The sequence below is a fragment of the Phyllostomus discolor genome, chromosome 1, assembly GCF_004126475.2.
Source record: "Phyllostomus discolor isolate MPI-MPIP mPhyDis1 chromosome 1, mPhyDis1.pri.v3, whole genome shotgun sequence".
Lineage (NCBI taxonomy): Eukaryota > Metazoa > Chordata > Mammalia > Chiroptera > Phyllostomidae > Phyllostomus > Phyllostomus discolor.
This window is the reverse complement of record NC_040903.2, coordinates 105,462,749-105,516,045: the sequence shown is the minus strand read 5'-3', so window position 1 is coordinate 105,516,045 and position 53,297 is coordinate 105,462,749. Positions and strand designations below refer to the sequence as shown.

The 53,297-nt window shown below is 36.4% G+C and overlaps 1 protein-coding gene across 3 annotated transcripts; it reads left to right on the top strand.

Annotated features, from left to right (window-relative positions):
• The first annotated feature begins 6,009 nt into the window (after positions 1–6,009).
• COPS4 (COP9 signalosome subunit 4) lies at positions 6,010–47,864 on the top strand. Of its 3 annotated transcripts, XM_028506561.2 has the most exons (10): positions 6,017–6,266; positions 20,526–20,605; positions 25,297–25,448; positions 26,219–26,322; positions 28,739–28,892; positions 29,056–29,206; positions 35,551–35,721; positions 40,688–40,803; positions 42,042–42,126; positions 47,352–47,864. In XM_028506561.2, exons 1-10 carry the CDS (start codon positions 6,193–6,195, stop codon positions 47,483–47,485), a joined length of 1,221 nt encoding a protein of 406 aa, XP_028362362.1. In that variant the 5' UTR covers positions 6,017–6,192; the 3' UTR covers positions 47,486–47,864. The 3 variants fall into 3 exon arrangements, with proteins under 3 accessions (XP_035883085.1, XP_028362364.1, XP_028362362.1); XM_028506563.2 differs by lacking the exon at positions 42,042–42,126 and having other exon boundaries at positions 6,011–6,266; positions 47,352–47,408; XM_036027192.1 differs by lacking the exons at positions 40,688–40,803; positions 42,042–42,126 and having other exon boundaries at positions 6,010–6,266.
• The last annotated feature ends 5,433 nt before the right edge of the window (positions 47,865–53,297 follow it).

The window sequence follows — 53,297 nt, the reverse complement described above, 5'->3', positions numbered from 1 at the left end:
AGGAACAGAAGGTTTCCACATGATTGTCATCTCAGAAAATGTATTCTTTATGGAGTCAGGCATCTGCAATTAATGTACACTTGGACACTAAGAAAGAAAGAAGGAATTCTACAGAAATTTGGAGACTTTTTTTTTGCAATGTTTTACAACATTTCTTCAATCAAAAGCAAATATACAATTGAAACAATGAGCTCTTCAAAGCTCTCAGATATAGAAGTATGCAAAGAGAATGCATCTCAACCAAAATGGGCCAAACGGAAATTAGACATAAATGAAACTTCATGTCCTATTGATATATCTGGCCAAGTGATTTCAAGGGATCATAAAGTGAAGGAAAGTGATCATCTGATTCTCAAATGATGATTTCAAGCTAAAACAGGCAAATGATTCACCATTAAGAGTGTATTAATGTAAATTTTATATTCATAATCATTGTAACTTACATCCTGACTTTAAAGATAATTGTATATATTATGGCATTTAATCCCTCTGTACATACATTGCTATTTTATACATAGTATGATTTTAGTTTAGTAAAGAATATCAGTCAACAATAAATTTACTTGTCTATTTTTCAAAGAGAGAGACATAACAATTAAACAAATAATAATAGAGAGTTTTCCTGACCTAAAGACTTGCTTTTGCAGATGAAAGGGGTCACTGAGTTTCAGGTAAGATCAATGAGGAGAGACACACCTAAGCATACTCAAACAAAACTTGTGTAAAGAAATCTTAAAAATTCAAGGTGGGAAGAACAAGTTACTTATAAAAAGAAGAAAAGTAAGAAGAACAAAGAGGATGGGGAGCTGGGGGAAGGAGAGGAAAAGGGAAGGGAGAGGTAATGAACTGGAAAGGCAGAGGGGTAGGTGTGGAAATAAACATGAAGATCAATCAGGCAAAGGCTATTTCTACAGAGTTTTGTATAGCAATGGACTCAGCTCCCATTACTGTGTTGACCAGGAATCTAAGGCAGGCATGGAGTGGAAAAAATTTATAGTTTTATAAGAAAAGAAATTCAGGTATGCTATGATTAGAGGCTCTTTGCCTCTAATCGATTGGTTGCCTCTCATATACCCCCAACTGGGGACCTAGCCTGCAACCCAGGCATGTGTCCTGACTGGGAACCAAACTGGCAACTTTTCAGTGTGCAGGTCAGTTCTCAATCCACTGAGACACACCAGCCAGGGCTAAAACTGATTTTTAAACATAAAAAAACCCACAATGAATTGTCACCAACGTACAAGAGCATGCAAGAATATGATTCCCATGAGCCCTTCCATAGAAACTTGTTAAGGAACTAGTTTCAGGCTACTAAGATGGCTGGAGAGATATCAATATAAGAGCTGATGGTGACCATTAAATATATATTACTTATAAAGCTAAGATTAAATGAGGATTAAGATGAATTCAGCATTGTTTGTAATAGCTATATGTGCTCATTATGTAGATACAATGCAATTAAAAATGAGAGGAAATGAGAGGAATAGCAGGGAAATATTGAACTCGTTTTCAGCAATCATCTTGGCGGTGGTAGTATTAGTACTGTTATACTGAGGCTGTTTTGTGTGTAACATGGAATGAATGAAATGAATAATTATTGAATATATGGATTCTATAATTCCCTATGTACTTGTGAATCAGGATTCCAGATGTGGAAGGAGATACAAATGTAATACAGAAGAGGTTAAATAAAATCACCTAAATTGAACTTGGAAGTATCAGTATGAACTCATGAGTTATTTTATCCTTCAAATATGTAGACACTTCCTAGTTCTATCCTATGAAGAGTTCCCCAAATGACCAATGCGGTACCAATGAGAATCCTTAGCACTCATATTGATATCTGTAAATATCTTTTTAGGAAATAGAAACAGGGTTTTTTAAAAAGGTGGCTGATTCTGGGTCTAGGCTAGGAAACACACAAGATCACTCTAAAACAATTTTGTCACACAGCACTAGCCACATGTGAAATAAATGTACAGTAAGGATTAATGCTCAGAAAACAGCAGAATATACACAATGCTCTCTTTTTCTTCTCTAGCTAGGTATATATGAACTGGGCACATGGGACAGAGAGTGGAAGATGCACCAGGAAAAGGACCGAGGATGACTTTCTTTGCATATTTTTTTGGAAATTGAGGGTGTTGAGACCACCTAGTTGAATATGTAAAAATGAGGTGTCCTGGCCAGGAAAATGGCCTTATTCAATGAGAGTTTAGAGAGAAGAGATCCTATACCAGTAGTGTTGACATCTGCTACAGCAGGGCTACTCAAACTTTAATGTGAAGGAATTGCTAGATGGATTTTGTTAAAATAACAGTTTTTACTCGGTAGGTCAGGGCTGGGACCCAGTTTTGCACAGTGAAAAAGAAATAGGATTTGTGCACTTCCCTTGAGTTAATTAAAATATTCTTGGCTAACTTCTTGCTAAGCAACTGAAAAGAGGGTGAGAATAAGCTTTGAGTGCCATGCAAGTTTCTTTTCTTCACTGCTATAAGCAAAACCTAAAAATATGTAGCCTTCTCTCAGAGGTTGTAAAACCAGAGGACAACCAAGTCCAGGGTTTGTGCTGCCTGTCACTGCTCATCAAAAAAAAACCAAAAACAAACCAGAGATTATTGGATTATAATTGTGCTTTTATTAATATCAGAGGCCAGCAATCTGAAAAGATGGTTTGTAAAAACCCTACATCTACCTTACCTTGAGCTTTCAGAAGCAAGTTTATATAAGGAAAACATGGGGACTTGGAAGGGGGAAATTCCTAGTGGGAGCACAGACATGCTGTTTCTCTTGAGGGGGTAGTTGAAAGGGGAGTCATCCATTTTCTTCCCCAGCTCGCTCCCTTTGTTCACGTGTTATTTCTCCTGTTTACATTAGCATTCCCCTCTTCCTCAGACACCATGGTTTATGACCAGGGAGGGAATATATTCTCTGACTAAGGAGGAGAGGTATAAACCATTTGCTCTCAAGTGTCCCTGGTTAGGGGAGATATGGTCTTGCAATTCACCAGCTGGCTGTAAATTGCTCAAACTGTTTGACCTTGTTTAATTTTCTTGTCTCAGTTTCCCCATTCCACTTGCCCAGGAATTTCCCTAGCCTCTTACTATCCTGTCTCAATTGGGCAGTGATAATTAACAGTCTAGAAAGGGGAAGCCTTATTATATCAAAAAGTTTAGTAAAATTGCTGCTTACAATAATTAGGAAGGCAACCTCCCTCCCTAGCTTATATAGCTCTAGTGGAGATATCTGGAAGGAGGCAATTTTGTGTCTCACGGCTTCTTCTTGCTTTCAGCGATGTATTACAAGTAAAGTTTGAAGTCATGGTAATAAAAGGATAAAATGTGCATAAATTCTTAGGCTTCACTAAATTGAAAAAGCCAAATGCTAATGTACCCCTAAATAGCAGACAGGAAGGCTTGGCTTAGAGATTTCTGGTAGCCCATTAAGACTTTCTGGCATGTGCACGCGCGCGCACGCGCGCACACACACACACACACACACACACAGCAGAAAACAAAGATAAGGTGAAGCAAAAACTAAATTAATAGAGTTCTCTTCTCATTTAAGTCTATTGTTTCAGATGATTTCAAGGAAGCAATCACTAAAAAGATGGCAAGAATGGTTTGATCCCTGGCTGGCATGGCTCAGTGTATCCAGTGCTGGCCTGAGGACCAAAGAGTTGCCAGTTCGATTCCCAGTCAGGGCACAAGCCTGGGCTGTAGGCCAGGTCCCTAGTAGGGTACGCTCAAGAGACAACCACACGTTGATGTTTCTCTCCCTCTTTTCCTTCCATCCTTCCCCTCTCTCTAAACATAAATAAATAAAATCTTTAAAAATATACTTAAAAAAGACAATTGTTTGAAAACAACAAAAAATAAAGAAAGAATAGGTCGAGCAAAAAAGCAGGGAATAGGGCTAGTTTAACAACTACTTCTAGAAGCAACTTTGGATGTGGTTACTGACACCTGAAACTGGAAGCAAACAAAGTTTACTGAATGTTCAATGAAATTGTATTTTTGAAAAAATAAAAACACTGCCCTGACTGGTGTGGCTCAGTTGGTTGGGCATTGCCCCACAAAGCAAAGGGTTGTTGGTTCAATTCCCAGTCAGGGTACATGCCTGGGTTGTGGGTTCAGTTCCCAGTTGCATTTCAAGAGGCAACAAATCGATGTTTCTCTCTCACATCACTATTTTTCTCCCTCTCTTTTTCCCTTCCCCATCTCTAAAAAATAAATAAATAAATAAATAAATAAATAATAAGATAAATAAATAAAAATAAAAACCTTGAAAAACCTGGCTTACAAAAGCCTTCAATTGTTTAAGCTTCAAGGCATTCCCCCAAAGAGGGAATACTCTCCAATATCTAGTCAATTTGCATTCAGAGGTCAAAGATTGGGCCAACAGAACATAATAGACAATAGAGATTCCCTCAAAGAGCAAAACTAGGATTTAACCAAGGAACTTATTCCACCATCATGATAGTGGCTGTTCATAATTCCTACCCGGGATTCCACCATTACTATCAACAAGTAATCGCTTTATTTCCCATTCTTCCTTTTTCAGAGTTTTAACTGTGATTATCCTATTCCTGGTCCACTATCATTTCATATTACATGTATGGGGCATGAGGCAGATACTTTGTTTTATAGTCTATATTTCTCTGGACCATGAAAATCCACAATCTGACCTGATGGAGAAGATTGTGCATAATCAGACATCCTGAATTTTGAGCTGATATAGAAACTAAATGGGAATTTGAACTCTCTTCTTTAGAGGTGAGATTATTTTCCTGTACCAAGAAGTATGCACACAGATATTTAGGTGTCAGAAGGACAGAGTAGTAGAGATTGCTGATGGTCTCCCTAAAACCATCCTTTCCTTTTTTGGGGTAAAAGCTTACCCAGTTGGAAACCAAATTTCCAGTGTCACTGATGCTAGGCTTGATCATTTGACAAAGTTCAAATGATCAGGCCAACTTGATCACTTTCTTAAAGTATTTCCTTGTTCTAGTCTTCTCTTCATTCCTCTTTCCAATAGAGAGAACATGTTATTTTTTTTTGGAAAAGAGGATGGAAAAATTAAAAAGTTTTATATCCTTTGTAGCCAAGGCTGTAGAAAACCGCACTCCTACATATTGCTGGTAGAAAGGCAAAATTGTACCATTCTTATAAAATGCAATTTGGAGAGATCTTTAAAAATTTTAAGTAAATATCCCCTTTGACTTTTTTCGTGGAATGTATTCTACCTATACACATATAAAATGATGTATGTACAAGGTTATTCATTGAGTATTGGTTGGTTTAAAACAACTGAAATGTCTAGCTGTAAGGATTAAATAAACTATGGCATCATTTCATTTTAGGCAATACTCTTCAGCTCTAAATCAGAATGAGGAAGCTTCCTGTACTTACATGGTGAAATATCCAGAAAAAGTGAAAATCAATAGCAGAATAATGATATGCAGTGTTACCATTTGAAAACAAGAAAGGATAAAAATTTACATTTATTATTTTCAGAAAGAAAATCTGTAAGGCTATATAAGTAATGAATACAATTACATGAAAAGATATAATGAATGCGTAAGTTTTCTTCCAAATAGTACAGTTTCCAAAGTGAGAGGGCGCGTTATCTACAATTACATCTGGACAACAATGGCACTGTCCTGGACAAATTGGGATATACGATCAACCCATAAACAGGGTACAAAGTACGAGAGAGAATGTGGACATTTTAAATCGTGCTGTACAAAAGTACCTGTCTTTGATAAACTGGCAATAAAAACAATCCGTTCTTAACCATAGGTAGTTTAAAAGATGTTTTAAATGAACAAGGATAGTAAACCATATTTGCGAGACACGGAACTTAATGAAATCGCCCTCGTTTTTTTGCTTACCCGGAACTAACTAGAGTTGCACGAATGACCCACCCCTTGAGTTTATCCGCCAATCCGAAGTGGGAGCGTGCGAGTTTGAGCCTACGGGAGAGGTCTGGGCGGGCCTTGGACTTCAGGGGTGGAGCTTCGCGTTACTCAACCCTAGGGGCGGACCAAGCGCAAGCTCACACACTTGGCGCTCTGGCCCACACAGACGCTACTCGGTGGCATCTCGGGTTCCCTCTGGCTGCGCTCTGGAGGACTATTCTCGTTTTCTTTTTGGTTCTGAGGCCTGCATGCTTGGCTGAGCTGAAAGAAAGATGGCGGCAGCTGTGCGACAGGATTTGGCTCAGCTCATGAATTCGAGCGGCTCTCATAAAGATCTGGCGGGCAAGTGAGTATTTCCGAGGGCCATGGGAGGTGAGGAGGGAAGCCACAGAGCTGTTTTCCTTGGGTTGCCGGCGGCTTTCGGGTGTGTGGCCAGTAGTCGGCCTGCGGATCAAGGGGGCGGGCCTGATTGCGGTTGTGGAGGCAAATGTTGGAAGCAGCAGAAAGCTGGAGGGGACCTTGTGCAGGGAGCCCTTGGGGCCACAGACCTGCGGTGACTGGCAACCTTTTCCGCTCTCGACAGCATCCTTACTCGTCTCCTACGATTCTGGAAACGCGCTCTGAGGGACGACTGTTCCCACGGCCCTCCCAGCCTTCCCTGGTGGCACTTCCTATCGCTGGCTGGCCTCTCACACCGAATTGTGTATCTCTTTGGACTTTTTTTCAATTGGAAATTCTTTTGGGACCTCGATGCAGAATTTTTTAGCGAGGTCATTTCTTGAGGTTGTGGGGGGTTGAGGAGGTATAGCCGGTTATCATGTCCTCTAAAACCACTTGGACCATGTGTACTATCCGCCACCAACTCTGAAGAAGAGCACATGGGCTGATGTCCTCATAATATGGGTCAGGATGAATAGAACAGGTATCTGGATTGTTTGGCAATTTTGTCGCAATTTATGTAGAAGTTTTAGGTCACTCCAAGTTAAAATTGTGACATGTGCCTGTCAACAGTGTTAATCATAGATAGCTATAGATATTGTCCATTTCTCTTTGTAGATTTCGCAGTGCTGTTGCTTTATAATGGACATGCATTCTGTGTACAGTATGCTTCTCATATTAAGCCTGATATTTACATCCGGACAGCTGAGATCACTTGATCTATATTAATGGTATATGCCTGCTCTTACCTGGGCATTGAAACTGACTAATTTATATAGCAGAGCAACCTTTTCTTTGGTGGTAAGTGTAATAAACTTTTATCAGTGAGAAATTTTGCTGTGTATCTTGGGCTTTACTTTCTGTGGCAATTCCCCCCTCAGGAAACTGGTGATGATTAGATGACTTCTTGTTGACAGGGACAATATGTGTGTGTATATACACTTGTGTCACACTTACATCACATAGAACAGCACCTGACACTTAGAAAGTGCCATAAGATTATCTTTGTTACTATTATTATTAAACATTTATTAACTACATACTGAGTTATTCTTTGGGTTGGAAAATGACTTGACTATGCCTTCATAGCTCAATACTTTTTGCATATACTTTTTTATAGGTTTGGATGAAAGTAAAACTAACTTAGATCTTGCCCCATGTCTGCTTTTCTTTATGTTTTATTGAAAAAAGTAAGTGCATTAGTTATCACAAGAAGTATAGTTGTCATGTATTTGCAGATATCTGAAACTTAAGCACTTACTCCTCAGCTCTGAATTGCAGGTAAACAATAGTACCTATATTATTGGCTGCTTCAGTTATTTATTGCTGTGTAACAGACCAAAAGCTTAGTTGTAAAACAACTGTTTTTCTCAGGAGTTTTTGGGTGAACTGGGCTGTTTTGCTGATGTTGTCTGGACTTACTCATGCAGGTGCAGTTAGCTGGCAATTTAGGTGGGGCTAGTGGGCTAAAATGGATACCCATACATCTCTGGTTGGGTCTCTCTCCCCACACGGTCTCTCATTCAGTAGTTTAGCTGAGGCTTCCTTACAGAACCAAGAGGGTGAGAGTGGAAACTTTAAGATTTCATAAGGCTAGACTTGGAAGTCTCACAACATCAGTTCTCAAGTACTAGTCAAAGTAAGTCACAAGACCAGCCCAGATTAAGGGGAGAGGAAGTGAGTTTACCTCTTTATGGAAGGAGTGGCCAAATTACACTGCAAAGGTACATGGTCAGAGGGAGGCACAATTCATTGGAGGCCATTACTGTAACAGTCTACCCCATTGGATTATTGTGAAGATTAAATGAAATAATGTGCTTGATAACTGATAGCCATTGCTTTCTGAATAAAGGCTTGGCCTTGCCTGCAGCTATATATCTGGTCCTATCTGAGCAAGAATGTGTCAGGATATTTATTCTCATAACAAAACAGTTCCTCCAGCTACATGCTTTATGATAGAAACACTCTTGAAACATATCAGTAATTTCTGGGTTTATATTGGGAGCTGAGTGACAAAGGGTTCCATATTAAGGAATGATGGAAAAAAATGTTTCTAGAATATTGTTACTGTGTGTTCCTAGCAATAAACAGGATATCTAAAACAGTAGTTTTCAATAAATATATATATATTTATTTATTGACTTGAGAGAGATAGAGATTGATTTATTATTCCACTTATGTATGCATTCATTGGTTGATTCTTATATGTGCTCTGACTGAGGGTTGAACCTGCAACTTCCATGTTTTGGGATTATGCTCTAATCATCTGAGCTACCTGGCCAGGGCCAATAAATATTGATTCAGTAAATTCTACGAAGGTTTAGAGCTTAAATTTGAATCCAAGTTTGTCTACTTTAAAAAGCACATTTTTAACCTATACTGCTTTTCTTGCCAAAACTTCAATTAAAAATGTTTTCTCATAACTATGAATTAACACGGCAGTGTCAGTTGATAGTTTTGATAATTGATAGTGATAATTGGCTATATGAAAAGCATTTTTGCAAATTTGTACACTGCTTTTGTACATATATGTATTGTGTTTGTTTGTTTTGTCATACAAAGCTTTAGAAGAGGAGGAGCTCCTTGAGAGGGAACATTTGAATAGATGGCTGTTATGATAGCCTTGTCTTATTCACTTAGCTAAAATCTACTTGGTTTTTCAAAACTCAATTCATATGTTGTTTTTTCCTAAAGCCTTCTCTGAACAACCACCAGTATACACTCATACCCATCCACACACAGGACCTGGTTAGTTGCTTTTCTTATGCCCCATACATATACTTTTTACCTTTGTCATAAAGAGGTATGGATGATAGGTATCTGTTGAGTTAATCCTATAAAATAGAACCTTTTTTTAAAAAAAGATTTTATTTATTTATTTTTAGAGAGGGAAGGGAGGGAGAAAGAGAGAGAGAAGAAACATCAATGTGCGGTTGCTGGGGGCCATGGCCTGCAACCCAGGCTTGTACCCTGACTGGGAATCGAACCTGCGACACTTTGGTTCGCAGCCCTCGCTCAATCCACTGAGCTACACCAGCCAGGGCAAAATAGAACCTTTTATGTTTTTCTTTTCTTTTCAGTTCTGGATTATGGAGGGTACAGAGGAAGATACTGGATCTTTGGAGTCTAAATATTTCATTTTAGCCCTGGCTGAATAGCTCAGTTGGTTAGCTTGTTGTCCTGATATGCTGAGGTTTTGGGTTTGATTCCCAGTCAGGGCACTTACAAGAATCAACCAAGGAATGCATAATAAGTGGAATAGCAATTCAGCGTTTCTTCTTCCTTCTCTTTCCTCTCTAAAAAATTAGTGAATTAAAAAAATATTTAAACATTTTATTTTATAAGCAGTTATCTTGGAGAAAGGAAAGTAACGGCAGGTGTTTTAGCTGCCTTTGATTATTAGAAAAGCTGTTTGGAAGAAAATAAATTCCTCTGCCTTAAAGAGGTAGACTTTGGATTAGAATGGAATAAAACTTAAACAATAGAGGATACACACAGGCACACACACACACACACACACACACACCTCAGAGAATAGATTGCATGACCTTAAAGGCCCCTTCTAACTCAGATTCTCTAGTTTTTTGTTATTCCTGCACCCAGCAGTTTTAGTGGATCCCATCTCAAGAGTGAAGTTCCCTAACATCTAGTGTTCACTCTGCACCAAAAGCAACTTTACTTACTTTTTTCATAAGCCTTAAAAAGTAATATTTTTTATATTATATATGAGAAAACTGAAGTGCAGAAGTGAAATACCTTGCTCCAAGGTCACATAGCTAGTGGTGAAGCCAGAATACAACTTGCTTGGCTCATAGCCCTTAAGTCCAAACATATTTACCTTTTGGTCCTATATTGTTTTCCATACTGGAAAATTGCAGTCCAAACTGGAATACATTTCAGATAGTGATTTTTTTCTTTTTTGGTGCTTAGAATGCCTGTCTTTCCCACATTTTTTCCCACTTAACACAAAGTTGAAATCTTTAGAATGCTTAAAGATAAATCTCATTAGGAAATTATTTCTCTGTCTTAAAAAATTATGTTAACACCTGTTTTTAAGATTTTTGTCTTTTAATTTTTGGCAACTTCATTATGAGGTCATAATAAAGGTCTATGTGGGTATATTTTTACTTATTTATGTCAGTTACCTTTGCTGTGAAGCAAACCTCTGCAAAACTTGCTGGCTTGCAACAACAATCATTTCCTTAGTTCATAATTCTGTTGGTTGCCAGTTTGGGCTGGACCCAGCTGATGTTTCTTCTCTGTTCCACATGGTCTTGGTTCCATATGGGCTCCCACATGTGCCTGTAGTCAGCTGCAGGTCAGGTAGGCATCTCCGCTTCTGTGTGTTGGCTGGGGCAGTGAAGGTGACTGAGCTACATATTTCATTATTCAGTAGGTTAGCTTGACCTTGTTCATGTGGCAACAGTAGGGTTCCAAGAGATAAAAACATATATAAGGCCTCCTGAGGTTCAGTTTCAGAACAGGCACTTCACTTCTATTGCAGTCTATTGGTCAAAACGAGCCCAGATCAAAGAGTGGGGAATAAACCACCTCTTGTTGTGGAACTACGAAGTCACATTCACATTGCTAAGGGACATAGAGACAATAAAAGAATTGTGGCCTCTTTATGTAAATACTCTACCACATTATCCTGGTTGAGTTTCATTTTATTTCTTGAATCAATAGGTTGGCTTTTTTCATTGTTCTTAGAAGTTTTCAGCTATATCTCTTTATTTTTTTTAACTTATGTTTTATTGATTATGCTATGACAGTTGTCCTGATGTTTTCTCCTTTTGCTCTCCTTCAACCAGGACCCCCTACTCCCTCAGGCAATCCCCCCCACCATTGTTCATGTCCATGGGTCATGTGTGTAAGTTCTTTGGTTATTCCCTTTCCTATACTGTACTTTACATCCCCATGACTATTCTGTAACTGCCTATTTGTACTTCTTAATCCCCGCACCTCTCACCCATTCCACTCCCCCATCTCTTTATCTTTATCCTTTGGCATTTTAATTAGATGCGTCTTGGGGTGGGCTTTTTATATCCATCTTGTTTGGGATTCTTTGCTTCCTGGACTTCCATGGTTTTTTCCTTCACCAAATTAGGAAAGTTTTTTTTTCATTGTTTTCAGATAGAGTTCCAATTTCTTGCTCTTTCTCTTCTCCTTCTGGTACCCCTATGAAGCGAATGTTGGATTGCTTAAAGTTGTCCCACTGGCTGCTTATATGATCCTCATTTTTTTATTCTTTTTTCTTCTTATTATGCTGATTGGTTGTTTTTTGCTTCCTTATCTCCCCAATCATTGATTTGATTCTTGGCTTCATCCACTCTACTATTGTTTTCCTATAAATTGTTCTTTATTTCAGTTAGTGTGTCTTTAATTTCTGACTGGATTTTTTTATGCTGGTGAAGTCCTCACTAAGTTCCTTGAGCATCCTTATAAACAGTGTTTTAAACTCTGCATCTAATGGGTTGCTTATCTCCATTTCATTTAGCTGTTTTTCTGGATTTGTGATCTGTCCTTTCATTTGGGCCATGTTTCTTATTGTATTCATTTGCCAGCCTCCCTGTGTTTGTTTCTATGTATTAGGTGCAGGTGCTTTGACTCCGTGTCTTGGTAGCGTGGCCTAATGTAGTAAGTGCCCTGTAGGGTCCAGTGGCACAGCCTCCCCATCACCAAAGCTGGGTACTTGAGGTGCACACTTTGTGTGGGCTGAGTACACCCTCTTCCTGTCATTGATCCTTGATTGCTATTGGCAGATCAGTGGGAGGGATTTACCCAGGCCAGTCAGCTGCAAGGATTGACTGACCACTGACTACCAACCTCCACCTTCCATGGAGGATCATCTGTGCAGGGCCAGAGTGGTGGTGCTCCAATATGGTCGTAGCTTTCCACTGGGTGCACTGGCCCTGGGGTTTCCCAGGTGCTGCAGGCCAAGATCAGCTGCCACCTGTGTTTTGCCTGGGGCCACCCTGCCTGAGTTATAAAGGAATCTGAGGTGGCTGCTACTTGTGCTGGGCTTGGGGATTTCCAAGCAAAGCCAAGCTGTGAATCTAGGCTGCTAGTTCTGGTCCCAGGGCTCACTGAAGCCAGCTTTGGCTTGTTTGTTGGTAGGATTTAGGAAGTTACAAAGCTTCAGACCAGCCATTCACATAGAAAAGCAACGCTGGTAGGCCCATAAGTTCAGTGGGGCAGAGTCTCTGATGATCTCCAAGGCTGGTCAAACTGTGTTAGCCAGGTTGACCGAACCTTAGATATGACACGAGTCTGCTAGCTCTGTGGGGAGAGGGCCCAGAAAAGGGACAGTGGCCTCTGCTCGCCTTGATGCCACATACCTCAGCCTCTCCCTGAACAACACTGGTACCCCTCAAGCCACCTCTCCCATGCTAGGGCCCAGAGGGAGTGAGTCTGAGTAGGCGAGTCCTGTGTGTGGGGTCTTTAAGAGGAACTGCTTGGGGCTCTAGCAATTTCTTCTACTGACTCAGTTTTTGCAGCCAGAAGTTGTGAGGACTTATCTTCCTGGCACTGGAACCCTGGGCTGGAAGGCCTGGTGTGGGGCTGGGACTCCTGGCTCTGGAGATATCCCTCCTGAATTTTTATCCACCACATGTGGATGTGGGACCAGCCTGTTTTGCCTCTGGGCCCCTCCTACCAGTCTGGATGGATGTAGTTTCTTTAATTCTGTAGTTGTCACACTTCCATTTAACTTGATTTGTGTTAGTTCTGAGCGATGGTTCTATTTTAGTTGTAATTTTGTTGTGGTTGTGCAAAGAGGTGAGCAATGTCTGCCTACACTGCCAGCTTGACTGGATGTCTCCAGCTATATCTCTTTAAATGTTGCCTCTTTTCTATTCCATTTTCTCCTCTAGGACTCTACTGAAACCCCTGTTATGTTCTCTTACTGTGACCTCTGTGTCTGTTACTCTGTCTTCTAAACTTACCATTTTAATCCTTTATTCTGGATAAGTTCTTCTGATCTGCTTTCTAGCTTATCAGCTCTTCAGATGTGCCATTAAGCACTCCATTGAGCCCTAGCTGGTGTAGCTCAGTGGATTAAGTACTGGCCTGCAAACCAAAGGGTCACCGGTTCACTTCCCAGTCAGGGCACATGCCTGGGTTGTGGGCCAGGCCCCCAGTAGGGGGCACACAAGAGGCAACCACACATTGATATTGCACTCCCTCTCCTTCTCCTTCCTTTCCCCTCTTTCTAAAAATAAAATCTTGGGAAAAAAAAAAAACTCCATTGAGGTGTTAAGTTTAGTTATAGTACATTTGTAGTTTTATAGGTTTTGGTGGTTCTTTTTTCAAATGACACTTTAAAAAAAGATTTTGTTTATTTATTTTTAGATTAGTTGCCTCTCGCATGCTCCCCACCGGGGGATCTGACACACAACCCAGGCATGTGCCCCTACTGGGAACTGAACTGGTGATCCTTTGGTTCACAGCTCTTATTCAATCCACTGAGCTACACCAGCCAGGGCTCAAATGACACTTTTTATGACTCCTAGTTTCTTGCTGAAATTTAAACCTTGCCTTTATCTCCATATACATGATTGTATTATGGTCTCTCCAATACTCCAGTGTCTGGAGTCTCTTGTTACTGGCTGTTGTTTTTGTTGATCTTAGCTCATATTGTCATGTGTAATCTTTGTTGAGCAAATTATCTAAAAATGTATTTTTAGGAACAGTAGGAGGCCTAGGATGTGACCTTTCAGAGAGGATTTTCATTTCTTTCTGCCAGGCACCTGAGGGTGCTAGCAGTCTAGGACTTAGACTTCAGAATTTTTTGCTTTACCTTGGTGATCCTTGGAATAGATTTTGTAACCTTACTTCCAAAGTGCTAGTGTTTTATCCTTTGGCAGGCAAAGAACTGAAATCCCTGTTCTTCCAGCTCTATTAGTATGCTAGAAATTGCAACTTGCTTCTTAGTTTTTCTAACAGATGGCAGAATGTCCCAAAGCAGAACCCACCCACTCCTCCACCAAAAATGACTCTACCTCTCAGCTGTCTTTCCAGAGTCAGCAAATATTTTAAGGCAGAAGCTGTTACTCATCTCTTTATGTTCTTGTTCTCACCTGTTTCCTCTTTCTGTTAGGACTTTATGCTTTTTTTGTATCTATCTATCTATCTATCATCTATCTATTTAAGGTAGGGTTGGTCTAATCATCTAGTTCACCATTACTGTAAATGAAAGTTCTATTATACATGCCCAGTTCACTCATTTTGGTCCTACATAGTGACTGGGGTACATTTTCATTTGTATGTTTTATTTACCTCCAGATTCCTTTCAAGTGCTAAGAAACCATGAATTGACTTACTGTACTTTAGCTCAGATACATATACATAATAAATGCTCAAAAAACATTTGTTTTTTAATTTTCTTTTTTAAAATATATTCTATTGATTATGCTATTACACTTGTCCCATTTTCCCCCCTCTATTCCCCTCCACATCCTCTCCCACCCACATTCCCCTCCTTTAGTTCATGTCTGTGTGTCATAAGTTCTTTAGCTTCTACATTTCCCATAGTATTCTTGCCTCCCCCTGTCTATTTTCTACCTACCGTCTATGCTACTTATTCTCTGTACCTTTTCCCCCTCTCTCTTCCTCCCACTCCCCTGTTGCTAACTCTCCATGTGACCTCCATTTCTGTGGTTCTGTTCCTGTCCTACTTGTTTGCTTAGGTTGTGTTTGTTTTTGGTTTTGGTGTGGTTGTTAATAATTGTGAGTTTGCTATCATTTTACTATACATGTCTTTTATCTTTTTCTTAGATAATTCCCTTTAACATTTTATATAATAAGGGCTTGGTGATGATGAACTCCTTTAACTTGACCTTATTTGGGAAGCACTTTCTACCCTTCCATTCTAAATGAAAGCTTTGCTGGATAGAGCAGTCTTGGATGTAGGTCCTTGCCTTTCATGACTTCAAATACTTCTTTCCAGCCCCTTCTTGCCTTCAAGGTTTCTTTTGAGAAATGAGCTGACAGTCTGATGGGAACTCCTTTGTAGGTTACTGTCTTCTTATCTCTTGCTGATTCTAGGATTCTCTCCTTCATTTTGATCTTGGCTAATGTAATTATGATGTGCCTTGGTGTGTTCCTCCTTGGGTCCAACTTCTTTGGACTCTTTGAGCTTCCTGAACTTCCTGGAAGTCTATTTCCTTTGCTAGATTAGGGAAGTTCTCCTTTATTATTTGTTCAAATAATGTTTCCACTTCTTGCTCTTCCTCTTCCCGTTCTGGTACCCCTATAATTTGGATGTTGGAATGTTTAAAGATGTCCTAGAGGTTCCTAAGCCACTCCTTATTTTTTTGAATTCTTGTTTCTTCATCCTTTTCTGTTTGGTTGGTTGTTTCTTCCTTCTGGTCCACTCCATTGATTTGAGTCCCAGTTTTCTTCCCATCACTATTGGTTCCCTATGTATTTTCCTTCTGTTCACTTAGTGTAACCTTCATTTTTTCATCTAATTTGTGACCAAATTCAACCAATTCTGTGAGCATCCTGATCACCAGTGCTTTGAACTGTGCATTTGATAGGTTGGCTGTCACTTCGTCACTTAGTTGTATTTTCTCTGGAGCTTTGATCTGTTCTTCCACTTGGGCCATTTTTTTTTGTCTTGTCGCACCTGTTACATAGTGAAAGGGCGGAGCCTTTGGTGTTCACCAAGGTGGGGCAACCCAGTTGCTGGGTTATGCTGCTGTATGTGGGGGTAGGGTCTGAGAGGGAACAATGGTACTTGCTTGGCTCAGGGCTGGCTTTCAGTCATTTCCCCCACTACCGATAAGAAAATTGGGCCCTTCTGGTGCCGATTCCCTTGTAGGTTGGTTAGGGTATGTTCTAGGACCCTGTAGGTCTCTCCAACGAACTCTCCTGTGAAGCTGGGAGCCTCTCCCGGCACCTCAACCCCCACAGGTGTTTTCAATCAGTGTTTTGAGGCTTTATTTCCCCCTCGCTGGAGCCCTGGGTTGTATGGTCTGTCTTGCTCCCCAGTTTTGCCTGGTTTATCTGTGCAAGAATGTGGGACCACCAGGTCAGCCAGCTGCCTTGTGCACCTTGCCCTGCTTCACAATTGCCACCTTGCTTGGTCTGCCTGTTGCCACCCCAAGCCTGGGGTCTGCCAGCCTCCACCTGTGCACCCAGGGTCCGCCTGCTGCGGACTTGGGTGCCCAGGGTTTGTCAGATGCTGCCTTGGGTGCCCAGTGCCACCACTTTTTTTGCCACCACTCCTCTCCACCCACCCGCCCGACTCTCCCCCTCCTACTGGTCTGGATCAATGTGTCTATTTTAACTCCTTGGTTGCCGGGCTTCCATACAGTTCAATTTTCTGTGAGTTCTGGTTGTTATTTTGTTTCTAAATTGTTGTCCTTATTTTGGTTGTGTGAGGAGTCACAATGGTACCTACGGCTCCATCTTGGTCGGAAGTCAACAAACATTTGTTGATAAATGGATAGGACAGGTGCAAGGTACCTTAATTAATGAAATTTATTTTTCTCCATAATATTTTTTAAGGAAAAAATATTTGGAACTTGCCATGTTCTTAATGTCAATTGCTTTCCCATCTTTTCCACTGAGTACATACTGAGTGTTTAATAAAAAGCTATTATTATTTTTCTTAAAATCTTCTCTGACTAATCTAACCCATTTTGGTTTTATTCGCTTTTGAATTAAAATATTGCCTCCTTACTTATATTTCTTACACTATTCAGTTTTATTGTAACTTCTGTTTTTGTTTTATTGTAATTTAATACTTGACATATTTGATTTTTTCTTTTATTTTTATTAAGAGCTATAAGATCTTAAAAGACTAAGGTTATTTAAAATTTTTGATGTCATACACAGAATCTCATATAGCATCTTCAAAAGGCTAGGTGCTCAATTAGCATTTTTGGGTAACTTTTTATAGCAATATTAAATGGCTATTTAAATCTCTTATGTAAAATCGGTTTATTAGTCATTCCTTATTTTTATTGTGAAAAAGTAAGTTCTGGTCTTACATACTAGAATTTACATAGAGAAGGAGCAAGGCTCCTGTACCCCAGCTCTGTACCTTAATCTATAAAAGTCAAGAGTTTGAGTAGGCAATTTCTAAGACCCTGGCAAATTATATAATTTGTTGATATAAAGCTTTTTATCACTTTATTTTTAATTTTTATTTTTTAAATTTCACTGGAGTATATACCTACTGATTCCTTGGGTGGGGGGTGATGGAGAGAGAGAGAGAGAATGAGAAAGAGAGAGAAGGGGAAGAGGGAGAGGGAGAAACATGGATGTGAGAGAGCAACATGATCCTACCATGACACACCGCAACCCAACCATGTGCCCAACTTCCCCCCATTTCATGCCCAGGAGAATGCTTCAACCAACTGAACTGTCCTGCTAGGGTCACTTTTGAAATTTATTTTGGTGTATTCGTATTACACATTAGTTGCTTTATGAGTTATGAAACTGTGTGTTAAAACTTACGTTAATCATCAAATTTCACTAAGTGAGGCATTGTCATCTTTGAATATAATATTATTAGTACAAAATAATCTATGAGGATGTAAGAATAAGAGTTCAGCCATAAGTTCTGATTTAATTGAATATGAAAAATAAGCAAATCAGCCCTGGCTTTTGTGGCTCAGTGGATTGAGCACCGGCCTGCAAACCAAAGGGTTGCTGGATCAGCTCCCAGTCAGGGCACATGCCTGGGTTGCCGGCCAGGTCCCCAGTAGGGGACACATGAGAGGCAACCACAAATTGACGTTTCCCTCTCTTTCTCCCTCCCTTTACTTCTCTCTTAAATATAAATAAACAAAATCTTCAAATTAAAGAAAAAATTAGCCAGTCAAAAAAAATAAATAATTGATTATATTAATTTAAAGTGTGCCCAGGGCAGTAAAGTAAGGGTATAAATATAGATATGGAGAATATTGTGTGTGTGTGTGTTTAGAGAATGAGATGGATAACTGAATTTTATGCCTCAAATGTAGTAATTTTTTTAAAGATTTTATTTATTTATTTTTAGAGAGGGAAGGGAGGGAGAAAGAGAGAGAGACACACACACACACATCAATGTGCGGTTGCTAGGGGTCATGGCCTGCAACCCAGGCATGTACCCTGACTGGGAATCGAACCTGTGACACTTTGGTTCGCAGCCTGCGCTCAATCCACTGAGCTACGCCAGCCAGGGAAATGTAGTAATTTTTAAAGTAACAGTTCTTATTTTAAAATTTAACAGTATTTCCTTGCTTTCTTAGAATAGTTCATATGTTTTGGAGTTTGCTATCTTTTCTGTCAGTATACCTGCTATCTTACAAAGTCAGTTTTATTCATTGTAGTTTTGAAAAATCATATAGTCAAGGTTGTAACACTATTGTGTGAACTGAGAATCAGTAAATGATGAATGATAGCTTGAGGATATGCCCTACAAAATACAAGTCATAAACTTGAATGAGTTTGAACCCTATTTATGAATTTTTATTTCTTAACTATTCTGGATGACATTCTGAATAATTGCAATGCTATTAGGTTTGTAAAATGCATTAACTAATGGTTTTATTAAGTATTATGATTAAGACAAATGAAGTAAAAATAGTAGTCATGTACTTACCATTTAATTGAATAATTACCAACAAATAAAATGAAATAAAGCAATGAAATGTTACCAATACTGTTGAATATTTGGGTGCTTATGATGTGTCAAGTACTGTTCCAAGCTTTGTAGATATAGCAGTGATCAAAACAAAGAACAGTTTTTGCCCTTATGGAATTTTTATTGTAGGAAGGAATTTGCCATTGCTTAATAGTTATGTTGTTTCTGTTTTTAGCATTTCCTCCATCCTTTTAAGAATGCTAATTTTTCCTCAGAAAACTAAAAATGGATCTGCCTTTTGACCCAGCAATTCCACTGCTGGCACTATATTCTAAGAAACCTGAAACACCAATCCAAAAGAACCTTTGCACCTCAACGTTCATAGCAGCACAATTTACAATAGCTCAGTGCTGGAAACAACCTAGGTGTCCATCAGTAAATGATGGATCAAAAAAGTATGGTACATTTTATACAATGGAATTCTATGCAGCAGAAAGAAAGAAGGAGCTCCTACCCTTTGCAACAGCATGGATGGAGCTGGAAAGCATTATGCTAAGTGAAATAAGCCAGGCAGTGAAAGACAAATACCATATGATCTCACCTTTAACAGGAACCTAAACAACAAAATAAAGAAACAAGCAAAATATAGTCAAAGACACTGAAATAGACGATAGGCTGACAGTGACCAAAGGGGAGAGAAGAGGGAATTTCAGGGGAGAATGGAAAGGGTTTACAGGAACAAGTATAAAGGACACATGGGCAAAATCTCGGGAGGGTAGGCTGGAATGGAAATAAAAGGCAGAAAACTGTACTTGAACAATGACTTAAATAAAATTTAAAAAAAGAATGCTAATTTGAATCTTATATGGTCATGAATATTAGGCAGAATAGTTATTAGAACTGAATGCAAGTAAAGAATTAATAGGCACTAATGACAGCATAAATGGTGTTCTATGAGTGTATTTGGCTTGGTGGAGTTTATTTTGTACACTAAGACATTCAATTTCTAATATTGAATTTCATTGCCTAGTTGACATTATTCTTTTGTTTAGACCCTTAGATTTATTAGGTCCACAAGAGGAAGGGGTTCTGGGTCTCCTTGAATAATGTTCTTGTGTGTCTGTGTAATATATAATTGAAGAAAATAATGGCTTATCTTTTAAGGCATTTGAAAAGAAATTGACTTTTTAGTTTAAATTCAAAACTACAGCTTTCAAGCAAAAGTGGCATTTTGGGTCTAGGAACTTATACATTTATCTTTTCTCATGATGGGCTTGAAAACTTTTTAAAAGTATGGTATATGGTAAAACAAACTAGAAGAACTGGAATCTTAGAATCATAGATTGGCTTTTTAGTTTTAATTCAAAACAAACTCTCAAGCAAAAGTGGCATCTTAGATCTAGTAACTTATTAGATTCTTGTCATGGACTCAAATTTAAAAAGAAAAAAAAATCTGTGGTATACTATAAAGAAAAACAAAATGAGAGCACTGTGAAAGATGCCAGAGTAAATAGAAATGAATAAACATCAAAGTTAACATTAGAATATATAGTGGCCTCTGAACATTATTTTTATTTGTTATTGTTTTAGGTATCGTCAGATCCTGGAAAAAGCCATTCAGTTATCTGGGGCAGAACAGCTAGAAGCTTTGAAAGCTTTTGTGGAAGCAAGTAAGTGGAATGAAAATTCTGTGTTTGCTTTGTGTTAGTGAATAGGACTATAAAGCTTGCTTAAGCCTTGTTTTATATCAAATCATCATTATAAGTGCATGAGATTAAATTTATATACAGGGTGAGACACAAGGAGGTTTAGTTTTGAGTATCCAAAACATAGTTTGTTCTTTTATTATTATTTATGACTATTATTTTCCATACAAACAACTGTAAACCTACTTTTGCCTCACACTACATTGAAATTGATGAATTAAATTCTACATTTAGAATTTAAACTATTTACAACTTGATTTTTGTCATGAATTGTCTTCAGAGTTACATTCCCAATTAAGATTTTCTATAGTTGCCAGTAATAGTAACTGATGGGGAACAATATAGAATAATGACAAAAATAGTCTGAATTTAAATCCCAGTCTGCTATTTTATTAGCTATGCCATCTTGGTAAGGTATTTAACCTCTTTTTGCCTCCTTTACTTATCTATAAAGTGAGGAGATGATACATACCCTATAAAATTGTTGGGAGATTAAATGAGTTATTATACATTTTAAAGTACTCAGAATTAGTACCTGGCATATAATAAGTGCTATATAAGTGTGAACTGTTATTATTGCTAAGATCATTCCTTTTGAATAGGAACTAGAAATATCCATTCTTTAAGACACTGTTCCCCGCTCCCTGACTTCAGTTATCTAGAAAATTACTCAAAATCCAGGCTGGGACTTCTGGCCAAGATGGAGGCGTTGGTAGATACACTGTGCCTCCTCTCACGACCAAAAGAGGGAGAACAAAAAATTTAAAAACAAAAAACAAACAGAACTGATAGAAAATCGAACTGTATGGAAATCTGACAACCAAGGTGTTAAATAAGAAACATTCATCTAGACCAGTAGGAGGGGCAGAGACAGTAGGAGGGGCAGAGATGGGTAGCCTGGTGGAGAGGACTTGCAGCAAGGCTGTGGCTGGAGGACTGGGCATTCCCACATTCAGGTGCAGGTAAACAGGGAGGAACTATTGGGGAGTGAGATAGACCTCGGAACCCAGGGCTCCAGTGCAGGGAAATAAAGCCTCAAAGCCTCTGACTGAAAACACCTGTGGGAGTTGAGGTGGTAGCAGGTGAAACTCCCATCCTCACAGGAGAGTCTGTTGGAGAGACCCACAGGGTCCTAGAATATACAGAAGCCAACCCACCTGGGAATCAGCACCAGAAGGGCCCAATTTGATTGTGGGTGGCAGGGGAAGTGACTGAAAACCGGCAGAGAGCAGAGTAAGTGGCATGGTTCCTCTCAGACCCCTCTCTTGCATTACAGCATCACAACGCAGCGAAGTGGGTTGCCCTGACCTGGTGAACACCTAAGGCTCCTCCCCTAACTATGTGACAGGTGTCCGGAGACCCTGCCCCCCCGCCCCAAAGTGGCCCAAATGGAAGAACAGATCAGAGCTCCAGAAAAAATACAACTAGTTAATGAAAAGATAGCCAACCTATCAAATGCACAGTTTAAAACACTGGTAATCAGGCCGCTCACAGAATTGGTTGAATATGGTCACAAATTAGAGGAAAAAATGAAGGCTATGAAAAATGAAATAAAGGAAAATGTACAGGGAACCAACAGTGACGGGAAGGAAACTGACCTCAAATCAACAGTTTGGAGCAGAAGGAAGAAATAAACATCCAACCAGAACAGAATGAAGAAATAATTTTTAAAAATGAGGAGAGGCTTAGGAACCTCCAGGACATCTTTAAACATTCCAACATCCGAATCATAGGGTTGCCAGAAAGAGAAGAGGAAAAGCAAGAAATGGAAAACTTATTTGAAAAAAATAATGAAGGAGAACTTCCCCATTCTGGCAAAGGAAATAGACTTCCAGGAAGTCCAGGGAGCCCAGAGAGTCCCAAAGAAGTTGGACCCAAGGAGGAACACACCAAGACACATCATAATTACATTACCCAATATTAAAGATAAGGAGAGAATCTTGAAAGCAGCAAGAGAAAAGGAGAGAATTACTTATAAAGACATTCCCATTAGACCATCAGCTGATTTCTCAAAAGAAACCTTGCAGGCAAGAAGAGGTTGGAAAGAAGTATTCATAGTTATGAAAGGCAAGGACCTACATCCAAGATTACTCTATCCAGCAAAGGTTTCCTTTAGAATGGAAGGGCAGATGAAGTGCTTCCCAGATAAGGTCAAGTTAAAGGAGTTCATCCTTACCACGCCCTTATTATATGAAATTATTAAAGGGAATTGATGCAGGCCCACAGTGTCTGTGTTATTATGGATGAAATGAGACATTCACACGGACTACTGAGTCTGGTGGAGGAAAAGGGAAGGGACAGCATGGCTTTTCTTTCAAGGGGAGCAACAGCCGCCACCTCCATCATGATAGGCCTTTATTTCTATTTCCCCACACATTACATTATGGTCCTCATTTACTTTGCACAGATTCGCTTTAGGTGGTTACCTTTTACAGAAGACAAAGGATCCAATGCTGCTAATCACAGCACAGAAGAGGGATATTTGCAAATGAAATGGCGGAAGTAGTTGAACCAGTTACACTCGTCCTTGGAAAGTTTAGCATGGGTTTTTAGGAAGTTGCTTTGCAGTAAATGTTTGCTGCCTCATTTTAGGGTGAGGGAGTTTTAGTAAAAAGCAAGGCTCAAAGCGGCCTAGGCACATTGCAGGCCTGATTCCCCATAGGAGAACCCGTCTGTGTGTGTGGGTCCAGTGGGAGTTGGGCCCACATCATGCAGAGTGGCCTCCCACAGGGAATTATCTAAGAAAAAGAAGATCAAAACTATGAATGGTAAAATGACAGCAAACTCACAGCTATTAACAACTGAACAACAAAAAAAACTAAACAAAACAAAAACAAACTAAGCATACTACTAGAACAGAATCAGAATCACAGAAATGGAGATCACTTCAGGATTTTCAACGGGGGAGTGAGGGTGAGAGAGGAGGAAAAAGGTTCAGGGAATAAGAATAAATGGTAGGTAGAAAATAGACAGGGGGAGGTTAAGAATAGTATAGGAAATGTAGAAGCTGAAGAACTTATATGTACAACCCATGAATATGAACTAAAGTGGGGGAGAGTATGTGCAAGACGGAGGGGAATAAAGGTGGCGAAATGGGACAACTGTAATAGCATAATCAATAAAATATATTTAAAAAAAAAGAGAGAAATCTTCAAGGGAAAAAAATCCAGGCTGGATTGGATACTGAATTAACAACATCAAAGATAGAAGGGGGGAAAAAAAAAGAACAAAAAAGTAGTATCAATGATACTTGATAGAACTTTATAGTATGCTTTTCACATCCATCCCACACATTCTTTTTAATAATTGTGTGACTACATAGTATTGATAATAGATATTCTTGTATAATGTAAAATGAATCTCAAGATTTTCTCAAGGACATTCAGTTAGTGAGTGGCAGAGCCCTGACTGGACACTAACTTTTCTGACTTATAGTCTTTATTTATAATACTTATATTTCCCTGAGAAGTGCTAGTTTATGTAGTCATTTCTTTCTAACACTTATTTGTCCAATGGACCATACAGTGAAACTGTTTTCTAGGTCACAGCCAGTATTTAAAAAAGAATTCCAATGAATATAAACTGATTATTTATAAGGCCTGTAAGTTACTGCCTCAAAAAATTGGGACTTGCAATGTGAGAAGAACTGGCTTCAGAAAAAGTGTTAAGACTGGCTTTATTGAGAATATTGCACTGAAGTAGCAAAAGAATGGTGCTTTTTGTAAACTTTGACTTTTATGTAAACTTTGAATCCAAAGAACCATTAACAAAAACATTCTTCTGTTAAAATCATTTATGTCAACTGAACAGTTATTGAATCATCATTGTGTTTTCATAGTAACTGCTAATTTAAGACAGTTTAAGCATGGTTCACAAGCATGATGCATTTAAAAAATGTAATAATAGTATTAATAATAACAGTTGTTGAGTGCTACGTTCCAGGTACTGTTCAAAGTGCTTTATGTGCACCGCGTTTAAATTTCACAACAATCTTGTCCACATTTTACAGATGAGGAAAAAGAAGCATGGGAAAGTTTCTTGTCTGAGGGTGTACAATCGGGAATGGTGGAAGCAGTGTGGCTCCGGAACTTACTTTCTTAATCATGTATAATAATAACCTCATAAATGTTTATAAATAATGTCATAAAATATGCCAGTACATCTAGTACTTACTTAATTTCATTTTTGTTGCTTTTATTGGAAAGTGTAAGTGGTAGTAACTGTCACTACTTGCTTTATTTAAATTTCATGAAATTATTTCACTGTTTTCTTCTTTAAACTCCTTTCTGTAGCTAGATGAGATATAAGGACATAAATAAAAATACGAGTGTTTCTGTGCCTTTACTTTGTATAAAAATAAAGAAGAGAAAGGAATAATATAAATTCTCAACTGTTAAAACTTTTTTTTTGCCAACTATTTCAATTTCTTAGAAAAGTTATAGTAGTTTTGCTACTTTGGTGTTTCTTATGTAATCAAGTAATTAGGTATAAGGAAAACTTATTCTGTAATATGAGATGATAGGTATGTGAAAATCCAGGAATAATGCATTATAGGTTGCACTAATATATATTGTTTTTAGTGTTAATTTTAGGTAAAGATTGTATAATAAAAAATTTATAAATTATTCATTTTTTTATCTTATTTTTTTGATAAGTGGTAAATGAGAATGTCAGCCTCGTGATCTCTCGACAGTTGCTGACGGATTTTTGCACACATCTTCCCAACTTGCCTGATAGCACAGCCAAAGAAATCTATCATTTCACCTTGGAAAAGATCCAGCCCAGAGTCATTTCATTTGAAGAGCAGGTAAAAATCTGGAGCAGTGATTTTTTAACTTGAGATAGCAACAATTATTTTGAGCGATACTAAATTTTTATTCATTTTTTAGAAGATTGTATTTATTTTTAAAAAGGGGAAGGGAGGGAGAGAGGGATAGAAATATCAATGTGTGGCTGCCACTTGAACGCCCTCTACTGGGGACCTGGCCCACAACTCAGGCATGCATCCTGACTGGGAATCAAACCAGTGACACTTTGGTTTGCAGTCTGGTGCTCAATCCACTGAGCCATACCAGCCAGGGAGAGAGATACTAAATTTTTAAAGGAAATAATCATTTAATTTTATTTTGTCAAAACTGTTAAACAGCATTTTACAATATATAACAAAATAAATATTAGAGTATAACTCCAACTGATGTTTGCTCATTAGTTACAGTTTGATTTCATATATCAAAATTACTTTATAGACAATTTTTAAAAATCAGTTAAATTGTTAATAATGCTGATAACAGGAAAACTCTAGCATTATCTATTCAGTAACATAAAAGCAAAACTTAATAAACTAAGTTATTGCCATAATCCACATTGTAACAGTGTGTTACTTCAGTTTACTCTTTTGCTATTCTGTTACAAAATTCATAGAAAAATTTGGGTGGTCTAGATAAATTTTTACTATTTATACTTGCTAGCTTGATATGTTGAATTAGAGCATTGTTGCAATAGATAAACTTATTTACTTATTTTATATAATTAATTAACTGATGTCAGTTGATATAACATTTATACCTACTATTTCAGGTTGCTTCTATAAGACAGCATCTTGCATCTATATATGAGAAAGAAGAAGATTGGAGAAATGCTGCCCAAGTGTTGGTGGGAATTCCTTTGGAAACAGGACAAAAGTATAGTAAATAGTGGATATTGGATGGATATGTATATCTCTCTCTATATATCTATATATAGGTATAAATACATATGCATATATATGTATAGGTACACATATCTATATACTTGTACATATATATAGATATATACACACAACACATACAAAGGATATGTATAATTGTTTGCTTTTGTTTTTTTCTTACATTCTAGTGTTGGAAACAGATGATGAACAATTTAAGAAATAAAGTTGGCAATATGTTAGAAGGTGATAAGGGCTATGGAGAAAAACAAGGGGCAAAGTGGGGGACAGGTTTATCATTGAATAGGGTGATGGAGTGGTAGGGTGATACTGATACCACCTTCTCAGACTTTTGAAGGAGGTAAGGGAATGGCTATGAGCTCTCTGAGGGAACAGTACTTATAGGTCCTCTTAGAGAAGATGGCTGCTGCAAGGGCTCTAAAATGGGAGCATGCTTGGAGTGTTTTAAGAACAACAGGGAGCCTACTGGTATGGCTCAGCGGGCCTATGAAGCAAGGGGTTGCAGTTTTGATTCCCAGTCAGGGCACATGCCTGGGTTGCAGGCCAGGTCCCCAGTGGGGGCTACAAGAGACAGTCACACATTGATGTTTCTCTCCCTCTCTCCCTTCCTTCCCCTCTAAAAATAAATAAATAAAATCTTAAAAAAGAAGAAGAACATGGAGACCATTATGGGTGGAATGGAATGAACAAAGGAGAGAGCAGTGGAGGATGAGATCAGAGTACTAGAGACCAGATTATGTGAGGTCTTGTAAGTCAGTGTAAGGCCTTTAGATTTTCTTTAAGTAAAATGAGGTGGAGCCATTGGAACTTTTTTTTTTTACAGAAGACTGACATCATCTGACTTATATTTTTAAGACTTACTCTGATGACTGAGTTGAAAATAAACTACAGGCATGCAATGACAGAAATAGGACCATTAGTTAGGAGGCCTTACACACTACTGCAGATGAAATGGAGATTTTGAGAAATTTTGGATTCTGAATGTTTTTAAGGTAGAGATAAGGATTTCCTGATGGCTGGATAATGGAGTGTAAGAAAAAGAACCAAGATTAGTCCTAATTTTTGGTCTAAACAACTGGAAAAATGGAGTTGCCATCTATTGAGTGATGAAGAATAGGTTTTGAGGGAAGATCAAGAGTTTTGTTTCATACATGTGATAACTAAGTGGAAATATATATAGTAGGGAGTTGAAATATATTAGTCTGGAGTTGAGAAAAGTCTGGACTAGAGATACGCATTGGGAGTTTCTGATATATAGGTGGAATTTAAAGCTGTTAGATTGGATGAGATCTCTAAGGTAGGGAATATAGACAGAGAAGAGGACTGAGTAATGTGTAGTTCTCTTCTCTATTTAAATTAATCCCATTTACCAGGACTTTTGCTGGTAAATAAGATTGATTTTTCTGTGAGGATTAATCTTGAATTATGTGGTTTTTTTTTTTGATTATGTAGAGTCTTCAGTTATGCATTTCCTGCATAAAATATGAGCAGTGTGATAAAGAAGAAATGAAAACCACTTATAATCTCACCACCCAGAGATAATTGCTATTATTTTAATATATGTGTGAAGAGCTATATTTTAATTGTTTTACTCAGTTTTTCACTTTGCAAAAAATATGTGATGACTGTTATCACATAGTAATTATTATAATAACTATATAGTATTCTATCATCTTTACATACCACAACTCAATTGATTACCATAAATATAATTGGTGATTTCCATTTTTTCCTATTACAGATACTTACGGATATTTATTCATTTTACAAATGAATATCTTTGTATATACATATATGTGTACATCCATGATTATTTTCTTGGGATTTGAGATTTATTTTCTAGAGGTAAAACACAGGGTAGGGCAAAAGGAAGTTTAAAGTTGTTTGTATGGAAAAATAATACAATAATTAAATAAAGACACAAAAATAAACTCTGTATTTCACATGCTCACAACTGTAAACCTACTTTTGTCCCACCTGTATAGTGAGTAAAGAGTACCCACTATAAAGGAGTACAATTTAAAGGAGTCAAAGGATGGTTAGAGAACACATTGCCATTTTTTCCCCAGTATGGTTGTACTTCCTTATCATCTCATCAGTTATATATATAAATATCCCTGAACTGGGCAATTTTTCTTGTAAGATCATTGACTTGTGAGATTACCTGAAAATTAGAAGATAAAATGTAACATGAACAATGATGATAAAAATAATAAAAATTCTATAAAACTTAGTTTGTATATATTTCTTAGTTTTTGTATATGATGCATTAAAGAGTTTTTTATTTCATTATATTAACACAATATATATGGAAGAGATAACTTTTTTTTACCACCCCTAATAATTTCTTGATAAAATAATTAGTTATTCTTTCTTTTTCTGTTTTATCCTAGACAGTACAATGTGGATTATAAACTGGAGACATACCTGAAGATTGCGAGGCTATATCTAGAGGATGATGATCCAGTCCAGGCAGAGGCTTACATAAATCGAGCTTCATTGCTTCAGAATGAATCAACCAATGAACAGTTACAGATACATTACAAGGCAAGCAGCTAAACTGATTTGGAATTAATTTTGTATTAGAGAATCCTGCTATACTAAGATGCTCCAGAACATCATAAATTCTATTATATATTAGAAATTCTCTTTATTTTTTGCTTTTGCTTTTTAATTCCCCCCACCAATTGAAACCTTTTCCCTTCTATAGGTATGCTATGCACGTGTTCTTGATTACAGAAGAAAATTTATTGAAGCTGCACAAAGGTACAACGAGCTCTCTTACAAGACAATAGTGCATGAAAGTGAAAGACTAGAGGCCTTAAAACATGCTTTGCACTGTACCATCTTAGCGTCAGCAGGTAAAAATGTCATTATGCTTTAATGAACAATTTGCTTAATTTTTTAGGCTTATTACTACTAGAGGATTTAGCAAGGGGATGTCTTATTAATGCAGTTATGGGATATTTAGTTTAGACATTTAAACAGAAACAGCAATAAAATGGATTACCAACTTAAAACTTTTTATAATTATGCTCTATTACCCACAAGTATTAGGAATAATTAGGAGATAATGTCACATTTAGTTCTCCTAAAATATCACTGAAAAAAATAGATACCAAATTAAGTGAAAATTACACAGAGGGGTTAAAAATTAAAATCTAGAGGTAGCTGATAGATAATTAATGTATTGGTTCAGGGATTTTTAAAAAGATTTTAGAGAGAGAGATATCAATTTTGTTGTTCCACTTATTTATGCATTTATTTTTTCTTGTATGTGCCCTGACTAGGGAATCAAACCTGCAATCTTGGCGTATTAGGACAATCCTCTAACCAACTGAGCTACCTAGCCAGGGCCGAGATTTATTTTTAATCTTCAAACCTCAGTTTTAGGCTTGGCATTTATCCTCTTTTTCAATAAATGTCAATAATGAACTGTTCTTTTTTTTTTTTTTAATTATAGCATGTAAATCACTCAACTTACAAAGCAGAAAGGGCATTGAGAATAATGCTGATAATTCTAAGCCATGACTTTTCTAAATCATTTTAGAATGTTTATTCTTGAATTATGTTTAGTTGAGAACCTAATAACATGGTCAGACTATACATTTTTTTTATGAAGCAGTAATCATATTTTTGTTACTGAAAAGGCAGTATATAGAATGGTACTGCATCTTGTTCCAAACAACAATTACCAGTTTCTTATATTTCCTTCTATGTAAAAGTGATATACACATTTTTGCAGCTTGCTTGTTTATGTACTTATATTGTTGTAGTGGTGTTTCTATATCAATACATATAATTCATTCTTTTTGATTTTCCATTGTTCAGTTTTTTGTGATTTAGTCAGTTACAAACAGTGCTATCAGTTACAGACAGTGCTATAATGATTGTGCACATATATGAGTAAATATATAGGTTAATTCTTGAGTTTGATAGAAATTCTATGTTGCCCTTTAATTTATACTCCAAACAACAATGTCCACGTGTACCTGATTCCTCACACATGTATTGCTAAATATATTTATCCTTGCTAATCTGGTAGATGAAAGATTGTATTTCATCCTAATTTTAATTTGTATTTCATTTACCTTGAATGTTTTTGAGTATTATTTCATGTTAAAAAATCATTGTTGATGAACATTTTTTTAGTGAATTAACTGTTTATGCCCATTAGTAATTTTTTTTGAGTTTTTGTCCTTTTCTTGGTGACTTATAAAAGCTCTTCATTTAGTCCTGACCAGCTTGGCTCAGTGAGTTGGGCATCATCCCACAAAGCAAAAAGTCACCGGTTCAATTCCCCATCAGTGCACATGCCTGGATTGTGGGCAAGGACCTTGGTTGAGGGCATGCGAGAGGCAATCGAGAAATGCTCTCCCACTCTTTCTCCCTCCCTCCCTTCCCTTCTCTCTGAAAATAAATAAATAAAATCTAAAAAAAACCCTCTTCATTTATGTAAGAAATTTAAGTTTTTCTTCCCAATTTATTGTCCCCTTTTTTGACTTTGTAAATGGAATTTTTGTCTTGCAGAAACTTTAAATTTTTATATAGTTAACTATATTAATCTTTTTTTATGGTCTCTGGGTTTTGTTGACTTGCTTGGAAAAATCTTTCGTATTCTGAAATTGACATATTTTATATTTCCACATGTTTTCTTTTAGTACTTTAGGTTCTCAAATCATCTGGTCTCAGGACCCTTTTTACACTTGAGCACTTTTGTTTATGTAGGTGATATCTGTTGATTACTGTATTAAAAATTGAAATGAGAAATTTAAAGTATTTTATTAATTAAAAGTAGTAATAATAGATCTATTGTATATAAACATAAATAGCATATTTTAATAAATAACCACATTTGCCAGAACAAAAAATGTTAGGAGAATGGAATTGTTTTAATTTTAAAAAATCTTTTCAATGTTCAGTTTAAAAGACAAAACTGAATTCTTAAAGGAACTTTTGTTCTCAACCTATTTGTCATATGTTGTTTTAGTGGAAGTAAATGAAAGAAATCCAGCCTGGGGCATGTAGTTGGAAAAAATAGGCATATTTAATTGCTTTTTCAGATAATTGTGGATATTATTCTTTGATACTATATTAACTAGACATGTAGTATAGTTTCTTGCAGGTTAGTTGTAGTGTGGCATCTGAAACCATAACACTGAACACTGCATTCTGTTAGGATCAAGTCTTGGTCTGTCTTGCCTGTTTTTTTTTAAAGATTTTATTTATTTATTTGTAGAGAGGGGGGAGAGAGGGAAAGAGGGAGAGAAACATTCATGTGAGAGAGAAACAGGCACCCCAACCAGTACTGAACCCAGAACCCAGGCATGTGCCCTGATAGGGAATCGAGCTGTCAACCTTTCACTTTGCAGGAGGATGCCCAACCAACTGAGCCATACCACTCAGGGTCTGTCTTGCACTTTGAATGTATATTTTACACATTTTGTACCATTATATATTGGTTGTTTGGAAAATAGTGGTTTACTGAGTTACTCAGAGCTTCCAAATATTGATATACTTACTTTGTTATACAATATTAAAATATTTAAATATATTACCACTGATCTCATCAGAAAAACCTTTAATTATTGGAAAGCTCTCAAGCTCATGGTGGCAGATTGAAGTTTTGAAAAATTCCTATTGTTTTGCTGAAAACTTGAATATTATCAGGGACAACAAATATTGTTGATAATAGAGACAGGCCCACTTTGTTCATTTTTAAGAATATGTTTTCCAAATACCCACATCTGAAAAGCTGTAACTTGTCAGTCATTAATTTATGTAAATGGTGTTCCATGAAAAAAAGGACTAGTTCAGCTTGCAGTGTTTCCTGGGGACAACCATTGCACTTCCTTTTGCAGCAGAACTGCTTTATGTGCATTTTCCATTTCGTCACACAAATATTAAAAAGACGTGTTTTCAACTATCAAGATTTAATAAAAATAAATTTTTACTGCTGTAAGGACACTTTAAAGTGAAACTATATTTCTGTTTTGACTGTTGAGTGTGACACAATATATTTTTGGCACCCATGTCACTGCCCTGATTGGTGCTGTGGTGCTAGTAGTTTTAGCTAGCCACCATTGCCTTTGTACCAGCAGTGCAGGTGTCAAAGTAGTGAAAAAACTCAAAGGGTGTCTTTGTGTTACAAAGAAAGTGTTAATCTCACTGATCCCTTGAAAGGTCTTAAGGACCCCCTTTGAGAATTGCCACTAAATTTAGGGTTTCATTTTTTTATCTTCATCCTTCCTCCTAGTCACTGCCTCCAGCTCTTGTCCCTTAAAGAGTAATCACTAGTATAGATTAGTTTTGTCTAGTTCTTACTTAAATTTATCTATAAATCCTGATTCATTTGGATTTGTTTTAGTGTAAGGGATGAGATAGGGAAATTAACTTTTTTTCTTAAAAGGCTAGTTGTTTGAACTAGCATCCTTTATTGAACAGTCCACCCCCCCCCCCCATTGATTTGAAGCACATTATAGTAGATTTCTGGACATAGTATTGTTTCTTTAATTAGCCTCTCTGTTTATGAACATACTGGTACTCTGTTCTTTGAATTAAATATAGCTTCATAACATGTTTTGTTATCTAGTAGACATACTCCCCCTTTATTACTTTTTCCATTTTTTCTGAATTTTTGTCATGTTCATTTTCTCTCTCACACAAATTTTTGATACATCATTTTAAAGTTACTTGTGAGTCATTATGACCTCCCTTCCTTATATATTATCATGCATCTCCTAAGAATAAGAACATTTTTTAATATAACTGTAATAGTATTACTTTCCCTAAAAAAATTAGTGGCGATTCCACTGTAGAATTTACCATTTGGTCTATCACTGTCCGAGTTGTCTCAGGAATATCTTTTACACCTGCCTTTTTTCTGCTAAACAAAGAACAAATTCACATGTGGTATTTGCTGATTGTCTTTTTACTCTTCAGATTTTTTTAGTCTAGAATAGATTCCTCACCCTCAACACAAGTTTACTGAGATACAATATAGTTAACATACAACACTGTATAGTTTTCTCACTTAAAAAAAAAGTACTGATTTTTTGAAGTTGTGTGGAATGTTCTTCATTCTAGATTTGTTTGATATATATTGTTTATTCATTCCTTAATCCCAATTACTTTCTCTAAAGTGTAAGTTAGCCGAAGCCTTGATTAGATTCCAGTTACATTTTTTTTTTTCTAGCAGGCATGCCTCACAGTGATGCTGTGTCCTTGAGCAGTTGCCTCACATCAGAGAGCACATAATGTCAGGTTGTGCCACTGTGAGTGATGCTAAATTTGGTCATCTGGTTAAAGTAAAAGCTCCATTTTAAAAGTACTTTGTCCTCTTTGTATTTCATAATTTCTGGGGTGCTTCTTTGACACTACGAAAATTCTGTTTCCTAGCTTCCTTTCACCCTGAAAGCCTCTTGTCATGTTTTTTCCTAGCAACCAGCCACATCCCCCAACCTCCAAGCATAATCATCAGTATGTATGTTGTACCTGCTTCTTATATTTACATAAATGAAATCTTATAATATACTGATAATATGCTTGTCTTGTTTCCTTTGCTTAGCTTTATTAAATTTATCCATATTGTTACATATAGGTATAGTTTCTTCATTTTCATTGTGTGAATATGCCACAATTTATCCTATTGTCTTTGGATAAGATCCTATTGTCTTTGTCTGATTGGCTGTTAGGAACAGTACTGCTATGAACATTTTTGTATATTTGACTTTGTTTTTTATTTATTTAGTGTGTTACTTAATTACCGTCCTTTTTGATGCTCAAAATTGTCCCAAATATGACTAAATAATGTCTTTTTGACATGGCCCCATTAATCTTGGAATACTTGTCTGCATTGCAGCATAAAAAGACGCTTTAGGCTTATCTTGTATTCTTCCTGCCTCGGACTTGAAATCAGCTATTTTTCAAGGATCCCTAGTTTCTTTTAATGGGGATACCAAGATCAAGGTGCTAGATATGCTCATTGCCACTGGGTGTTAGGCCCTTTCAGAATACAGAGCTAAAAATATATTTAAAGAGAAAATTTGTTCATTGTACTCTTTCAATTTTTAATGTCATCAGTTGTCATGTAATTTTTCACCATTTAAAGATCCTTGTGCCCTGGATGGGTAGTTCAGTTGGTTAGTGTGTGATCCCAATATGCCAAGGTTACAGGTTTGATCCCTAATCAGGGTATAAGAAGCAACCAGTGAATGCATCAGTAAGTGGAACAACAAAGTCATTGTTTCTCTCCCTCTCTCTCTATCTCTATCTCTATCTCTCTCCCCCTCCCTCTCTCTCTAAAATTAGTAAATTTAAAAAGTCAATAAAAGTTTTAAAAAAATGGAGATCCTTGAAAATCTAAATTGAACCTATGAATGTTAAGTTTCCCATTAGAGAAATATTTGTTCATCTTGTATAAATTATTTTATTCCTACCAAAGAAATGCATGTTCATTGTAGAAATACAAATAAGTGAGAAGAAAATAACAATTAGCTATAATTTGAACCACTTGTAGGATTTTGGTGTATATCCTATTCTTCACAAATGAATATACCATTGTTTCTCATTATTACCTGTTTGTGAATTTGCCTACTTGCTAAAATTTATTTGTCACCCCAGAGTCAACACGTGCTTTTGTAGTCATTTGCAAATATGTGCAGAGAAGGAAAAGATTTGAATCATCCCAATGTATGTTTTCAGCTGGAGTTGAATAAGACAGTGCTCTCTGCCTTCTTGGTTTCACTTTCGTACTGTAAAGTTCCTTTTTGTGGGCTGTTAGTAGTGTATTTTTCACATTTTTGTGCTTTTCTATGGTGATTTTGATGCTTAAAGTGGCCCCTAAGTATAGTGCTGAAGTACTCTCTTGTGTTCTGAAGAAAAGAAAGTGTATGATGTGCCTGATAGAGAAAATGCATGTATTAGGTAAGTGTCAGTCAGGTATGAGTAACATAAAACAAGGCTGCACAATGATTAGCTGACAAACATGTGACCAGAGGCTCAGAGGGACCTAACCCTCTATTTCCTATAGGAACAGCAGTTGAGTATTCACTAATTTAGTGTTGGCCTCAACTTTATAAAACTGCCACAAATAATGAAACTTGTTTATTTTAGTAGGCAAAATGGGGTCATAAGAAAGATTGTTTTTCATTGATAAAATAAATAGTGAGAATATTTGATGTTCATTTTCATTTGTTTTCCTTAGGACAACAGCGTTCTCGAATGCTAGCTACTCTCTTTAAGGATGAAAGGTGCCAGCAACTTGCTGCTTATGGGATCCTAGAGAAAATGTACCTGGATAGGATCATCAGAGGAAATCAACTTCAGGAATTTGCTGCCATGCTGATGCCTCACCAGAAAGCAACTACAGCTGATGGTAATGATCATGTCTTAGAAGTATGTGGTAGTGAATATTTAGGTACATGCTAGTGGAAAGTGTGTTAAATTTTAAGCATCTTGATATCTTTCTGTAACATTTTAACTTAACACTTTTTTAAAAAAGAATATTGACTGAAGATGAGTATCATACACAGATAGGGGTTTGACGTATAAAAATAGCCCTATTGGAAAGCATTTTGTGGAATTATGCATTTTTGGGAAACTGTAAGGGAAGTAGAGTTATAGACTAGGCTTATTGTGCCTGGTTTTTAAAAAAACTCAAACCATTTGCTAAGTACCTAAATTAATCTTAAACATTAGTTTGCTTAATAATTATCCGGTCTAATTTTAGATATATAGCAAAATTTGGCACAGTAGCTTGGCTAAGGTTATTCAGGGTAAAATTGTTTCCAATAAGAACAGAACTTGTTGTCATGTTTCCTCACTAAGGGATGTATTTGCTTAAGTTAGACCGTGTTTGCCAGGAAAGAAACTTTTAATAGATGCTTGTTCATAATAACATCAGTTATTTTATAGGTTTTAAAGTAGCTTATAACAATAACACATGATAAAAATATAGACATAGACCATCAGAAATGTGGAAAAGATTAAAATAAACATTCAGATCTGTTAGATTCACTGCTTTGGATTTACTTTCATCCTAATGAAGAGAATTTATCTGTAAAGAGTCATTTTTGTAGGATTTGGCTAAAAGGTGTGCACTTCACCCAGTCTTACTTCCCTGAGTTAAACCAGATTGGTGAAGAGATTCCATTGACCTTCTGTTGAATTTCTTTCATTTAATTTTACTTTAAGAAGGAAACCAGTCGGAGCACTTAATATCTTGCTCCCTGGCATATGTCATCATTTTGGCTCAAATAAACTTTTTTTAAAGATTTTATTTATTTATTTTTAGAGAGGGAAGGGAGGGAGGAAGAGAGGGAGAGAAACATCAACATGAGAAACATTGATTGGTTGACTCTCATATGTGCCACACCAGGGACTGAACCCACAACCCAGGCATGTGCCCTGACTGGGAATTGAACCGGTGACCTTTCACTTTGCAAAACGATGCCCAACTAATAAGTCCCACCAGTCAGGGCAGGAAACCATTTGATTTCTATGTGGCTAAAGGAGATATTTTTTTCTATAGGCTATTCTTTATGCAATCCTGAGGAAAAGTTCCTTTGTTAAGATTAGTTGTAATTCTCCTGAGCAGTTGGATGTTTGTCTTATTTAAAGACACTGTGAGTTGATAAACTGTTTGATATTCTTAATTTGGTTGGCTGCTAGAAAGCTTAAAATTAACTTGTTCTCCTGTAAATACTATGTGTTTTGATTGTTGCTACTCTTGTTTTTCTTTTTTAAATTTAAATTTCTTGTTTTTTAAATTATTAAATTTATTGGGGTGACATTGGTTAATAAGATTAGCTAAGTTTCAAGTGTACAATATTATAATACATCATTGGTATATTGCAGTGTGTGCTCATCACCTCTTTTTTACTTTTAAATGCTCTTCTGTGCATTCTTTTAGGCAGCTTTAAGTTCCTTTTGCAAGAAGATGTCTGACAAAAAAGTTAAAAGCTAGATAAATAAGAAAAAGTTTCCATAATTGATATAAGTGAGCTTCCAATTTGACTTTGAGCTTTCCAGCTATGAAAAGAAAAAAAAAGATGTAATTAATTACATAATTTTTTTCTAAAAAGAGGGATACTCACTAGATTCTGAGAATGAAAATGATTCTCAAATTTGTCACATAGGATTATAGAAATAGGGCAGAGGTTTTTCCTTTTTCATTTTAGATCCTGTTGTTTTTCTTGTTTATTTTTATTTTTCTTGGATATTTTTATTTACCATCATTACAACTCTAGGCTAGCAATCTTTTTTTTTTTTACATTCATTATTTTGTATTGGTTTAGGTTAGCAATCTTGAGACATAGTATATTCCCAGAGTTGTAGAACATTACTACTCATCTACTTTCTGCTCAATAGACTTGCCTATTTTGGATATTTAACATAAATGGAATCATATATATGAGGGAGGGCCCCCCCCCCAAAAAATGGAATCTATTTATAAAAAATTTTGTATTTATTCTTACATGTTTAAACTTAAGGCAGCTTCAAAGTACTCTCAATCTGATGTAATATACCTATTGAGATTTTTTCCCACTGCTCAAAACAGTTTTTGAACTTGCCGATTTCAATGACCTTTTACTGCTTCTGTTGTTTTTTGTTTCACCTCTTCCACATGGGCAAAACATTTCCCTTCGAGGACCTTTCTCATCCGGGGAAACAAAAGGAAGTAAAATGAAGTTGTTCTGGCGGAGATTGTGTGAAGGGGGGGGGCATGGGAGTCATGCTGTTTTTAGTCAAAAACTGCTGAACACTCAACTCAGCACATGGTGTGGGCAGGTGAGTTTGTAAATCCTCCATCATGAAATGGGCAAATGTGTTGAAAGAGTCTTCAAAAAAAATTCACTGAAGCTGAACGCAGCCTCTCACAACAATGCCAGTTGGTACACTGATACAGATGTATTACCACAACATTCACTTAGCAGGGGAAGCCTGTACTACAAGGGGCCCCGCTCCAGAAGATAATTCCATTTTTTTGGGTCCCTCCTCATATGCATGACCTTTTGTGACTGAATTCTTTTATTTAGCATGATGTTTTTAAGGCTTATCTGTTGTAGCATGCATCAGTACTTCATTCCCTTTTATTGCCAAGTAGTATTCTATTATATGAATATACTGCATTTTATTTCTTTATCAGTTGATAGATATTTAGGTTATTTTTTACTGTTTGGCTACTAATAATGCTGCTATGAACATTCATATAAAAGTCTTTGTATGGCCATAAGTTTTTAATTTTTCTGAGTATATACTTAGGAGTAGAGTTAGGGGTCATGGTGACTCTGTTTAGTCTTTTGAGGAGCTGCCAGACTGTTTACCAAAGTGGCTGTTCCATTTTACATTACTGCCATTAGTGTCTGCAGGTTTCAGTTTTTTGTATTCTCTCCCACACTTGTTATTATCTGTGTTTTTGAATTACCCATCCTGCTGGGTATGAAGTAGTATTGATTTGCATTTCCTTGAGGGCTAATGTTGTTGAGCACCTTTTTGTGTATCTTTAGAGAAATGTCTATTCAGATCATTTGTCTTTTGTCCTTTTATTACTGAATTGTAAGACTTCTTTATATATTCTAGATCTGATCCTTATCAGTTAAATGATTTGCAATTCTCTCATTTTCTGTTCTTTCTTTTTTGATGGTGTCTTTTGAAACACAAAAGTTTTAAATTTTGTTGAAGTCTAACTTATCTGTTTTTTTTTTCTTCTATTGCTTGTGCTTTCAGTGTTGTACCTAAGAAACCATTGCCTAATCCAAGGACATGAAGATTCTGTTTTCTTCTATAAGTTTTCCAGTTGTAACTCTTACATTAGGTCTTTGATTCATTTTGAGTTAATTTTTATATATGGTGTAAGATAAGGTCTCATTTTATATGGATATCCAGTTTATTGGGGCAACATTTTTGAAAAGACTATTACTTTCCCATTGAATTGTCTTAGCATACTTGTTGACAATCAGTTGTTGCTAAATGTGAGAGTTTATTCTGGATTCTAAATTCTGTTCCACTGTTCTGTATGCCTGTGCTCATGCCAGAACCACAATGTCTTGGATGCTATATCTTTGTAGTAAGTTTTAAAATCGAGAAGTGTGTCTTCCAACTTTGTTCTTTTTGAAGATTGTTTTTGCTCCTCTTGATCTCTTGAATTTCCATGTGTATTTTAAGATTGGCATGCCAATTTTTGCAGAGATGCCTGCTGGATTTTTGATAGGGATTACATTGACTCTGTAGAACAATTTGGGGAGTATTACTATCTTAACAATATCAAATCTTTCATGTTTTCCCATACATTTAGGTCATTATATTTGAAAGTTGCTAAGAGAATAGATTTTAAAAGTTCACATCATAAGAAAAGATTTTGTAACTAGGTAAGGTGATGAATCTTACCAAAAATTATTATGGTAATCATTTTGCAACATATACATATATTAACTCATTATGTTACATACCTTAAACTAACACTGTGTTATATATCAGTTAAATCTCAATAAAACTGTAAAGAAAGAAAAAAGAATTGGGTGAATCCAGCAGTGTAACACCTTCAGGATGGGGCCTTAGGTCCAGAACTTCATCAGGCCCTGTATTACCTCATTTAAGGGAAGATGCTATACATGAACGGTTAGCTTGTTCCTACATTCTGCACATTTTTCACATTTGCTTTAGAATAAGGTGCTCTTGGAGTCCCCAAAAGAATAGAGATATTTCTGTTGAGTGATATGTATTGACTTTATTAAGCTTATAGAACAGGTTGCATGATTGTTTTTGCTGCTATTTGCTAATAAGAGTTAGCTTATAGCAAGAAAAGTTATAAATCTGCTAGCTAGCCTAAGGTAGCAGACCTTCAAACCCAAAAGGTTAAATTCACTCAGCTGGTTAGTAATTACTTGCCAATCACTCATTTTCCAAATATGTTATTTATATTTAATTGCATATTATTCAAGCCGTATTAAATAAGGCACTTGAGTTATGTTTAATGTTTTGATAGGCCCTGGCTGGTGTAGCTCTGTGGATTGAGTGCCAACCTGTGAACCGAAGGGTCTCTGGCTTGATTCCCAGTCAGGGCACATGCCTGGGTTTTGGGCTGAGTCCCTAGTTGGGGGGCGTGCAAGAGGCAGACAATTGATGTACTCTCACACATGGATGTTCCTCTTCCTCTCTTTCTCTCGCCCTTCTCTTCTCTCTAAAAATAAATAAATCTTAAAAAAATTAAGTTTTGATCGGAATAAAGACAATGATTATGATTTATTACCTGCTTAGAAATTTTCAGAAAAAGGGATGCATTTTTTAAGAGTATAAAACTAATTTCAAACTTATGACTGTCTTATTTATATTTATTTAAGGTTCTAGCATCTTGGATAGAGCTGTGATTGAGCACAATTTGTTGTCTGCAAGCAAATTATATAATAATATTACCTTTGAAGAACTTGGAGCTCTTTTAGAGATCCCTGCAGCTAAGGTATTTTCTTGTTTCCAGTAAATAAGAGAAGAGACTAAACTGTTGATGTAATGAGAAAATAAAATATATAATTTTTAGATATTGGCAACTGCAACAAAAATACACATAAAAAGCCTCAGAAAAATGGAAATAAATTATTTGAATGTTAAAATAGTGCTGTAGTGGAATTGTCTTTGTTTTTGTTTATATTTTATGATAAAGTGACATAGAATAGAAATCTTAAAAGGTTTCCAGATTATGAATCCCATTTTGTGAGCATATCCTTGCTTAGAGTCTTTAAATTTGATAGTGGTTTCTGATTTCTGACTAACTAAAGATTTTGATAGATGCCTTGTTACTTCTATTTTCTGCTCTTAGATTGGTTAAATATTTCTTCTCTTTGAGAGAATGACTATGGTAATATACCAAGCTACTCTATTGTAACTTCTGTGTTTGATTTAACCTAAAAAGTTGACTGAGTTATTAGAGAATTAATTTCATTCTTTGTAACGATAAGGGTTTAGTTAGCTATGTACAAATCCAGACAAAGTACCAATAGTATTGAGATGGTATTTCAAGTATCACTTATAAAACATTCTCTTAATTTTATAATATTTAAAAATATTTTTTTGTTTATTTACTTTTAGAGAGAGGGGAAGGGAGGGAGAGGGGGAGGGAGAAAGAGAGGGAGAGAAACATCGATTGGTTGCCTCTTACATACCCCTAATTGGGGACCTGGCCCACATCCCGGGCATGTGCCCTGATTGGGAATCAAAACTGCAATCCTTTGGTTCACAGGCCAGCACTCAATCCACTGAGCCACACCAGCCAGGGCAGAAATATTACTTTCTTAAAGAGTTTTTGGGTGATAAATGCTGTGAAAATTGAAATGAAATAAAATGAGAAAAACTAGGATTTTTTTTTTTTGAGGTGAGGATCCCAGTGAGAAAAAAATTGTTAATTTGATTTTAAGCAGAGATAAAAATTGGTAAAAGGGCTAGTTCTTGTTCAAAGTCTCACAAGCAAAATATATGCCAGTTAATTTAAAATAATGATAATGGATTGTTCCCAGAAAGAATTGGGGTGATATAATAGGAAGATTTTTAAGATTTACTCTTGTAATGAATGGCAGATAAATACATTTGTAAGCTGAGTGATGGTTAGCTAAACCAAGAGCTTTCAGTTGTCTTATCAAATGTGAATGTGTTAGAAAAGATAAATAAAGTGTCTGAAAATGAATTTATTTTTTATTTAAACAGGCAGAAAAGATAGCATCGCAAATGATAACAGAGGGACGAATGAATGGATTTATTGATCAGATTGATGGAATAGTTCATTTTGAAAGTAAGTTTTGCTTGTTTCTGTCCTAATGAAATATCAGTGAGGTGTTGTATATTTGTGATTAATATATGTTGAACAATTTCCTTTGACCTAGAATCTTACTATTAGAATAGGCTTATTACCCAAATAATTTAAAATATAGTTTTTGTGAACTTATATTCATAGACCTGTTTTATGCAGCATTTTCTGTGCTACATTTATTGAACACATGCCATGTAGTGGGCATGACAGCTGCATTTCCGATTCAGCAGCTCATTAAACTAATGGAGGTAGGTAAGTAAGTAGATCTCTTTACTTTTTCTCATTTTCTAATACCTCCTCAGCCCATATTCCTACATCATTTACATTGTGGACTTCGCTGTGCCCAGAACCATTCCACTTGAAAAATTTTAATTTGAAATATTCCACTCTGCCAATAACCATTTTCCTCTCTTTCTAGGGGTCCGTCTTAGTTACTTGCCCTTCAGCACTGTTTGACTGGATTGCAGCCTCTCGTCTGTTGACTCTTTTACCTTCTTTCAGTTAGCCCAGCCCTTTTTTATCTTTAATGTTCTTCCTATCCAGCTTGGATTCTGATTGATTATTTCATTATTCTTTTACATATGCTCAAAACACTTGTCTGCCCTGTTCTGGCTGTCCAGCAAAACTTCACCTTGAACGAACCTATTCTTCATCTTTCCCAGGCCTATACTTGAGTAGCTAACTGATGTTGAAGAGTCAGAACACCAGACAAATTGACCACCACTGCCAATTCAAGCTCAAGGGTCTTCAACACTACCTGGGATTCTTGTTACATTTTTTTAGTCTGTTTTTTTTCCTACTCTGCAATGATTATTTCAGATTTCTTAAATCTCTGACGCTTCCCCTTCTATCTCAGCAGATGCCCTTGTTTCATATTTCACAGAAGAAAAAAAGCTGTCAGTGTGAGATTATCTCCTTTATCAGATTTGTAAGATTCATAAATTTATAAATGTTAAATATAAATCTAATTCTGTCTTTTTCTTCCTTCATGTTGTCCTGGAGATGGTTTTTGTTTCCCTCTCCAGCTTTTTTTTTTTTTTTAAGATTTTTATTTATTTATTTTTAGACAGAGGGGAAGGGAGGAAGAAAAAGAGGGAGAGAAACATTAATGTATGGTTGCCTTTTGAGTGCCCCCTACTGGGGACCTGACCCCTAACCTAGGCATGTGCCCTGACTAGGAATCAAACTGGCAACCCTTTGCTTTGCAGGCCAATGCTCAGTCCGCTGAGCTACCCCAGCCAGAGCCCCTTTCTAGTTTTCCACCTGTGTTTTGTTTTGGATTTCTTGTCTGCTGCTGCCATTATCCCTCCTCCCTAAAGAATTTTACAAATAAACATTTTTCGGAACCTGAGCTTGGGAGTTATTTTTTGTTTTCATCCTTTTTCTGTTGGCTTCCTTCCATCAGTTTTTTTTTTTTTCTTTAAGATTTTATTTATTTTTAGAGAGAGAGGAAGGGAGGAAGAGAGGGAAACATCAATGTGTGGTTGCCTCTCATGCTCTCCCTACCAGGGACCTGGCCTGCAATCCAGGCATGTGCCCTGACTGGGAATCAAACCAGCAACCCCCTGGTTCGCAGGTCAGTACTTAGTCCACTGAACCATACCAGCCAGGGCTCTTTCCATCAGTTTTAAACATACTTGGGTTTTAACAAAAATTCTTTTATCTTTTAGGCTCATTTTGACTTTTAAACATGTTAAATAGAGTTGATTATTTACTCCCTTTTGATACCTCCCCTCCACCCCCATCATCTTGATTTTTGTCCTGTCCTTCATCTCGTTCCTCTGATTTCTTTCCTACTTCTCCAGATATTCTTTCTAGTCATCTTTGTAGTAGATTCTATAAGTCCTTTAAATTTAAATATTGAGGCTATTTGGGGCTTGCTTCTCAGCCTTTTCTCCTCACTCTACTAAGTTTCCCTAGTCAGTTTCATCTATTCCCATTGATTCAGTTACCATCTCTATGCAGGCAACACTTGTATATACTTTTCTAGAGTAAATCTCTCTTCTGAGTCCCACATGCAGTGGTTCTAATTGATTTTCAGGCATTTCATACCTGATTGTATCATGGGCAGCTGCCAAAATGAATTCATTCTCTCTCCTTTCTTCCTGCCTCCCACAGCAACCAAACAGCCCACCAGCCGTCTAGAAACCACATCATTCACTTTCTCCAGCATTCCTTCTCCTTCATCTTTCCTCTTCTTTGTTGGCCAGAATCCTTTCAATTTCATCTCCTAGGTGTATCTGGAACCCACAAACTTTCCTTCATTTCTTACTGTCACCAGCTTATTCTGAACCCCCATAACCACTTTTGGGCTTGAGGAATAAAGATATGAGAAAAGATATAGATATGAAGAAAAAGAAGCTCCTAACTTTTTTCCCTCATATCTATAATTGCTCCTTTCTCATGTAGTTGTCCTAGTACAGCCAGAGTGATTATGATCTTTTAAAAATGCAAACAAAAAATTTTTTTAAATTATTAAATTGTTACTCTGTTTCTTGGTACTCGAATGAATGGCTTCCCATTGCTTATAGAACAAAGTTCTATAAAGTTTCCAATACAACCAACCATAAAGGTCTTTTTGTTTTTTTTCCCAGTGTTGTAAATTCTTTCCTATATCAAACATTTTGAAGTATTCACTCCTTTCCCCAGTCTCTCCAACCAGGCACCAAGTGAATAGACAACTTAAGTTAATGTATACCAACTTGTTAGAATATGGAATATTTTTCTAATTTTCTTAGATTTAAAAAAATACAATGATATATATGCTCATTATAACAAATAAAGCATTATAAGAATAAATAAAGGAAGAGTTAATAAAATATTTTTACTTCTACTTACATTCCTCTATCTCAGCTCCCTGACATAACTAATATTAGTCTACAGTCTTGTGTGTCTTTCTACATGCTTATACAGATGAGTAAAAACATATAGAGGTTTTTTTAAGTTGCATCATATTTTAAAGTAAATAATGTTCTGCAAATTATTTTTAAAAGAAAATGTACCTTGGACATATTTTTAAGTCAGTAGATATAAGTCTCATTTATTTGTTTTAATATTTGTATAGTATTTCATAGATTTCAACTATTTATCTGTTGATGGGCATTCACTTGGTTTTCTTGTGCATATCTTTGTATACTGATACACTTAGTTCTATAGAACAGTGTCTAAAAAGTTGTATCCCTTGTTGCATCAAAGGATATATGTATTTTGATTCTTAATAGCTGCTATTTGCTTTCTGGAGTGATGTAGCCATTTACACTTCCACCAATATGAGAGAATGGCATGTTCAATAGCTAGATATTATTCCTCTTTTGTATTTTGCAAATTAGTATATTCTTGTTTTATTGTGCATTTCTTTGGCACTGGTGAAATTTAATATCATTCCATGTATTGGCCATTAGTATTTTCTCTTCTGTGAACTGATGTTACTTTTTCCTGTTTTTTTCCTCCCACACCTCTCCCAAAATCAGTTTGCTGTAGCTTTTGGTTTAATGATAATTTTAACTGGGTTCATTTTATGTGTTACAGATACTTTTCTTGTTCTGTCAGTTGCGTTTCTTTAAGGCAATAACATACCATAAACACATTTAAAAAAATTTTTTGTAGCCAAATATGTCCATTTTTAATTTTATGACTTGAGTTTCCTGTATTGAATAAGAAGGTCTCCTAAACCGTGGGGTAAACTAATATTTTTCTAAAATTCTTCTAATATTTTTCTTTATTGTTTTGTATTTAGAAATTTAATCTGTCTACAGCTCATTTTGTGTATATTTTAAGCTGTGGCCTAGTTTTTTAAAAGATGCATAGCCAATTATGCAAGTATCATTTTTAAAATAAAATACTTTTCTGATTTTTGATATATATGTTAGGTTCTATATAACATATTTGGATCTATTTGTATACTCAGTTTAGTTCTACTTATTTCTAAGACTACGGTAATAAAGTTATAGTAAATTTTACTATTTGTAGAACATCTCTTAACCTCTCACTACTTTTTTTTAATCAAAGTTAAAGTTCACATAACTTAAAATTAATCATTTTAAAGTGAACAATTCAGTTTCACAGCATGCTCACAATGTTGTGTAACCACTGTCTCTACCTAGTTCCAAAACATTTTCATCTCTCCAAAAGGACATCTGCCCGTTTAGCAGTTCCTCCTCGTTCCTCCCTCTCTCCAGCCCATGGCAACCACTAGTCTGTATTCTGTCTCTGTGGATATACCAATTCTGGATATTTCATAAAATAGGAATAATATAATATGTGACCCTTTGGCTTCTGTCATTTAACATGATGTTTCCAAGTTCCATTCATGTTGTAGAATGTAGTCAGTAGTTCATTCCTTTTTAAGCCTGGATAATATTGCATTGTATAGATATACCAAAATTCTGCCACTGTTTTTTATTTTCAAAATTATAATATTGTCCTGCTTAGAAAGTAAAACGAAGAAAAGGAGGATTGTCTTTGCAATCTCTTTAAATTTACATATCAATTGAAAAGGACCAATACAGTGAACTTATTTTTTTAAAGATTTTATTTATTTATGTTTAGAAAGGGGAAGGGGGAGACAGAGAGGGAAAGAAGCATCAAGGTGTGGTTGCCTCTTGAGCACCCCCTACTGGGGACCTGGCTTGCAACCCAGGTATGTGCCCTGACTGGGAATGGAACCGGCAACACTGGTTAACAGGTCGACGCTCAATCCACTGAACCATACCAGTCAGGGCGAGTTATTTTATGTTAAGTTATTTATGTTCTTGATGAGGATTTACAGTTCCTTCATCATTGATTCATGATGAGTTGTTATTTGTTTGCTTTGGGTTTAAATATTAAAATATTTAATTTAGAGAGTCAAGTTGAGACAGCCTGGACTATATAAATAGATTTATTTTCCCCAGTAGATGGCAGTGTCTTACAAGTCATTGGTGATAGCTTCATTGAACCTATCTTATTATTGTGGTTGAGGTTGGTTGGTTGGTTTTATTTTGCTTTCATGAATAATAATTGTGTGTACACATTTTTTATTTTAAATCACTATGTGCCAGTGATTTAGGTAGTTTTCTTAGCTTTTAGTTTATTAGCTTAACTTTATTAGCCAATATTTTTGGAGTAAACTTTTTTAAAAAGTAATATTTCTATATTTATTTTTTAAGATATTTGCTGTGAATGCAAAGGAGTAATTTCAGTTTTTTACATTATTTTTTTTTCTTTAGCACGAGAAGCCCTGCCAACGTGGGACAAACAGATCCAATCGCTTTGTTTCCAAGTGAATAACCTTTTGGAGAAAATTAGTCAGACAGCACCAGAGTGGACAGCACAAGCCATGGAAGCCCAGATGGCTCAGTGACTCCTTGCAGAACTTCTGTGCACACTACACCTTTTTCCATGTGGTACAGATTAATTTCACCATCTCTAAAACATTTGCATATCTATTTCAATCCCTTTGATGCTGGATTCCTCTTAAAGAAGACATTATTAGAGCAGGACATACAAACATTGAAAAATATGTAGTTCCCATATATTCAAGGTCTCTGTGTATCAAGCTAACTCAGATGTTTTGAAAGCTTTTACTTTAAACAGAGTAAGTGAAATATCTGTGGCTAAAAAGTTTGGGATTTGTGATAACTTTGTAGTCATGTAAAACTGAAGTGCTTTGTGCCTCTCCAAATGTGGTTATTCTAATAAATGGAGAAATGAGCCAAATTAAAGTAGTACTTTGTTTTTAATTAATGAGCAGTGGTTTTTCTTCCTTTTTCCTTTCAGTTAAGCAGATAATTTTACCTTATGCTAGAAATGCAAAGATAAGCCATTATGCCTTTTCTCCAGGAATTCATAATCACTGAGCCAATAGATAATGAGTGTAATACTTATATATAGTTGTACCAAGTACTGGTGCATTTAGCAGAGAAAGATCAAGGAAGGCTCCTCAGAGAGCATTATTTCAGCCTAAGTTTACAGAGAAATTGGGAAAAGACTTTCAAAAAAGCTTGTGGGCGACTGTCAGTTTCAGCTCCAGCACGTAACAAGCTTGCAAAATTATCACTCTACACAATATGAAGATAGTTGGAGAGACTGAAAGTCAATGGCTTTTATTAGCTACACCACAGAATTGAGGTCACAGAGCAAAGCACTACTCCAAAAACTGGAGAGACAGGCAAATAGAATCACAGTAGCAATTATCTTTCTAGAAATAGAATTTACTTGAGCCAGTAACTGAGGTGAACAGTGAAATGGTAACTGACAGATTACTGGAGGCCTACTGTAGACTAGCTTGACAGTTAAAACCCCAAGTGCCCACTCTTGGAGAAGCCCCTATACTTTCTAGAATTTACTCTCAGAAACCACATAAGTTCTCATGATTAAGATCAGGGATTCCTCTGTATTTTACACAGATCATGGGAGAAGAAAGTAACTCTTTGGAAATACACCCAGATCATTTTCCATGATAAAGGCTATAAGGGAAACTACTTCTTCAGAGCCTTATCTGACCTGGGGAAAAGGTAGTTAGGTAAGTCCAGGCTCCGTTAGCATTTCTGCCTCACATCAAGAGGAGGAAAAGAAGGCTAGGAAACATTTGAAGGTCACAGCCCAGGGACTCAGAACAAATAAAAACAAAAAATCGAGGCATAGCCTTGGCCTGTGTGGCTGATTCAGTTGGTTGGAACTGTTGTCCTGCAACCAAAAGGTTGTGGGTTTAATTGCTGGTCTGGGCTCGTGCAGGAGGCAACCAATCAATGCTGCTCTCTCTCATCAGTGTTTCTCCCTCTCTCTCTAAAAAAGCAATGAAAAACAAGGTCCTCAGCTGAGGATAAAAAAAAAGTAAAAATAGAGGTATAATCATAAGATTATAGAATACTTACCCTGTAGAGCATAGTTAGTGGGTTATGACAGAGCTTCAAGACTTTTTAAGTAAGATTTCCTAGAGAAACAACACAATGAAGAAGAAAAACAAGGGAAATAGAGGATACAGAAGAACGCCACTTACAGCTGTAGCAAAATTAAGTGCAGCATAACTCCTACCCAGGTTAATATGAGACCTTATACTAAAGCCTAAATTACCTCAGTTTCTATTACTTGATACATTATGTCTGGCTTTAATCCAAAAAAATTACAAAGCATGACAGAACAATCTGAAGAGACAGATTAAGCATCAGAATCGGACTCAGCTATGGCACAGATGTTGGAATTATCAGATCAGGGGATTAAAACAACTATTGATCTGCTAAAGGCTGTAATGGAAAAAGTAGACAATATTCAAGAATGGGTGGGTAATATAAGCAGAGAGATGAAAACTAAGAATTAAAAGGTGATGCTACAACTCAAAAATCACCACAACAGAAATGGAGATGCTTTTGAGCAGCCATCATTAGACTGGATATGCCTGAGGAAAGATCAGTGAGTTTGAAGATATGTGAATAGAAACTTCCCGACATCTAAGATAACTTATCTTTGAGATGTCAGGGTAATTTCCTTTTCCAGACCTCTTGAGGGCAAAACTGCAGGTACCAGAGCATAAAAACACCAGAGCACCAGACCACAGAATGCACCATTGTTATCTTGTTCCCTCACCTCACCAGCCACCGGCACCCCACACCATGTCTGTATATTGTTAGACGTTAATAACGATCCTTATCTGCCACTGTAACAGAAGTGCGAGTTTCTCCATTTCCTCTTTTAATTCAGTTCTAGAGATTTCCACACTTTGCTTTCTCCTGCTTCTTTAATCTACCACCAGTGGATTTCATGTACCTACCTTTTGTTTTCTCCTCTGATTCTAAGCATAAAAGGAACTCAGAGCTGCCATTTGCAGGGTGTCCATCCCATGGCCCACAGACCTCATGCGGCCCAGGATGGCTATGAATGTGGCCTAACACGAAAGTTGTACGTTTACTTAAAACCTTTTTTTTTGCTCATCAGTTTTCATTATTGTTTGTGTATTTAATTTGTGGCCCAGGACAACTTTTCTTATTTCAGTGTGGCCCAGAGATGCCAAAAGGTTGGATATCCCTGTGGACATATTCTCATTCTGTTGACATCTTGCTTCTGAGCATGTCCTCAAAAACTTGACTCAAGCTTTTTTTTTTAATTGAATTTATTGGTGTGACATTGGTTCATAAAACCAAAATAAGCTCTTATAAAATTAAAAAAAAGAGAGAAACTTCCCAAACTTAATACAGATAGAAAAAAAAAAAGAAGGAACAGCCCTGGCCATTGTGGCTCAGATGGTAGGAGCACTGTCCCATAGCCAAAGCGTTGTGGGTTTTATTCTGGATGGGTCACATGCCTGGGTTGTGAGTCCGATCCATCATCTAGGCACATACGAGAGGGAACCAAGAGCCCTGGCCAGTGTGGCTCAGTTGGAGGGTCATCCTGTACACCAAACGTTTGAAGGTTGATTTTTGGTTAGGGCACGTATCTATGTGGCAGTTTCAATCCCTGATCGGTGTGCCTACAGGAGGCAACCAATCGATGTTTCTCTCCTGCATTGATGTCTCTCTCTTCCCTCTCCCTCTTACTTTAAAATCAATAAACATATTTAAAGAAAAAGATGGAACAGAATATCCAAGAGATATAGGACAATTATATGAAGTGTAACAACATAGGTATAATGGGAATACCAGAAGGAGAGGGAAAAAACGGAACAGAAGAAATATTTGAAATAGTAAGTGCTGACAGTTTTCCAAAATTAATGATAGATACCAAAATATAGATCTAGGATGCTTGGAAAACACTGTGCATTATACATACCAAAAAATCTACACCTAAGCATATCATATTCAAACTGCAGAAACCAAAGATGAAGAGAAAATCTTAAGCTATGCAGGGTAAAACACCTAACTTACTAAGGGGCATGGATGAGAATTATATTGGATTATTTGGACAGAAACCATGCAAGCAAGAACAGAGTGGAAATACTTAAGATGGTGATAAAAACCCCTCCAATAAAGGATTTTATCCAGCAAAATTATTCTTCAAAAATGAAAGAAATAAAGACTCAACAAAACTGAAGATATTTGTTGCTAGGAGATCTGCCTTGTAAGAAATATTAAAAGAAGTTCTTCAGAGAGAATGAAAATGATATGGGTTAGAAACTCAGGTCTACATGTAGAAAAGAAGAACTGCAGAGTAGAAACAGTGAAGGTAAAATAATTTTTTCTTATTTTTAGATGGCCTAATAAATAACTTTGTTCAAAATAATAACATAACAATTTGGGATAATTATTGCATATGGATAAGTGAAATGAATGACAGCAATGATAGAAAGAAGGACTTGGGAATATTCTGTTGTATGGTGCAGTATAGTGTTATTTAAATGTGTGTGTAGATTGGTTGTAAATGTATATTGCAAACTCTAGGGAAACCACTGTACATTTTATAAAAAGAAATGCAATTGATAAGAGAAGAGAGAAAAATGGAATAATAAAATGCTCAATTAAAAACAGCATCAAAATCCATGAGGCAAAAACTGATAGAACTGCAAGGAGAAATAGATACATTCACTATTATACTTGGATACTTTGTAATCCTTCTATGAGCAATGGACACATCCAGCAGGCAGAAAATTGGTAAGAACATGGTTGAACTCAAGAGCACCATCAATCAACTGGATATAATTGACATCTATAGACTACAATGTACTTCATCTAACAACAGCAGAGAACACATTCTTAAGTTCATATAAAACATTCAACAAGATAGATCACATCCTGGGCTGTAAAACACACCTTAACAAATTAAAAAGAATAGAAATTATACAATGTGTGTTCTCAGACCACAATGAAATTAAACAACAAATCAGTAACAGAAAGATAGCTGGGAAATCCCCAAATACTTGGAGATTAAATAGTTCGCTTCTAAATAATATATAGGTCAAAGAAAAATTTTCAAGAGAATTTTTTAAAAAGATTGAATTAAATGAAAGTGAAAATACAACTTATAAAAATGTATAAGGTGCAGTGGAAGCAGTGCATATACTAGAAAAGAAGAAAGATCTAAAATAAATAATTGAAGCTTCCACTTTAGGAAACTAGGGAAAAAATTATAGCAAAGTTACAGGATATAAGGTTAATATACAAAAGTCAATTATTTCTCATATGTATCAACGAACACTTAGAATTTGAAATTTTAAAAAAGTATGTGCTGAAAGAGAAAATAGGACACATTTTTGAGCATTTTTATTATTTTAATTACAGTTTACTTTCAATATTGTTTTGTTTTGGTACAGTATAGTGGTTAGACAGTTGTATACTTCAGAAAGTGTTCCCCCTATCTAGGAAATTTTGAGTGAAGAAGGGGTAGAATAGGCTAAAGAGGTAAATTGAGGCTATACTTTGAAGGACCAGGGAAATTTGGGGTCTCTTTTTTCAAATGTTCACAATTTAATTTGTGGCAGGCAGTGTACAGCATGGACTGGAGGGACAGTAATGGGAGCTGGATGCCTAGAGGCAGAGAAACCAGTTCAAAGATAATGAGAGTTTGGATTACATCCATGGCAGTGAAGACAAAGAAGCAAGGACAAGTTAATTCATTCAACACATGATTTGAGTACGTATCTACTAGGTGTCAGGCATTATTTTAGTCACGAACAAAATAGATCATCCATTGGGGTTTATTAAGTGGAGTTTGACAGAAATTAGTGTCTGATTAAAGGCCCAGGGGATATCCAGATGGACTTATTCAGTGGGCAGCTAAAGAGATGTTTTGAAGATTAATGGTAAGGGAGAAACTGGAAATACAATCCTTGAATATAGGAGGCCATGGAAGCCATGGCAGTAGATGATGCCAAGAACAGGTGTGAAAGGAGTGGACCTAGGACAGAACCTACATCTTGCAAAGCACCTACATCTATAAGGTAAGTAGTGGAAGGGGCAAAGCACTGCAATTTGTTGAATACTTATTAAATTCCAGGTGTTTTTACATTATATCTCAATAAAATTTTACAATATACTTATACAGTAGATAATTTTGCCTCCTTCTCCCCCAACAAATGATATGGACTCAGAAGTGTAAGAGAACTAAAGGAAATTAGGAAGTGACATTTCTATCAGGGCAAACTGTTGCAGATGGATCAAATAGGATAAGAAATGTGTAAAAAAATTGCTTCACACATTTACCAATATTTAATGAAAATTGAGTCATACTGAATTTAATGATTGAAT

Excerpts from the sequence above, each read along its gene's own strand:
- COPS4 (XM_028506561.2), top strand. The coding sequence starts at position 6,193 with ATGGCGGCAGCTGTGCGACAGGATTTGGCTCAGCTCATGAATTCGAGC. Across the intron at positions 26,323-28,738 it reads CCTTTGGAAACAGGACAAAA|ACAGTACAATGTGGATTATA; the intron begins GTATAGTAAATA and ends GTTTTATCCTAG. Across the intron at positions 42,127-47,351 it reads TGGAATAGTTCATTTTGAAA|CACGAGAAGCCCTGCCAACG; the intron begins GTAAGTTTTGCT and ends TTTTTTCTTTAG.